Genomic DNA, 72,089 nt, shown 5'->3' on the forward strand with positions numbered 1-72,089 from the left:
ATTCAATGCAGAGGAAGTAATGTTTCGTATGCAAAAGATATCATTTTAGTTTTGATTTGTAATCTTATCATTTATTTGTAAGCTTATGATGAATTTTTTTATGTAGGTTTAGCCATATTTTATGTTGGAGTCCTCAGTTAATTAACATCAGGTCTTTTCTTTCCTTTATCTTCGATGCAGCTACATGACTGCATCATGTTACTTCTTTCCTTTTTCAGCTTTGTCATCTCTTCATAGTTTTGTTTTTCTTCTTTCCTTTTTCTTCTTTGTTGTCTTCATATTTCCTTTTCTTGAAACCTTCAAACAATATCTTTATTTCCTTTTAAATGTCCTGCAGCTTTTATTTTTCTTTTGCTGTCTGCCATATTTTCCTTTTATTCCACAACATTGAGCCGTGTGAAAAAGAGCTTTTGTTTTTTTCTCTGTTCTTCATATAATTGACCATTTGCTTTTCCCACATTTTACTCTTTTTAGGAAACCAAAACCAGAGTATGCGTATGGTTTTGATTTGAATGAACCATAGTATGCATTTCATAAAAGTTGTTTTTCTTTCTTCTGTCGCCTTCATATGTTTGACAGTTGCTTATCCCGATTTTTACTGAATTTGTGTAACCAAGACCACAACATGCGTACAATTTTACTTTTGATTTATTATCTCTACAAATACATCAGGCTATTCTTATGTTTTTATGTTCTATACAAATACATATATCCACAACATCCTTTCTTCACTATTGTCTAATTTTCCGTTTTCTTGACTGATGAAGGATTATCTTGTTCCTTTTTAAGTTTATTGAATATGGTGTGAGTTGATTAAGAAAGCTAAGTGAAATTCCCACTGGACATTAAGATAGCAAGCTATCTAGATGTGAAGGTTCCTTTCACAAAGCTCAAGAGAAGAAGATGATGGATTGATTCAAAAGAAAAAGGAAATGGAAAGCACATAAACCATAGAAAACCAAGAACAATTAAATGAAGAAGAAAACATAAAATGGAAAGGAAAGAAATGGTAAAAATGTGAGAAGCACGCCACTACAAGGCTAGGCTAGAAGCCATGGCAACCTTAAAGATGAGTGAATGTGTGTCGCCAGTTGCTATGCAAGATAAGGCTTAAAAGTATTCACTCCCAAGTGAGGAAACTCTCACAAATGGTTAAGACATAAGAGTGTTTTTACTTCAAAATGTTCAACCCTTTTACATGTCTAGGAGCACCCCTTATATAGAAGAGTTTAAGGGCCTCTAAGCAAATAAAAGATACCTAAGAATGTCTCTACAAAAACCTAACCCTAGCTTCTAGAAACTAGGTCAAATAAGGTTACAAAAAATGAGAGACAAAAGAGCTAACTATGGTGTGTGCAAGGCTAATTTCGTTCTAGCACAAAAGGAGACAAAGAATGTGTCTCATATGTCTCCAAAAAGTGGCCAAAGTGTGCTAAAAACAAAGGAGACCAAAGGTACATAGGTACATTTGCTTCATGCCTTTTACTTTATGCTTTATGCCTTTGCTTTACTCTCTCCTCCACATCATTTGTGCTCCCCAATCACCATGCGCCACCTAGCATTGCTTTCTTACTCATAATTAACCTACAAAGCAAATAAACATAGATTAGCATGTTGGCTTAAGTCAAGTCAACTATAGTCAACAAGTCAAACCTAGTCAAAGGTCAACAAGTCAACTAAAGTTGATTCAACTAAGTCAACTTTGGGAATCAAAAATAACAAACACAAATGAAAGGGATGAAGGATTAGTGAACTTCCTTTCTAAACATGCTTAGTCTTCTTAAGCATGTGCCTCCATCCTTGGTTGGGGTCAATCCTTCATCATTTGCACCATGTCTGCTTTGCAAAAACAAATTCAGTCATTACAAGAACTGAACCCGGAGAAGGAAAGCTGGAATATTGTTACAAGAGTGGTAAGGTTATGGTTTGTAGAAGATTACACAAAAGGAAAGTCTCCATTTTCCATGGAGATTGTTCTTCAAGACAAAGAGGTACTATACCATACTATAAACGTCCGTCATTTTTTTAGTTTTCTTAATTTTTTTAGTTTCCATGTTATATTATAATGTGATATATGAAACTTTTTTTTGCAGGGTGTCCTAATCCATGCGTCTGTTAGACGCACACTGATATACAAATTTCAATATGAAATCAAAGAGGATAAGGTTTACTCCATTCAGTCTTTTAGTGTTTTATGTAATGGTGGTTCTTATAGAACTACAAATCATGCCTATAAGATCAACTTCCAATTTGGAACCAAGGTCAATTTGGTAGAATCTACCTTAGTTCCCAATATTAGTACTGCATACACCCCTTTTTCAACCATCAAAGCACCTGGTTTTGACATAGATTACTTAGTTAGTAAGTATATTAATTTTTTTTCTTCTTTGCGTTTAAATTTTTATTCATGTTATATTTTTTTATTGTTTTATTTTTTTTAGATGTCATTGGAATTTTTACTGGTGTTGGAATAGAGAGAGAGTTAGAGAAAGGTGGTAAGAAGACCAAGATGAATGTCATCCTTATTGAATCTGATGGGTAAGAGTATTGTTCTTCTTTTATTTTATGTTTAACATTATTCTTATCTAACGAATTTTTACATCATGCAATAGTTATCGACTGGAGTGTACTTTATTTGGTCAATATGTTGATATGTTAAATGCATTTCTTGCCTCTGGAGAGGATCAATATGTTATCATTGCTTTACATTATTGCAAAGTCAAGATCTTCCAAGGTAACTAACTTTTTGACATTTTTTACAAATTTAGTAATTTTTTAAAAATTGTTTGACATCTATATATATTTTATAGATAAAGTTTCTATTCAAAATTGTATGAACTGTACAAGGATAATTTTTAACTGTGATGGTGAAGATGCTACCAAGTTGAAAAAATGTAAGTACATTTTGCATTTTTTTTATTTTCGTTTAATTTGCCTGTTCTTTTTTTTTTGTAGGATGTGAGATAGTATTGAATCTCCTTCTCAACCTCTTACCCAACTTGGTCAGTCTTCAAAAGTTAGCTTAGAAGAATATTTCATTAAGCTGCATCCTAGATGCTCAATTGAAGGTCTCAAAGATTTTAAACAGGTTAAATTCTTTTCCTCTCTCTTTCATTTAAATTGTTTAGTTTGAATACTATGCTTTATATTGTTGCACTATTTATGTTCCAGGAAAGTACTTTTGTAGTGAAGGCTACTATTAAACATGTTCTAGATCATGATGATTGGTGGTACACAACATGTATCTGCAACAAAGTTGTTTATCCTAACTCCAAAATGTTTTTTTGTGATAAATGTAACAAACATGTCATTAAGGTTACACCTAGGTAATATTATTAATCTTCATAATTCTTATTTCTCTAATTTTACTAATTTTACTAATAGACAAATTTGAATAAATCACTAATGTTCTATTTTTCTTTGCTTAGGTTTAAACTTAGACTTCGTGTAATTGATGCTACTGATTCTACAACTTTTGTTGTATTTGATCGTGATGCAAGTGCAATGTTGAAGAAATCATGCTCTGATATTCTTGACTTACAAGACAAGGCTAAATATCCTATATAGTGAAATAAATCATGATCAAATTATTTTTCATTAAGTTCAATCATTTGCATTTCTACTTCTTTTTATAGAACACTGTTGCTGGTAACTTGCCTAAAGAGTTTGAAGTCCTCATTGATAAGACACATTTGTTCAAAGTTGAGTGCAAGAATGATTATAATAGCAAATTTGAGCAATCATTCAGAGTTAAAAAAGTCTGCACGGATGAAAAAATCATTGAAAGCTTTAGTGATGTTGAAGTTAAGTCTTTGGTAAGATCTGATTTATTTTTGTTTATGTCTTTTCATATATGTATTTTTAATTTTACTATTTTTTGACTTTAATATATTTGTTAGGATGTATACTCTAGAAATGAAGAAGAAAGTAAACTTAAGCAGATTACAAATGAGATGGCACCTGATACCATTGCAGAGGTATGTTAATATTACAACTATACTTCTTTTTCTAAATATTTTTATATGCTAACTTTTTCAAGTTTATTTTTAGGATTTGCTGATCAAATTCACTGAAGAATCAAATGATGTTGAGGCTCTAAGTGATCATTTGAACACTATAGGATCAAGCTCTGTTTCTATAGAGGAAGCTTTGGTCAATCAACCAGTAATTGATGTTGAAAATGATGAGTTAACTGATGAAGGATTATCTTGTTTCCTTTTAGAGTTATGAATATGGTGAAGTTGTTTAAGAAAGCTTTTTGAAAATTCCCACTGGACATTAAAAAAGCATGTTATCTAGATGTGAAGGTTCATTTCTCAAGCTCATGAAAGGAAAAAGAGAGTTGGATTCAAGCTTAAACACACACGGCAATAACAACACTTAAAGAGCAAAATGAAAGAAGAAACAATAAAAATGGAAAGCATAGAAGATGACGAATGGAAGAAGCACGCCACTCATAGGGGGGATCTAAGCCAACCAAGCCCTAGAGATGAGTGATGGTGCCGCCACTTGCAAGCAAGATAAGGCAAAGGTGAGTTCACTTCTAGGAAGGAGAGCTCACGAAAAATGGTGGTTGAATGCACAAAGTTTATAACAAAATGATCAACCCTTTTACAAGACAAGGAGCACCCTTTAAATAGGAGTTCATAGGGGTCCTTTAGAAATACAAAAACATGAAAAAGGATTAACTAGCAAACCCTAAACATAATGTGAGAGTGAGTCTTGGCCAAGTGAAGGGAGATGATTGGCGGAGGCATTCCCATGAGGATTCTAGGCCAAAAGAGGAAGGAGGCCAAGTGACCTTCTAAGGCATAAACCACAAAGGCAAAAGGAGACAAGGTATATGTCTACTTTTGCTTTTGCTTTATGTTTTTTGCTTTCCTCTCTCTTCCACTTCATCCAAGTGCTCCAATCACCAAGTGCCACCTAGCCATGCTTTACTTTCTCGTAATTACCTACAAAACAAGACAAACATGGATTAGCATGTTGGTTTAAGTTAATCTAATCTTGGTCAAAGGTCAACTTTGGATCAAAGTCAACAAGTTAACCAAAATAAGTCAACTAGAAACCAACTTAGGGAATTCAAACTAAAGTAATGCAAAACAAAGATAAAGGTGATGAAATAGAAGACTCCCCCTCTAGACATGCTTCTAGTGATCCTTCTTGAGGGAGCTTCTAAGGAGGTGGTCACGCCTTCATCATTAACCTAGAAAGAATAATCTCATCTGGAGAATCTTAGCTTTGATTTGGCTACCAAAGCTCGTGTCCCGGCAATTAAAAGGCATAATCGATTTGTGGTTCAAGAAAACAAGAAGATCCTAGTGAAGATGTTGAAGAAGAACATCAAGATTGAAAAGTGAATGAAAATTGTACTAGACTTATTTGTGTTTTTATCTTGGTTATGTTATTTTTTTGGAAAACATTTGCTGATACTCATGACCAATATGTTTTGTTGTTCTTAAGTTATCATCTTCAAAACATTGACTTGAAGTTTCTGTTTATTTATTTATGAACTATATTACTTATTGCTAAACAGGAATGACTTTTTATTTGTGCATTCACAATTTGCTAGCAGAGTCAAACTGTATTGATATTATTTTCTATTATCAACACCATAATCATGCTAGCTACATCAAAGGAAGTGTATTGTATTTGTATTTTGTTTTAAAATATTTTAGTCTTTCAGCATTTGTTTACATTTCAATGTTATCAATCAATTATTCGTAAACATAATTTTCAGGTTATATACATATAGTATTTATCTTTTGTTTTTTGTTGATTTGTAAACATCGTTATATGTTGCTAGCTGAATCTGAATGCGTTGATATTATTTATTTTGTGAACTACACTATCATGCTAGCTACAATATGTTTTCTTCTTTAATTGTTTTAATTTTTAAAAAATTCATTTCAAATTTCTTTTTATTTATTTCTGAAGTATTTTACTTATTGCTCAAGTTCAATCCATAATTATTTTTTTAGTGAGACTTATTGTATATTGTCAACACTATAATCCGGGTATCTATATGAAAGCAAGTTTACTGTATGTGTACTTTTTTTTAAAAGATTTTTGTCTTTCAGCATTTGTTTACATTTCAATCTTAGCAATCAAAAATTCGTAAAAAATTATTTCATGTTACAGACATGTACTATTATGTTTTATTGTGTGTGTTGATATGTTGCTGGCTGAAATTCAATGTGTTGATATTATTTTTTTGTGTCAACTACACTATCATGCTAGCTACATCAAAGAGATTAAGTTTTGCTCTATAGTGCATGTTTTGACTGCATTTTTTGTTGCACAACATATATAACTTATTTCATGTTTTCAAATGATAATAAAATGATCATTTTTTTATTAACATTGTAATAAAATGATCATTTTTTTAATTTATAAGTTATTCTTTTTATTAACATTGTAATAAAATGATAATTTTTTAATTTATCTTTTATTATTTAAAAATAATTTCTGAACACAAAATTTTTTTGAATTCTAATTAACCAAAACAAAATCCGACATTCATTGAAAACTTACACCATCAATTAATTTATTTCATTTTTTTGGAAGGAATTTATATGTAATATTTTTTTTTGTAATCAATAAAGACAAAAACTAGCATTTATCAATTATTTTCATTTATTGATTATTTTCTATTTCTATTGCTATTTGAAATTCTAATTTTTACTTTTGTTTCGAAATTTGAATTTGAATTTTGATTCTTTAATGACTAATTAACCAAGACAAAAGATGAAATTCATTTAGACTTTTTATGCCTTTTATTTGTATAAATATTTTTTATATTTTGTATTAGTCGTTGAATTTCTAATTTTTATTTTAATGATTTGTAATATTTATATTTTTTAAAAATAGATTTATTTTTACTAATGTGCAATATTTGAAATTTTTAATAAGTATTATTTTTTTATTATTTTATGTGTTTCAATTTTTTGTATTATTCTTTCAATTATTAATTTGAATTTTTATTTCTATAAATTTCTAATATTTTTAATCTTTTCATTTTCTAAAAAATTTACATTATATTCTTTTTAATATTTTATTTTACTCAATTTTTGATATTACTCTTTAAACTTCCAAATTGTATTTTTTTTTAATTTGTAATCTCTTTATTTTTTAAAAAATTTACATTATATTATTTTTAATATTTTATTTTTCTCAATTTTTGATATTACTCTTTAAACTTCCAATTTGTATTTTTTTTATTTTCTAACTTTTAATAAACATTTAATGTTCTATATTTATTCTTAATTTTTAATTCTTAATTTATAATTTTTTTATATATTTAATTTGTAATAAATATATACGAAAGCATTAAAGAAATATATTTTATTGGTAAAGTAATTAGAATTTGAAACAATGTTTTGCTATGTATAAAACTGTTGAGTATCCATCAAGTTTTGTTTATTATCCATCAACAAAACAGAACGGTCACTTCCCTTCACCCTCCATGGATACCTTTGTCCTTGTGCCTGCCAGAATAACCTTAGGAAGGTTCACTACAATGCATTTTGTTCATAATCAGGTATGTTTTCTTTACAAAAGCTTGAAATATATGTTCGTTCTTCATTAATCTATGTCTATTAACTCAAAATTAGCCTTTCAAATGTACTGTAAATGTTTTTTCTTCCTTCAGCCATTCATTTTTGAAAACAGTGTTCGAACCCTTATTTTTTTTTGACATAAAAATCAAAACTTTATTTTATAATGGTTTAAATCTATGGTTTTTCTTTTTCTTCTTCACATTTCATCTCTGTCTAACTGTTTCTTCTTTCATCAGACATGCATCTCTTTGTCACTTTGTTTTTTAATGTTTAAAATCTTATATTTCTTCAACAATCGTTTAAATATACGACATTTGGATGATTTCAATTTTTTATTCTTCATTTGTTCTTCATGTTATTTTTTTTTCGATTACTCATTCATTCTTTTCTTCTTCATTACAAATCCTTTTTGTCTTAAAAAGAATGTTAACTTTCCAATAATTGTTTAAATTTACAAAATTCTGCTTCCGTAAGCAAATTTTTTTTTACTTTGTTGTATATCTGACGTATTAATTGATTTCGCTTCCAATGTCAACTTTCTTCAATAATCCATAAAATCTTATTGTTTACATGACTTATGTTGTATATCTTATTACATTGGATTAAATCTTATTTATTCTTTGTCTTTCTTTCATTATCAGTTTAATATTTACTTACATTCAGTTTATTACAGTCATTTTTTCAAATTTTATTGACCCTGTTTTTTCTTTGTTGACCATTGGAATTTTAGGAGTTCGGTCATGTTGATTGTATGTTTGTTGCTATGTTTGCTAAAGAATTAGGACCTATTTGGCAGTTGGAAGATATTAAAGGAAATCACCATCATTTAACTTATAATATGGATGTCAATAATCCATTGCTGACTGATGGTGGGTCTAACCTAAGAGTTTTTTATAAATTGCAGCATATCCATCAAATCTTATTCAGATATGTTGGAAACTCAACATTCCAAATTATTGTATTCTCTAGCATGACTGCAATATCAACTACCGACAAATTTCTCTCAAACATACATCGATTGCGAACAAAACAGCTTTTTAGAGTGAAATTGACAAAATCTCAAAGCCAAGCTAGCCATTTGGTGAACAATGTGCTTTTATATTATTTTTTATATGCTATCCTCTTCATATAAGTTTTTATTTATTTAACTGTTAATTTTTTTCAGGACCTACCAACTGACTTTGCAACTTATGTTCGCAAACGTGGATTCAAGAGGTTGGAATTGCAGGGATCGACCAACACATGCATTGTTCAGTGTAAGCTTTTGGTGCGTAATTCACCTAAGAAGTCCACTAAGATTGGAAAGGGACGGAAGGACTTTTGCATATTCAATCGGTTGAAAGAAGGGGATGTTATTGTGTTTGCAGCTCACAACCAAATGAGAAAGAAGAAGATAAAAGTTTATGTCAAAAAAGAGTTTAGTTTTTAATATTTTACTTTTCTTTTATTTACTTTAGTTGGTATTTATGTTTTTTGTTTTCACTTTCAAGCAAGTTTGCTTTGTTTTGGTTTGTAAGACTCTATCCATCGTCATTTTGTTGCTTCTGATAAGTAGAAGCTATATCTAAAAGTATTATCTGTGTGTTAATTTTGGTGAACTTTAATATTTTACTTACTTTGATTTTACTTATTTTCATGTTTCAAATTATTTATTATAGTTATGTATTACTTTTGTATATATTTCTTAAAGAAACATCATTAAAACTAAGATTTATTTTAATATTAATGTTATACAAAGAATATTCATTTGTGATAATAAAAATTATTAACAAATTTAATTTTTTTTCAAAAATTTTAACACAAGATTGAAGTTGTAAATATTTCTAACATTATAATTCTGTTATCTTTGTATTGTAATACTATCTCAGAACATTATTTGTTTTATAAAAACAATGCAATAAAATAAATTTAATTTGTTACTCTCAAACACACATGTATTCAAAGTTGTAGTGTATTTATGTTTTAAAAAGTTAAACAACACGAGTATTCATTTTTTATCAAAGGACAATTGAAATTACATTAAGCTGACATTCTTTTTCTTTCATGAATGATTCAAAAATTATTTCCATTATTTTCATTGTAAAGTAAATGTAGAAACAAATTTCTACTTTTATGGTTGACTATTATCAAGCATAATACTTATGTGTTGGTCCAAAAAGGTATTATAGCACAAATGCAAAGTCTGGATAGAAGCATATCAGTGTCTACAAATCATGAATTTGGACATTGCATATCAAAAGGTACGTTGTTCCAGATATTGATCAAAAATTACAGTTTCCATATTAGTGACTTGGTTGTTCTTTTTTATAAAAAGATTGTACTTACATTATCTACCTTAGGAATATTCAGCATGGAAAACTGACTATGTCCCTTTATATTCAACACATCCTCCAACAAAATGTTTATTTTATTGAACTTCTCTTCAATGTGTAAACAAACAAAACAACAAGTGTATGTATAAACTTTTGGAAACATAACACCAAGTGTATGCATAACAACAATTGTATGCATAAACAAACATAAACAAATGGCTGCAAATCTATCAACAAATGCAAGAAGAAAAAGGAAGAGCATTGTGTCAACAAAGATTTCAAATATGATGATGAACTCCTCAGGTAAAATAAACTTTTTGAGGTATTCATTTGTTCTTAAAACTTCTTGCCAATAAATACATTTACTTATCTCCAATAGAATAACATAAACATTCAGATGTACATTTACCAACACAGTTTCTTATTTTGTTTTCTTCACTGCAGATACCAATCATGACAAATCCATTCATAGTGAAGCATTTTGTTCCGGAAATACTACACCTTTTTCTCATTATACAGATTTTGGTAATGATTTTTTTCATTCAATACAAACTGTTGTAATCACTGTCTATTCATTGACACTGTAGAATTTTGACATTATTACTTAATACATCTCTTATAGATAAGTTGTGTTCTTAATATTTTTTTTAGGTATTCATCAAAAAAATGCAACAGATGCAATTATTTTTTACTTGGATTGCATACTTAGACTGCTTTTAGTGTTAAAGTTTAACAGTTTGGATTACATTGTTTAACAATTTTATTTCAAATGAACTTTATCTATTATGCTTTCTTCTTATTTTTGAACCATTTTCGCAATATGGAATGAAAATATTACCCCAAATTCAACTATCAACAACTCCTTTACTGTTAATGAAGATAGAAACCTCCATGCTCAAGCAATTCAATCTTCAAATAGAAAGCCATTGTTGGAGTTGACATTTTAAAGTGGATACATTTTTTAATGTAATCTTTGTATTTTAAAGTGGATACATATTTTTTTAATTTTGCAGACATTGACCAACTTAATTATAAGAATGCAAGAGCCAGAAGGAAAGTTATTAGGAATCAAAAGATTGTAGAAAAAAGTAATATCAGGCCTGATAAATCTAATATTATTTTATCTTTATTTCAATTCCTTTAATAGTTTTTGTATTACTAATATTTACTAACATTTCATGTAAAGAAATTCATGGTTCTACCTCCATTGGATCTGGAATTGTTTATAATTCAATTGAAATCACCAATGGTCCAATTTTGCACAAGACCAACATTAACAACAAAGGTAATAATCCAAGTTGTATTCCAAGTTTCTGTTAATTGAATCCAAGTTTCAAACTAATATATCATCATTTTATATTTCATGTCTATACTTGCAGATATGGTTCAAAGTGACTGTCATAATACACAACCCCTGTTGGATAAAATTACTAACAGGTTAGATCAAGAATTTGTTGGTAGCAGCTTCATTCCTGCTTTTGTGGATTCTTCTTCTTATTCTGAAGTTGTTAATCTTTTTGATGTTGAAGAGAACCAAAGTCATGGTAATTTGTACTATTAACAAAATTATTTTGAATACTTTAATTACTTTTATTGTTACAAATTCATGCTGCTAATGTTTAAATCAATATTTAGACATATGTAAGCTGCAATCCTCTACCAGTGCAAGATCAAGTCAATCATTTCAATATTTAGAAGCTGTAAAATTGGGGCAGCCTTCTCTTCAGGATGCTATTACACCTATTTCAAAGATATTGAATTTTGACAATAATTCTGATGAAGATAAGAATCATGCTAATCAATAATGCTTGATTATAAAAAATAAATTAATATTTTTTTATTTACCTTTATTATTAATTATTTATTTATTTTATTTCAGATTATCTTATTGGGCATTTCTCCTCTGATTTGTATTCAAGAGCTGAAGTTCAAGGTTGAACACAACTTTTTAGCCAATTTATATTATTATACTGTACATATAAATATAAAAATCTTTTAATTAATAACATATTGTTTTTTATGTACTTAGCACATGTTGATGTAGGGGACTGTTCCATTGAATGTCCCTATTGTCAAGCTCAATTGTGGTACGAAGAAAGATCTGATAAATGCAAAAGATTAAACCAAGTTGATTTTTCTCTTTGTTGTCAAAAGGGAAAAGTCCAACTTCCATTGTTGAAGAAACCTCCTCAATTGCTTCAAAAGTTGTTGAAAGGTGAAGACACTACAAGGCAACATTTCTTACAGTACATATGAAGCTACAACAACATGTTCTCATTTACATCAATTGGTGTGAAGATTCATTCCTCAATCAATGATGGATGTGGTCCTCCTCAGTTTATTCTTAGTGTTCAAAATTACCATCGCATTTGAAGTTTATTTCCCTATAAAGGATCAAGTCCAAAATTTGCACAACTATATATTATGACACAAAAAATGAAACAACAAACAGAGTTAGTCACTTTGGGTATGCCTACATACTTTATTATTTTTTTTTATGAATCATTCTGTATATTATTTATCCTTTTGTAATTTTATAGGTCTGATATACAACAATCCATATTTGATAAATCATTGATAGAAGAGTTGAAAAGCATGATTGACAAACACAATGTTCTTGCTCAATCATTCAGAAGAGTAAGAAATTTGATACATGATGATGATCAATCAGATTTTGGATTGAGGTTATTTAGACATTGTTGTAAGGATCCTAGAGTATACAATACCCCAATAGCAGATGAAGTCGCAGCATTGATAGTTGGTGATTTGAGCACTTTAGATGTAGGAAGAGACAACATTGTCAAGAAAGTTTTTGGTCAATTGACGAGACTACATGAAACTCATACATGTTTCATTCCTCTGCAATATCCTTTGATTTTTCCATATGGAGAGGATGGTTATTAAGAGGATATTCCTATTAGAGATTGTCAAAGATATGGTCAAAGTAGAAAGAGAGATCGAATTTCTTTACGAGAATTCATTGCTTTCAAAATACAAGATAGAAAGGTTGAATTTGGTAACGTTGTACACTCACGTAGATTGTTTCAACAATTTTTAGTGGATACCTACACGATGATTGAAGCTCAAAGGTTGTCTTTTATAAGAAATAATCAAAAACTCATTCGTTCCGATATTCTAAATGGGTTACAAGAAGTTGTTAACAAAGGTGAAAATGATCCTTCTTCCATTGGAAAGCGTATAGTTTTGCCAGCTTCATTTACAGGTGGCATGAGATACATGTTCAATAATTGCCAAGATGCTATGGCCATTTGTAAGAGGTATGGCTATCCAGATTTGTTTATAACAATCACATGTAATGTCAATTGGCCTGAAATTCTTGATTTTGTAAAATCAAGAGGTTTAACTGCTTTAGATAGGCAAAACATTGTTTGCAGAGTTTTTAAAATGAAATTAGACCAAATGATGACAAATTTCAAGAAGAATAATTTCTTTGGCAAAGTCAATGCAGGTACACAAACTACATTTCCATCATTCTAATTTTTTACTGCCAATTGTTTTGTATAATTATTATCTTCAAATTATAGGTATGTATACAGTTGAATTTCATAAGAGAGGTCTGCCACATGCTCATATATTATTATGGTTGAGTGACTCAAAAAAGTTAGAAAATGCAAAGCACGTAGAGGAAGTAATCTCTGCTGAACTTCCTCATCCAGATCTGTATCCAAAACTTTCAAAGGCTATTAAAACATATAAGATACATGGTCCGTGCGGAGCTGCTAGATTCAACTCACCATGCATGAAAGAAGGTCGGTGTTCTAAATTTTTTCCTAAAAAGTTTAGACATAAAACTACAATTGATGAGGATGGATATCTTGTATATAGGAGCAAAGATGATGGTTTATTTGTGTTGAAAAATGGACATAAATTAGGTAATGGAAATGTTGTGCCTTATAGTCCTCTTCTCTTAATGCGATATCAAGCTCATGTTAATACAGAATATTGCAACAAATCAAACTCAATCAAGTATTTGTTCAAATATGTCAACAAAGGTCCTGATAAAGCCACAATGAAAATTACAGACAAAGAGAATGATTCTACAGAAGTCCGTATTGTTGATGAGATTAAAAGATATTATGATTGTAGATATTTATCTCCATGTGAAGCAATTTGGAGAATTTATGGATTTGATATCCATCACAGATGGCCTGTTGTTCAGCGTTTAACTTTTCACCTACAAGATCAGCAAACAGTTTTAGTTAAAGATGATGATAGAATTGATGATGTATTGGAGAGGAATGGCAACATCAATACCATGTTTCTAGCTTGGTTTGAAGCTAACAAAAAATATGAGGAAGGAAGGAACTTGACCTATGCTGAATTTCCAACAAAGTTTGTTTGGATGTCTCAACAAAGACAATGGATGTAACATCCCGTCAGGATATTACTAGTTTAAATAAATAAAACGATTAAATATATAAAGACATCGCATTTATGAATAACCTCATTTCCCAAAAACGCGGGAAATTTAAAATTTATTAAATGTTCGCATAATGATTATAAACATCTAATCCATAAACCGAAATAACATGGTTATAGTTTCACCCATCAGGGTTTACAACAGTTTCCAAAGGTAAATAAAGTAAACATAATAAGTTTCTCCCAGTAGAACCCCCACTCTCGTCTAAGCATCACCGGCTCCACCTGCATCAACATCATCTGCTCCCGTGTACCGCGTACACGATCATCGTCAAACACAAGCAGATAGGGTGAGCTTATGAAAACAACATACATCATCATAGATATCATATAATCAATTTAACATATATAAGCTTCCACAATTAACAAAGTACCATCTCCTAACCAATTTCTCTAACGTCTGGCCACAACCAGACCATTCAGGTTCTACCTCTTCTAGCGATTACCTGAAGGTAATTTGCTGCCAAACCTATCGGCCACAACCGACAGAGCACGTGCGGGAACCAATGCCACGGATCACACACCGTAACGCTAGGCGGAGTTCCCATTTACGAACATAGTCCGTAATGTCCCAAGACTACCAAACTCGTCAGTCATCAACTGAGGAGGGCAATCTAACTGGACCCATCCGTACTGGCCACAACCAGCACACTCACACCGGCAACAGTCGCCATCCCGAGCTCAACTCAAGGGTTCCTCGTGTTCATCCGCCATCCCGAGCTCAACTCGAGGGATGCCATTTCGAGCTTAACTCGAGGAATGTACGTGCCTAACCCCTATCCCGAACTCAACTTAAAGGATACGTTCCGAGCTCAACTCAAGGAACCCAACAATCTTACCCTTAAAGCACCACCAAAAGCCATGTAAAACACCCTACAAAGTCCAACAACTAGGACTTACAGCAACCAAATCGCCTAGCGGGGGACACGTACCGCTAGGCGCCACAGCTTCCAGACCGCCTGGTGGGGGACACGTACCGCCAGGCGCTAAGCGCCTTAAGAACCATCGAATTTTTGCCACTACCGCCCGACGGGACTCCTTTTGCCGCCAGGCGGACGCTGGTTCAAATGTCACGTATTTTCTCGCTGTCGCCTGGCGGAAACTCCCTGCCGCCAGGCGCCTCCTGCACCATGATCCCACTGTTTCCTCACTATCGCCTGGCGGGTGAAATCCCACCGCCAGGCGTCGCACCAGTAATATACCTTTACTGGTTTTTCGTGATTTTAGTTCAAGTTCACCAAAAAGGTTTTGCGCAATTACGTTCCCAGACAGATGAAGCCCCCTCACATCATGTACAAGTGTAAACTGGTTTATCGAATTAGACATACGCAAGTCCCACTAATCCAATACTCAATGTGCCCTTGCAACTATTATCTCTATGAACTCTATCATTTACTTCCCTTCAAGTCACGGTTTCCCCTCACCTACAACATTACTTCACAACCTCCTTACTTAGGATTCACACACTTCCTACTATTTGGCAATTCCTGAAATTCATAAAATATAACTTGTCCCTCGTTATCGTACACGTCCACTAACTCTGTACTGGTCTAGAACACAGGTTCCACACTCACGTTAGAATCCTCCCTCAACTACACCCAAAATTCTCTTTCTCTTCTCAACGCTTAATTATCAACACTAACTCTGATTTATTATCGTTCTTTCTTACATCCTATTACCCCTTTCCACTGCTTCAATAGTATGAAGATGACTCCCTTCACCCAGTATAGTCAGCAACAACCTCGACCTGTAAAAAAAACACCAACTTCTTCTGTATTCCAGAATTACATTCACCCTCGAGTACTTAATTGGGACACCCCCCTCTAACTTTAACCCTAATAGTTCACAATGTGGGTACACCAATTCGCTATCAACCCTGATTCATCTAAAAATTCTCAACCATAACCCTAAAATCATATTCACACTGTTTCATCAATCCCATCTACTAATATATTGATTCTCAATAAAATACGATGTTACATCATCCCTAACTCACCAACCCATGATTTCCCTCCGATCAGAATCACGTTATAACACCCAGAACGCCAAAAACCAAAACTCAGCCCTGCGTCGCCTGGCGGAATTTCATCATCGCCAGGTAGTTTATTAGTAAAAACCTAGAAAGCTCACGAACCTTGAGCCGCCTGGCGGTACAGGGATTCACCGCCAGGCGTTGCACCCAGAAACCCCACAATACATGTTCAAATGGATGAGCCGCCTGGCGGCTAAGTATAGCCCGCCAGGCGGATTCTGGAAAAATTCTAGAATTCAGCAAAACCATGATACAGACACAGAACATGCTTAAATTACATAGTATTTTCACACAATTCAGACCAAACAACATTAACGTAGAAAGCTCCCCTAACCTGATTTTTCTGCGCTTAAAACTTGACGACAACATTAACGTAGAAAGCTCCCCTAACCTGATTTTTCTGCGCTTAAAACTTGACGATTTAGTGTCCTCCCTTCACCAATTGGCTCCTTAGCCTTCTCTCTCAACGCAACCCCAAAGACTTTGTGCTCTCTCTCACTGGTGTATTTTCAGCTTGCCAAACCTTTGCTCTTTACCCACTTTTTACCTTTTAAAGTGTGCTTAAACCTAGGTTATTAACCTAAAACGAGATTACCACTTAATGGTGGTTAACTCCCATTCATTGGTCAGTTTTACAGCCACCTCTATTCTGCCCTTCCACTAGGATGTTCCTTAACTTTTCAAATTCAAACCAAAACCAAAAATATCAAAAATTAAAGTATAATATACGTCCTCCAAGACTCGAACCCACAACTAAGAATTTTCCCCAAACAATATCAAACCACTTAACCAATTCAAATTTCATGCTAACAATCATAATTCAATCCAATATTATTTCAACACATGATCGTGCTATATTAAAATTACAATGAATAAGAATGCAAAATGGCATACATAGGACTCGAACCCAAGTCCTCTCACACAAACCAAAGTACTCTCAACCATTTGAGCTAGCACTTTTCCACATCATTCCACTTATAATTAATGTCATAATTAATTCTCCTACCCGCATTTATTAATTAATTAATTATTTAATTAATTAAATTTCACGGGTCTTACAATGGAAACCAAGAAAGCAGGGTTATAGTATTGGAAGACTAACATATGTTTCTCCAGGATCGGGTGAATGCTATTACATGAGAATCTCACTGACAAAAAAAAAAGGTTGTATTAAACATGGTAATATAAAAACAATTAATGGTAAAACATTCTCTACATACCAAGAGGCTTGCCAGGAATTGGGATTATTGACAAATGACAAAGAATTCATTGATGCTATTAAAGAGGCTTGCCATCTTGCATCTGGAAATCAACTTAGAAGGTTATTTGTTTCTTTGTTAATCATGAATACAATGTCAAAGCCAAAAGTTGTTTGGGATACAACTTGGAATTTATTGCCAGATGGTATCCAATACCAAAGAAGGAAACACTTGAACATACCAGGTACTAAATATAAATAATCTCCATTCTTTATTCCATATTTTGTTTATTCATGACATGTTTTTTTTTTTTGTAGGTTTTCAAATGGAAGAGCATGATTTACACAATCTGTGTCTCCTAGAAGTAGAAGAACTTCTAAATTCCAATCGGCGATCTTTAACAGATTATAGTTCCCTTCCTCAACCTGATTTGTCTCATTACTTCAAATTCAATAATAGGTTCATTATTGATGAACTGAATTATGATAAAGAAGAAATGGAGAAGCTACATCACTCTCTATTGTAGTCAATCATTAATGAGCAAATACATGTTTATAACAGAATTATGACAGTAGTGAATTCAGATGTAGGAAATTTCTTTTTCTTATATGGTTATGGTGGGACTGGAAAAACATATTTGTGGAAACTTTTGTCAGCTGCTATTAGAGCAAAGGGAATGATTGCGCTTAATGTAGCTTCAAGCAGCATTGCATATTTATTGCTTCCTGGAGGTAAAACTGCTCATTCTACTTTTTGCATACCACTAGCAATCAATGATGAATCAACGTGCAACATCAATCAAGGAAGTCTTCGTGCTAAACTATTGATGGAAACAAAAATTATCATATGGGATGAAGCTCCTATGATGAATAAGTTATGTTTCCAAGCTTTTGATAGAACATTGAGAGACATTATGAGAGCTACAAATGAAGATAATGCTGACAAACCATTTGGTGGAAAGGTTGTTGTCTTGGGCGGTGATTTTAGACAAATCTTGCTAGTAGTAAGAAAGGGATACAGGTATGATATTGTGAATTCATCAATTAATTACTCTGATTTGTGGCAATATTGCACAGTTCTTAGGCTATCACAAAACATGAGGTTAAAATGTGCTGTTTCAAATGAAAGTGCAATACATATAAAAGAATTTGTTGATTGGATTCTTAAAATTGGAGATGGAAATATGAATTTCAATGAAAGTGGTGAAGCTAACATTTCAATACCAACAGAAAGTGAAACACCTTTACTTTCTTTATTCAAATTTGTTTATGGTGGTCTAATTGAAAATATCATGAATCCTGGCTTCTTTGATGACGATGCTATACTTTGCCCTACAATTGAGAGTGTTGAACAAGTAAATGACTTCATTTTATCTTTGATTCCTGGTGAAGAACAAATTTATTTAAGTTCAGACACTCCTTGCCAATCTGATGATAATCAAGAAATTCAAGGTGAGTGGTTTACTCAAGAGTTTCTAAATGATATCAAATATTCAGGAATTTCAAATCATAGGATTAAATTGAAAGTTGGCGTACCAATTATGCTTTTAAGAAACATTGATCAAGCAAATGGTCTTTGCAATGGTACAAGGTTGCAAGTTAATGATTTGGGAAAGAATGTTATCTTTGCTACTGTCATAACAGGGAAAAATGTTGGTGACAAAATTTTCATTCCAAGAATGAACTTGACACCTTCTGATTCCAGCATCCCGTTTAAATTTCAAAGGAGGCAATTTCCAATATCCTTATGCTTTGCAATGACAATAAACAAAAGTCAAGGACAAACTCTTTCTAAAGTTGGACTTTATCTTCCTTGCCCAGTTTTTACTCATGGACAATTGTACGTAGCAATTTCTAGAGTCACAACAAAGCAAGGACTCAAAATTTTAATTCTGGATGAAGATGGAAAAGTAAGCAATACAACTACCAATGTGGTTTACAAAGAAATATTTGAAAATCTTTGATAAGAGGTATACATCTTACTTTACAAAATTATTATAATTTGTCAATTATTGTATCTTTAACTGTAATTCCTTTGTTTTGTTGCAGATTATAATTCTGGATGAAGATGAAAAAGTAAGCAATACAACTACAAATGTGGTTTACAAAGAAATATTTGTAAATCTTTGATAAGAGGTATACAACTTACTTAAGAAAATTATTATAATTTGTCAATTATTGTATTTTTAACTGTAATTCCTTTATTTTCTTGCAGATTATAATATGCCATAGTGTATAGTATGCACTTTCAGGATTTTATTCATAGATGCAGCCATATTGAAAAGTACATGGTCATTGATACTTCTTTGAATTGCATTATTGCATTGTCCAGTCATAGATTGATATTTTGAACACCATGTTTGCTGCAGTACAGATACTATAACAGTTATAAAGATTCTCAATTGTTGCTATTTTTATTTTTGTTTGTGGCTTTAATGTATTGTGAAAAAAAAATATCTACCCAGATGTTCTTATTCCTTACTATAGTACAAGTGGCTTTACTATTATAAATGCTTTATGTTTTATGTTTCTGCAGTACAGTTGTAAATTGTTTTTGTTTAAGTTTCTTTATATATTAAAATATCTGCAAAAAACACCTACAACATATATTTCAGTTACTTTACAATTACAGCCACTATTTGCACATGAAACTGAATTTTTGCTGCCACTTTTAGGTAAGATTCCTTTTCGACGTGATAATCTTTGCTATTCCATTCCCAACTTCAACTTTACCATTCATTCACACTCCTTTTCAGTTACCCATATATTTAAACCTTCACTTTTTTCTGCAAATACATGAATGGAGATGGAGCAAACCAGTACAGATGGAGCAAACAACGGAACAATTCTTTGGAACTTCAACACAATCTACATCTGCTCTCAGGTATGCTGTAAATTTAATAACAAAAATAAATGTTTGGAAAGCATTAATATTTGTTGTTGTATGTGTTTTCTGGTGTGAATTGTATCATCCTGATTCATATTGTATCAGCCACATTAAGATTTTCAGATTTTTCCCTCATATAATTGTTTGAGTGTATGTTTTCATTTTGTTGCAGAGATAAATTTGTTTCTTTTTTTACTGTGTTTATTAATTTGTAGCCATTTGGATTTGTCGATCGACATTTTGCTGTTGCTTATGAACACGAATTAGTTCCACAATGGCACTTGGTAGATGTAAATGGTAAGAGCACGACAATTACCTATAACATGGATTCAAATAACCCAAAAATCATAGAAGGTTGGAGTAATATGAGAGATTTGTATGACATCAAAAGTGACTTTCACATGCGGTTTCAGTATTTGGGAAATTCTTTGTTTCACATAATCATAGTTATTGTAATATCATATCAAGTATTATCATATCAATTTACATATAATTAAATGAAAATAATTAATGCACTAATAATAAAATTTGAATCATACAGGACTTGCCATCAAAGTTTGCCAACTTCATTTGGGACGAGAATGTAGAAGATGTGTTTCTTATAGGGCCCAAAACTATAGTCAATTGCAAAATCCTATTATCAAATAGGAATAGAAGTTCAACAAAGATAGGTCAAGGTTGGGGGTTATTTTGTTGTGAAAATGAGTTAAAAGAAGGTGATATTATTGTCTTCCAAACAGACAATGATTTTATCGAACCAAATATTGAGGTCTTTGTTAATGGTTATTGTTGTGATTAGATTAAGCATATTTCTATAATGTTGTTGTTCTAAATGATGTATTTCATGACTTATGTTTATTATCATTTCAATAATATCATTATCTAAGTTTAACATTTTATAAATTTATATTTCATTAAATTCTTAAAACAAATTGTTACACATTTATAATTTATTATCAATAATAAAAAAATCAAAAAACTTGTCATAAGACAAATAAAAAGAAGGGGACCAAATCGATATTTTATTATGAAAATGAAAACTAAAGATATAATTTAATTAGAAAAAATGACGAATTAAAATAAAAATGAAAGACCAGATTTTTAAATATTTTAAAAAAGGAATTTTTAAAAATTTTCTTCTGTCTGTGTATACGTATTTAAATTTAATCATAATTATTATAAAATTAAATTAATATTACTTTGAAAGTTGTTACAATCGATCATTCAATCAACCTACATTTTTTCTTGAAGCTCAAAACTTCTCGACCTCCTACCATTGCATTGCAGTTCGTTCCCAACACCACACTGCACAATCCCATTCCAAAGCGCCACCGCTTTCTCCGGGCAACCACCACCAATGAGTTTCCAAAAAGGCTCTCGACCTTCTTCTCCCTATTCTCCCTCGTCCCCTTCCTCTCCTCCTTCCTACATTCCACCCCACCGTACCCAGCTGCACCCTCGCATGATCTCCCTCTACACTTCTTCTCCTTCTTCTTCTTCCACTCACACAAATCCAAATCCCAACAAACCCCACACCGGAAAATGCCTTCTCTTCCTCTTCGCCTTCCTCTTCTTCACCGCTCCCTTCCTCTTCTACCTCTTCTCCACCGCCCTCCAAATCCACTCCTCCCCCAAATTCGCCGATTCTCGCCCCGTCTCTTTCGCCCTCGCTTTCCGGGCCGGCCCCGACGCTCTCCGCCTCTCCGTCTACCACTTTCTTGGCCCCGGCCTCAGCCTCCTCGCCGCCGCTCACTCCGCCGCCGCTGTTCCCGGCTTCGATGCCCCGCCCGACGCCCTCCGTGGCGCCGTCGCCGAGCTTGTCCGGTTCGCCAAGGGCAAGGTGCCTCACCGGGAGTGGGGGAACACCGTCGTGCGCCTCGCGGCGTCCGAGGAGCTCGAGCAGCTCGGCTCCGAGGAAGCAGAGAAGGTTCTGGAATGTTGCAGACGGGCCTTGAAGGCGTCCGGGTTCCTGTTCAAGGATGAATGGGCACGCGTCGTTTCAGGTTAGTTTGCGTTTGGTTCGATGTATTTGAGAAAATATGTGCTTACTGTTTCTCTTTGTTAAGAATTTAGTTAAACCAAGGAGTTGGACAGTTAATGTAGTGAATCCTAGGTCGATTTGTTTGGACATTGTCTGAATTTGGTCCTTGGTGAAAACAATCCTTAACAAACATTTACTTCCTTTTGGCTTTACCATATTAGTATGTTGCATAACCGTGGGACATTGGTGGACATGTCCATGAGCTAAAGAAAGGTGAAAATTTAATTAGAAAGGCATTAAAGATCTAGTTCTAGTGTTACTTAATCATACTGTAATATACACAATGTTTGTTGACTTTTATATATATACATTGATCACAAATTGCTATGTAAGGTCCGCTTGATTGGCTTCTATAATATATAATTTCCATGGACTTAAATATAGGAGAAATATAATCATGTTTAGTGAGCTTTGAATAAACAAATTTTAAATAAGTCAAACCTATTTAATGTTAATATTTCAAAGATACCATTGTGTATGGACACTATCCTCGATAAAGTGTGATTGCGGTGATTTGGAAGATGTTTCTCTTTATTTTATGAGATCAATAACATTAAATGAACTTAACTAACATTCTTAATTAGTGTAAAATTGGGTAATTTTGCTAATATTTGAGTATAGTAATTTAGAAGTAATAAATAAATGGCATCTCTGTGTAAAATTCTTTATATTAACCATGCATTAATATTGAACTCAAGAATATTTGTTTGGTTATGGGCATATATAGTGTTGAAAGTCTCACATCGACTAGAGATAAAATTAATTTAAAGTATATAAGTTGGTGCAAACCTCACTTTACAAGCTAGTTTTTGGAGTTGAGTTAGGCTTAAAATCCATTTCTCAACATGGTATCAAACCCATAGTTTAGAAACTATCCTAGCGAATTTGTTGTTAGTTGGGTCAATTGTTCCACTCACTATCAGACTGTTATTAAACCACCCATTAATGTCAAATCTCATGCTCGAGTTGTATATAACCTCGATGTGCTAGAGATAAATTTCAATTTAGAGCATATAAGTGGGTGCAAACCTCACCTTACAAGCCGGTTTTGTGGAGTTGAATTAGGTTTAAGATCCACTTCTTAATACATAGTTTTAGGTTAGTTTGTTAGTTGGGGATTGATTCAATTTTTATAATATATACTTAGGAGCCATAGGTAAAGATACTTTTTGATTGGTTGGGAGTGTAAATTCCAAATTCTAACAGTGCATTAAGATTGAACACTAAAGCATGTGTTTGGGGTTGAATGTGTAATTTCATGTTAGTCACCAAGGAGGTGTTTGGTCCAATGTATTAGAGAAAACATTGATATCTTTTTGAAAAGGGAGCAACTGTTTCTAAACATTAAGTGAAGAATTTAATTAGAATGCTTTAGAGAGTGTCATGTATGATAGGTATAGTGGTTTGCTGATTTTTATAATATCTATTTTAGAAGTCCTACTTACGATTATCTCTTGTTGGCAGTTGCACTTACTATGCAATTAACTCTAAAGACAAATTTTGTTTATGCTTGTGAAATCCTCTTTCAGAATTGAAAATGCTAAAGCCCAACAAGAAACAACAATTAACACAGAAAACTCATTACAATTATATTTCCTCTCTATTACTGAAAACTCATTACAAACCAAGAACCAAGGTGTACAAATACCCCTCTAAAGGAGAGTACTGCTTTCCATGTGAATCTGCCCATTTCTACATTGATATTTCCCTGAGTTGTCCTCTCTACCCGAGGGAGGTTTACCATTGTGGTTAAATATGGATACTACTTATAAGGAAAACTGAATTAATGAACACTCCTAACCTCCTTTAAATTGCTACCCTTTTACTCCTTTTTCGTCTTACAATACAACTTTAGACCCTTTTCCCTTAAAGGTTGTTGCTCTGACCTGGCCCTAACAGTACCTCCTCATACACAAACTTGTTCTCAAGGTTAAATGGTGGAAATTGCTCTTGGATAATGGAAGATTCTTCCTAAGTAGCTTCCTTTGGAGATTTTCCTTGCCGATGCTATCCAACTGCTTTCTTGAGCTGGGAAACATGAAAAACAAGGTATATTTGGGCTTGTTTTAGAAGCTACAGTTTAAAAGCTACTGCTTCTATTTGTTTTAGAACATAAGTTGAGATAAATAGAAGAGATCGGAGTTGAGGGAACTTGAGAGCTTGATCACTCCACTCATAAGTTCTATTTATATTGATATAATTTTGATACAATGAGTATAGGGAAGAGCACAAATGAACTTGTGTGGATAATTTCTCAAAGAAATGATATTTTGTGAAATTCAACAATCTAGTGATAATCAAGTACCTCTTTACATTGTTTACAACCTCCGTGTTTCACAAGAGGACAAAACATATAAAAATTTGTTGTAATTTCAGAGAAAAGATGTTGTCCAAAGATTTTGCATTGAGTTTTTGGCTTCAATAATCAATTTGCAGAAATTTTGAAAGAAATCTTTGAGAGGATCTCAAATTCAATTTATATGTTTCAAGCTAAGAATATATAATCTATATGTTCCAACTTGAGGGGGAGTATTAGAATAATTTGTATTTTCTTCTGATCAAAAAGTTGTATTATGTTGTTTCTATCATGGTTATCAAATTGAGATTCGTTTTTTGTGAATTTTTTTGAATCGTGAATCGAATCTTATTATGAATTGTAAGATACATGATAAGAAAAGACATTAAAAATATCATATATTATAATTAAGTCAAGATCTCCAATTTAAATGTTACATCTCAATTTTATTCTTTCATTCATCATCTCCAAGATCAATGTCACTTAGATCATCTTCTTCATCTAATGTAACATTCTCTGGCAACTCATCTTCATCTTCTTCATCCTCTTCCTCAACTTCTTCAACCATCCCTTCAATTCCATCACAGAACCTAACAATTCAAACATTTTTTTAGCATCCTTGATCACATTACTGGTATCAATAGATTTTAAGAACACTGTTCCGCTTGGACTATTAACTAAAAAGTTGGTAAGAGACCTCCCTTTTCCATATGTCCAACCATCACACATCAAAGTATATCCCCATTTTTCCCATTCAACCTTATATTTCTCCAAACTAGCTTGAATATTGTCAACCGTTTTTTTCAGATAAGATACTCTAACTTCATGATAAGTAGGAGGCTTTAAACCCTTTCCATATTCCCCAACAGATTTCAACATTTGGGTAAATAAGGAGCTTCTTACCAAATTAAATGGCAAAGCATTCCCATATATGCAGTTGCAAATATCTTGAATCACCAACTCTCTATCTTTAAACATTTCATTTATGGTTTTCTGTTTTGTAACTCCTTGTTTCCCCTTCTTACTACATTGAATATCTATTTCTTCAAAATAGTCTACCCGATTTGCTTCTTTTATTTTTTTTTTATTTTCTAACAACTTCAAAAACATTTCTCTAACATCATCAAGAACAGATGTACAAGCAATGACATTCTCCTTTGTTCCAGCAAGATGATGTTTCATTCTTGCAACACCACCCCAATAAGTATGTGAACAATATTTGCACTTGACTAAAAGTTTATGAGGAGTAACACTCTTACAATGACTCCATGTAATATTTATTTCTTTCTTTCTCTTTGTTTGAGTCATACTCTTTTTAATTCTACAAATAAGAATAAATTCAAACTAATATTTCTTCTTAAAAAAATATAAATTAACATTCAGAATAAAAAAATATAAAAAGAAACGTATATTTTGTTTGAAAATGAAACGTTGCAGATCATAAAGATTAATTCTGTTTTGATAAACTATGAAACTTTATTTTATTTGAAAAAGAAAAGTATATTTTATTTGAAAAAGAAACATAAAGAAAGATCATCACGTGAATATCTTCTGAGCTTTCTGCTCTAAGATGGAATTTAAACAAAAAATAAAAAGGTAAGAAAGATCACGTGTGAAGATTTAAGAAAAAGTGAAATAAAAGGTTGATGTGATGTACATCTACTTTTTCAGTAAATTAAATATTATAAAAATTAAAAATCTAGAAACTTCATCAAAAAGCAATATATCAAAAAGCCATTTTAGAGGCGGGCAGGAAACATTTGAGCAGAAAACACTTCAATAGAAAACACTTTAGCAAACCTGTTCCAGATGCTTTCACGATGCTTTCTTCTTCACGGACAGTCAGGTTTTCTGTGCTTCTTCTTTTCTCTTCCACTTTATGGTTTTTCTCCACCTTTTGTTTTCCCTTCTTAATAACCAAATATCCATCCAACGTGACTTTTCAGTTTGTTGGGTTTTTTCATTTTCGATGTGTATTGTATGCTACGTGAAGCGTATCTGGTGTGAGTAGCATGTAGGCAGTGTGTCGCTTCATGAGATGTGTATTTTGGGGAATATTTTGGGGAAGTGTATGCGTGGGCAGAATCGGGTGAAATGAAACTGAATTAGGAATCATACGATTCCCACACAATTCAGCCGATTTATGTCACGATTCATCTATTGATACGTTTCGTGGGACCAGAAATTTGAACTGTATCGCGATACGAATCATACGATTCTAATTACCATGGTTTCTATCTATAACCTAATATGTAGGGTTTTCATATTTCTATTCCTTAGGCTTTTATTGTAAGCAACTAATGCTTATATGCAGTGTAGTAAGTATTGTATGATTCACAATACGAATCGTATGATACGAAACGATTCAGGTCCCTTGCGATACGAATCATGAGTTGTATCGTTTTTACTCCTGCATCGTACTTGTATCAAACGATACGAGTCCGAATCGTGCGAATCATGATTCGATTCATGATATGAATTTACCCCAATTTGAAAACCTAGTTTTTCCCTCTACAACTTTACCCCCAAATTGAAACCCTAATTTTTTCACCCTTTATTTTCGCACATTGAAACTTATTAACGTTAGTGTGCTCGAAAACATGTTCTCCTCCTTGCCTCTCGTGATCACGTCATCTCTGTTTGTTGCGGTGGTCACACAATGGTGCGGTGTTGGTTGCGCAGTGTTGCGGTGGTAGTTGCGTGTCATCTCGTGCATGCCTTTGTTCGTTTGTCCAGTGGGTTTGAGCATATGCGTTTGTAGTACAATTGTCACATGGTGGTAAATCTCAGAGAGGATGAGGATGAACTACGAATGATTAGAATAGAATTTCTTTTTAGGTGGTTTAGGATACAAGGAGCAAACACTTATTTTTTGGATGGCTATAATGCATAATTTGTTTAGTAGCATATAACTATAGTTGAAGGAATCTTATGCAGCAACCACATTGTTTTTTGAAGGCCATGTTGCTGAAATTGTGAAACTCTGTGGTAGATACACATAGATACAACCACTTTATTTGATTATGAGATTGTTTTGTTATTAATTCTCTCTTTACATATTTATCTATCTTATATATTTAACTATAAACTGAATTCTTTTAATGTTTATAAAATGTTTATGAATCGTACGATTCACGATACGATACGATTCACGATTCAAAATTTAAGCTCTCCGATACACGATACGATTCACGATTCAACTACCATGCTTATATGTGTGTGTATATGAATCTGAATCAGTAGTGAGATTTGATCTCTCTAACCCTTTTCCTCATATATTCTCTTCTAAGTGTTATAAATAAAATAATTCTTTATTTTCTTACATAGTTCAAGATGGTACCTAACTCCCTATATTGGGACCCTGGTGTTGGGGTGTGTGTGTGTGCTCAACTTCAAAAAATTTCAGCTCTTGAAGGAGTTATTTAATCTATACAATTTCACAAGTGGCTGTTGCCATAGTTCTATATTCAACTTCTAATTGGATTAAGCAACAACATTTTTGTTTCTTGCTCTTCCTGGGGACAATATTCACTCCAATGAATGCACAATATCCAGTGGAGGATCTTTTGTTAATAGGATAACAAGCTTAATTTGCATCACAATACCATAATTTAAGTATTGTCTTTGTCCTCATACAATATTCCTTGTCCGGGAACCTTTCTGATATATCTAAGAATGCGAATTACAACATTTTAGTGATCTATATGAGGATTCTATATGAATTGCCTAACAACTCCCACAACATAAGAAATGTCTAGTCCTGTAATATTGAGATAAATGAGTTTTCCAATCAGCCTCTTGTATCTTTTTGGATCTGAGAAATTTTCACCTTGGTCAACCATGAGCTTTTGATTTGGATTCATGGGACAATCAGTTGGCTTGCAATTTTCCAACCGTCTCTAGTATATCAAGAGCATATTTTCTTTGTGAAATGACAACACCTTCCTTTGATTGACCCCTTGGATACCCATAAAGTACTTCAGAAAACCAAGATCTTTAGTTTGAATGTAATTGATGTGATTTTATTAATAAAATAATTCTTTATTTTAATGTCCAATTGATAAAGATTCCACTTTTAAAGAGCCACCGGAGAGAAAGTATCACCATAATCCAACCCAAACATTTGGGTGTAACCTTTGGCCATAAGACGTGCTTTGAGACGATCAATAGTACCATCAGGTCCAACTTTAATAGCAAAAATCCACTTGCAACCAACAACAGATTTCACAGACGGTAATGGGACAAGCTCCCAAGTTCCACTATTATGAAGAGCACCCAATTCATCGAGCATGGCTTGACGCCAACCAGAATGGGCTAAGGCATCACGAACAGATTTTGGAATGGTCACAGAAGAAATAGACGAAAGACAGACATAAAAAGGTGAAGACAATCTATGGTAACTTAAAGCAATATAATGAGGAGAAGGATTACCTGTAAAACAGATACCTTTTCTGAGGGCGATTGGAAGGTCACTCGGTGGAAAGGGAGACTCGGTTGTCGGATCCGGAGGAGACACAGTAGTTGGCACTTGAGGTGAGTCACTCACTGGTTTTTGAGGACAATGGCGGCGACTATAAACTTGAAGAGATGGTGGAACGGAAACTGACGGCGTACAAGCCACACTTGGAAGATCACAGATCATAGGAATATTGACAAGACTAGGAAAATCGACGGTATTAGATGGAGACTTAGTGGAATGAGAAGAATTTTGTTAGTAAAATGAAGACTCATTGAAGGTGACATTTGTACAAACAAAATAGCGGTTAAGAGAAGGAGAAAAACACTTGTATCCTTTTGGGGATCGCGTAAACCCTAAAAAAACACATTTGTGTGATCGAGGAGACAATTTATCAAGCCCAGGACTAAAATTGTGCACAAAACATGTAGACCCAAAAACCTTGAGAGGTAAGGGATGAAGAGGTTCATGAGGAAATAAAATGGAATGAGGTATTTTATTATTTAAAACCGAAGAAGGCATGTGATTAATAAGATAACAAGCAGTAAGAACAACATCACGCCAAAAAGAATGAGGAACCTCACCATGAATTAAAAGAGTGCGAGCGGTTTCTATAAGGTGTCTATTTTTCCGTTTAGCCACCCCATTTTGTTGAAGTGTATATGCACAAGAAGTTTGATGCAGAATATCACGGGAAGCCATAAATTGTTTAAAAGAATTGGAAAGATATTCACGACCATTATCACTTCTCAAAATTTTAATAGGAACACCAAATTAAGTTTGAATTTCATGAAAAAAAGATTGAAAGATATAAAATAAATCAGAACGACTCTTCATTAAAAATAACCAAGTACACCGTGAATAATCATCAATAAAAGTAATAAAGTATTGAAAACCTAGACTAGATGCAACACGACTAGGTCCCCAAATGTCAGAGTGAACTAAGGCAAAAGGGTACAAAGCACTGTGTGTGAAAAGAACTACGACTATACTTGCCTAACTGACATGACTCACACACCAACTTGGACAACATGGAAAAGCCAGGAACAAGTTGCTGCAACTTGGCAAGACTAGGATGGCCTAACTGAGCATGAAGAAGAAGAGTTGGAGACTCCATAACTGCGCCAACATGAGAAGAAGGGCAGAGGTGATAAAGACCATGAGACTCACATCCGGTGCCAATCACCTATCTCGAACTCCGGTCCTGTAAACAAACGGACGATTGGGTAAAAGAAATAACACAATCAAGAGATCGAGTTAGACGACTAATGGATAATAAGTTAAAGGAGACCCAGGGACATAAAGAACATTATCAATGGATAAAAAAGGAAAAAGATCGACAGTCCCAACACCATGAGCTTAAACACGAGACCCATTAGCCATTGTAACAGAGGGTAAATTATCTAGAGAAGACAAAGAGGAAAACAAAGATTTGTTACCAATAATGTGATCAGTGGCACCTGAGTCGAACACCCAAGGATCAACAGATGAAGATTGAGTCAGACCAGCAAAAGATGTACCTGTGTGGGCAACAAAAGCCATGGAACTAGAAAGCTTACGATCCTCATTCCATTTGAGAAATTCATTGAAGAGAGCAGATTTGTCGGTGGCGGAAACAAATGAATGAGGATTAGCAAAAGATGGTTGTGACGGAGGATCACTGTGCACAACAACAACAAATCGAGGAGGACGACCATGTATGGCATAACACTGATCAATTTTGTGGCCGAATTTGCCACAATGATCACATTTGTGACGCCCTTTCTTCGACTAGCGTGAGCGGTGACGATCATCACTGTGAGATACCAAAGCAGAGAAATCATTGGCATGGATAGGTGGATCAACAAAAGGTTGACAAGGCTCACGCAAAAGGGTGGAACAAGTAGAGGTAAAATTGGGTATAACCGTAGAACCCAAAATCTGATCACGGACATGGAAATATTTTTCAGGAAGCCCGTGTAACATCATAACCATGAAGAAGTGTGATCGTTGCTCGATTTCCTGAGCAAGAGTAGAGGCAATAGGTAATACATCCTTAAATTCATGAAAAAGCTCAGTCACCTTACCCACATAATATGCAACAGGGTCTTGAGTATGAGAAGCAACTACATTAAGCAGGTCTTGACAGACACCATATAGACATTGAGTGTCATTGCTGTACAATAATTTGACCTGTTCCCAGACTTCATAAGATGTGCCGTAGGCACGAAATTGTTGTTTCAAAGAAGCGTGAATCGTATTCTTGAGAACCATGCATAAATGAGCATCAATTCTCTTCCAACGAGGAAACTCAGTGATATCAACATCAGTCACTTTGAGGGTAAGATGATCAAGATACCCCTGACTCTCAAGCCAAACTTTAACGTCGGGCGCACATGTTGAATAATTCTTGCCATCTAACTTATCAATGGGCAAGTGCACATTAATGTTTGGAGGAAAAATGGATGAATCAGACATGGAGACGACACGACAGAAGGGGACGAAGCAGCAGCGGAAGACGCCATGGAGGAGAGAAATAAACCCTAAAAATTCAAAGTGCTCCAATGGAAACACGAAGCCCAAATCTGGAATGCCAAGGTCGAGACGAGTACAAACGTGTGGTTGTTGGTCAAAACTGAACCTCCAGCGACGGTGACGGCCGGTGGCGGTGGACGGCGGCCGATGGCGGTGAACAGTGGTGGCAGTGGTCATAGACAGAGGTAGGAAAACAAAATCCTTAAGCTCTAGATACCATATTGAATATAGGGAAAATAGGGATTGAGATTAATCTCCCTTGTGTAGAAAATACAGATAGGGGCTGTATTTATAATAATGAACATATGGGCTAAGCTCAAAATACATATGAAGAATAATAACAATAGAAACAGAAAATAAGATATTAAATATATCTTAACATGTTACATAGTTCAAGTTTTATGATTTTGGTGAGGTTGTGAATGTTCAAATGATGCCTTTAGGGAAGTGTTAAATAGTGCAATTTTAATCTTGTAGCTGGTTGTATTTTTTCTTTTCAAGACAAACTAATACATTGTGTAGTGGAGGAGAAGGGATTCTAGTTCTCTACAGTTGTCGTCTTTCTTGTGTGCTTGGGTGGATGTATACACACACAAACACACTCACACACATGTAAAAGTGATAATTTACTGGAGATGGATTCTAGTTCTCTGGAAAGTAAAACTGGAAGGAGTATCAAGTAGAAAACAAATGGCCATTAGCTGATGCTGAACACCAACCTAAATAATGACACTCAATGCCATGTCAGATATTCTATAAAACAGTGTGACTTATTACTACTATTTTTAATGTAGTATTTTGAAAAAATAGTTTTACTGATTTTATATCTCTGTTAGAGATGAAGTTATTCATGTCAATGATGGAGTTTGTAATCTAAATGTAGGGGAGGAACAAGGCATCTCTTCTTGGGTTGCAGTAAATTATGCTCTTGGAAACTTGGGACGCGAGCCTCAGGAAACAACTGGAATAGTTGAACTTGGTGGGGCTTCTTTGCAGGTTTTTTCATTCACTATATATGACCATTTTGTTTATATACAGATAAATCCATATGCATCAAAAAGTTATTTCTTTAGTCTGCAAAGGAAATTGTGGAACTTTCTTTGTAAACATGTTGTAATGTACATTTATGTGATGTGATGCAATGACATTAGTTGTTTTTCTCCTCAATAATCTTGATAATGGGCCGTGAGGAAAAGATTTTATAGGCCTACAAATAAGTGGTGAGGATCAGAATATTTAGCATTCTTAAGAGTTTGTTGATAGTTTTTTTTTTTTTTAATTAAGGTCAGTAGGTCGTGGTGTTTAATTTTGTGTATTGACGGTGTTGGGATGGGATTGGATTATAAATCGCTGTAATAAATTTTGCATTATTATGTTGTTGTTTTGATAGTTTTTTGGCCATCAAAACTCTCTTGTTGCTTTCAGTAGATGGGAGGGAAACTTTAAGTGTAGATAATCTTTTGGTCATAATCATTTAGAGAGGAAATTACTCTTAGAACATCTCCAGTGTTGGTTTCTTAATGAGTTATTTAACTTGAAGAAACCAAATCCTAAAAAAACCTATCATTGGAGAGATCCTATGCAGTACACCTCGTTTCTTCAACTTAACTTTTTTTTTTGTAAAGAAATTATTCATGTAGAATAAAAACTCAAATTTCTAAATAAAGCTTGTGAAGATTAAAAACAGAGATAAGTAGATTCATTTTAGATGCCTTGGATAGGTTTTGAAGAGCTTAAAAGACTCCTCGTTTGGTCTTCTATTGGTATTGATGAAAATGTGATACAATGGGAAGATGAAAGATCAAAGGACTACACTAGACTTCCTAGGAACAAAACTAGGTACTACTCATAGGTTGCACTAGACTCATAGGTACAGCTGAAAATAGTTTCCAACACACTATTCCCTACTTTAGATTTAATAATTACTCTAACATACATAAATTTAATAATTATTCTAACACTCTCCCTCAAGCTGGAGCATACATATTGTATGTACCAAGCTTGAAATAGATAAACTCAATTAGAGATCTCCTTAAGAACTTGGTCAACACATATGTAAGTTGGTCATTTGATACAACAAACTCTAAATAACGACTTTTCTCGAATGAGACAATAGACGTGGGAACGTTGACTTAGAACAAGATGCACATTGACACAACCAACAACTAAAGGAATTGGATGATTGATTATAATGGACTTCAAGAATGTGCTATCAAAATCAAAAGCACAATTAAGTTCAAATAAATCCATTGACAAAGACGATTTGAGCACAAACTGCAAAGTAGACATCTAGCTTTGACAAAATATTTAGAGATGTTTCAGTGACAAAGAATGTTACTGGCATGTGACAATGGCCAGCTGACATCAAAGTTGGCTGGCAGCAGACAAAGGCCGATAAACAACTAACAACAACTATGGAGAATAATATTAGATGGTGGTGCACAACCACATAACTTCAATTAAGATGATTTTGTCAAAGAAGATTGTCATCAACAACATATGGCGCCAACAATGGCAAACATTGATAGACCACGACAAACTAGATTTCCATCAACAACAAATGGCAGCCAACAATGGCGGACAGCGATAAACTGAGGCGGACAAGATTACCATCAACAATGGATGGTGCTAGTAGTGGCCGACAGCGACAAACTGCAGCAGACTAGTTTGCCATTCCCGAACGGCGTGGACAATGGCAAAGAGACGATACTTTTACGTAATAGGACAAGATAGAAACCACGTGCCTAGCAACGGAAGACAAATGACATGCATTAGAAAATTCCAATAAAGAATGTTATGATCGCTAAAGACATGATAAGTGGACAAGAGCAAGGAGACTATTAGAAAAGCAGATGAAATATCAGAACCACATGAATTCTTCAAGGGAGGACTCATAGACCATAATTGCCAATAAAGGCAGTTGGTCTCTATTCATCAAGGCACACTAAAATAATTTGAGACAAATTAACTGTTCCTTGCAGGCTTGATAGATTTCCCAAATCATTGGGAATTGACTCATTGGAGTTATTGAATGAAAGGTATAATTTTTTCAGAGAAAACAAACCAATACACATCTAACAAGGGGCCAGTGAAATTGTTGACAAAGATTTTGGATCTCACCAGAAACAGACTCCCCCTCACGTCATGTGCAACCTTCAACCCATGAATTTGGTTGCGAAATTCCTTGGATAGCTCAGAACCGATCCAGATAGTTGGTAGCAAGATTAGACAAAGCCAAATCCATAGAGTAGGATATCTTTGCAGGTCTGTTTTGAAACATACTATGGAGTAGCTGATAGCACGGTTTGCCTTTTGGAGACTTGTAAATAGATATGTAGGTTTAAGTTTTCTTTTAGGCTCTTCAAAAGACTCTACCACAAGAGCTGCAAGGGTTCAACAAAAATGGAAGGCAAAACGAACCCATATGTAGGGAAGAAGAAGATGATGTTGCTGACAGCAACGCTGTTACCAGTGACACACTTGGTTGCTATCACTAATGACGAGTGACTAATAGAGACTTTGATTTGTGCTTAGATCAGAGACAAGAGCGTGTTGCAAGCAAAGACAAAGATATATTGCAGAAATGCAACAACCAAGAAAACCTAGGGTTTGAAGAGAGAGGAAAACTTAGGTGACCCACCAAATGACTTTGAAATCAGGAAGCAAAGGCATATATGGACTCAATGTGCTCCGATAAGTCGGATGGCGGTGACACGAAGAACATCTGATCACTGGAAGGCAACACGTGAGCCGTATGCGTTCAACAATGGTGAAGAAAACCAATGTGCGTGACAGCGCTTGGAGAAGATTCTGGCCCTGATCTCGACGGAGTTGGTCGTCGCTCGAGGAGGCGACCCTAATACAGTGGTCGTCGGAGAATACTGTGATAGGGTGAGAGAGAGAGAAAGGGAGAGGGAGAGGGAGGGGGAGGGGGAGAATAATTTTTGTCTCTTCACCATATATGTCAACAGTGGGGACTACAAAAGATGGCTTAAGAAACTCTCGTAAGAAATCCCTAATGGGGATACCTTACAATACCTTTTCTTGTCCAGGTGATACTTGTCAGCGATAGTTTCTGGTGTTTGGAAAAGCTTTGGTAACTTTGTAAAATCATATTTGTTTAGGTTTTTAGCCTTGTGTCACAAGCTTTATATATTAATGAAAGGTCACCTTTGTACAATTACGTTGTTGATTTCGTATTTTCTTAATATTCATTCTGGCTTTTATTTTTGGAGATACCTATGTCTCCTTTTAGCTTAACTTTCCCTTGTATATTCTACAATACCAAAACATCCCAATTGTATTCAAAATAAATTGTTCTGTATGGACATATCTGGTCAATTTCTGAATAGATTTTGAACTTTATATTGATATTTGCAGGTTGCATCAACTAAACTTAATGCAGATTTAGCTCACTCTTTGCGAACTATAAGATTGTCTGGGGTTACATACAACCTTTACACTTGGAGTTTGCCACAACTGGGTCAGGTGCCTTTCAACTTTTTCTGATGATTGAAATCAGTTACGTATATTTTAAATTTAAATGTTTTGGATGATGCTTATTAGTATTAAGATATCAAATTTGTATTGCTTATCTGCTAATGCTCTAATGAAATGAAGTGTGGAAATAGGTCAAATACACGAGAGGGTTGAATTGTGTATTAAAACCTTTTGGTAATTTTTGCAAATGCAGCGCATGATGATTTACAATCAGACGCAGATTTTCCTTTGACAGGGTATCAAATCTTTTCGAGAAGTTAGTTTGTAAAAGCAATCCTTTTGTAAGCATGGATTCAATACATGCAATATAAATGAGATTAGGGAAAAGAAAGATTTGCGCTTGGTATTTTTATTTCCTTACATTTTTCAAGTATATGAATATTTTCTAGCATAGTACTAGGAACTCTCACTGAAATTGGAAAGTAAAATGCAAGAATGGATCTATATTACATTGGATAATATAAACCGAACATACAAGGAATCAAGCTCTCTTTCAAGTGGTTCCTCCCTTTTATTATTATTGTTCCCCCTTACGAAACTAAACCTTCCTAACTTTATTTATTTCTTTGGCTTAACTACCAGTTTTTGTAGTCTACCTTTCTAAAGTTATCTTTGATGGGTTTATTTTATTTTAAAAAAATTCTTAAAGGTTTGTTGATTGTATTGATTGTGTTTTCTATTGTTACAACTATTTGTTTCAATCAAATTTAGGTTGCATATGTTTGATTAAGTTATCCTTGTAACCAAATCTAAAATCCTTCTACAGGATGTGGCATGGAAATCATTAGAGGAGAGACTGAAATATAGAGAGTTGAAGCTTTGTAAGTATGAGTTACTGTTCTTATCTGTTGTAGGAGTAATTAATATATCTAGGCAATCATGATGTGTAGGCTAGGAGGTTGAGTGTTGGATAACCTCTAACCTAGCACCTAGCTGCAGCCTTTAGTTTTTCACCTTTTTTGTATCTCCTTCATCATATATATAAATATCAGGAATAGTAGAGGGAATTCTAATCAAGCCCTCAAACATATTTTGTCTGTTTTAATCTCAACTTGGTATCAGAGCGGGTCGATCCCGCTCTGGTTTCTGTCTGGTCTGTCCATTGGCACTTGTTGCCATCGTCCGCGGCTGTCCGCCGCTATTCGTCACTGTTAATCACCGTCTGTAGCTGTTCACTGCCATAAAACACTATCCAAAGCTACCCACTGTCACTGTTCACAAAACCGTCGCTGTCTGCCACTGTTCCGCCGCAGTCCGCCACTGTTCGCCGCCGGCCGCCGTCTCCGACCACCTCAGTTTTCGCCGGCGACCACTGGATCTGGAGCGCCTCTCCGAGCGACAGCCAACCCCACCGGTGCCGGAACCAGCCTCCCGTCGACGCGCCGCCACGCGCCGCTTCTCTCTCCGCTGCGAACAGGCGCGTGCAGCCCACGCGCCGCCTTCTGCTGCTCGGAACCTCACGGCGCCACCTCCGTAGCTCTCGCCGGAGTCTTCTGCTGCTGTTCCAACCCTCAAAACTCCGATTCAGTGAGGTCCAGACGTCACCCTTGCGGACATCTCCCTCGGTCGTTTAAAAATCTCCACTGTTTTTTGCGTTTCTGCGTTTCTGCTCTCTGTTTTTTGTTCCCTTGATCAGAAATGGCCTCTGGAAGTGTTATTTCATTCTCTGGAAGTCCTTCCATTACTTCCGAGAAGCTAGATGGACAAAATTACCTCTCTTGGTCCGCTGCTGTCGAGATGTGGTTCCTTGGTCAAGGACATCATGACCACCTTGAGAAAGACGGAAGCCATGTGCCTCAAGAAAAAGCCGAACAGTGGAAGCAAGCAGATTTTCAATTGTGTGCCTTGTTGTGGCAATCCGTGGAGCCGAGACTGTTAATGTCTCTTAGGGCATTCAAAACATGTCACTCGTTTTGGAAGAGGACTCAGAATATCTATGCCAACGATATCCAACGCCTATATGATTCGGCGGACAAGTTGGCATCTCTGAAAATGACCAATCATGACATGATCTCCTTCATGAATGAAGCACAATCAGCCGTGGAAGACCTGCGGATGTTTCTCGAAGTCGACGCTTCAGATGAAATGAAGAAGCTGGACAAATACTATATGGTGATGATTCTTCGCGCCATTCATCCAGACTTCAATCACATTAGAGATCAACTGTTGACCTCTCATGAGGTCCCTTCCATGGACACCCTGATCCAGCGTATGATTCGTGTCCCAAAAGTCCCAACACTTGAAATTCAAGAATCTCATGCTGGAGTAGATTCATCTGTTATGGCCGCTACTCGAGGAAGAGGAGGACGTGGACCTAGAGGAGGTGGACGTGGAGGCCGTGGACGTCCTCAATGCACGTATTGCAAGAGGATGGGTCACACTCAAGAAAACTGTTACTCCTTACATGGTTTTCCTTCTAAGACTGCTAATGTCTCTCAGGCTGACACTACTGAGTCCAAATTCACTGAGGACGAGTATCAAGAGTACCTACGTCTCAAGTCCAGCAGCCTGACACAATCATCTCAAGCCCCGAGTACTTCAACAGCTTGCATTTCTCAATCCATTGACAGTCACCATTCATGGGTAATTGATTCTGGTGCTTCTGACCACATCTCTGGTAATACCTCTTTGTTCTCAACCATTTCATTTCAAGACAAACCTCATTTTATAACCCTTGCCAATGGCTCTAAAACTTCCTCAAAGGGAGTCGGTCGAGTCATCCTGTCTCCCTCCCTCACTCTAAAATCTGTCCTTTTTGTCCCTAATTGTCCCTTTAATTTAATTTCCTTAAGCCAGTTAACCAAATTGTTCAACTGTTCAGTAACCTTTGATCACAAATCTTTTGTTATACAGGAGCGTGGTTCGGGGAGACAGATTGGAGAAGGATATGAAGCCGGCGGTTTATATCATTTTGGATCTCGTCCACGAGTGTCATGTGTTGCAGCTCCTAGTCCTAAAGTGTTACATGATCGACTTGGTCACCCTCATTTGTCTAAATTAAAAAAAATGTGTCCTGAACTTAGTGGTCTCCACACCTTAGAATGTGAATCATGTCAACTAGGCAAACATGTTAGATCTGCGTTTCCTAAAAAGTCTCTCTCACAATGTAATTCTAGTTTTTCCATCATTCATTCCGATATTTGGGGACCTAGTCGTATTTCGTCTTTTGGTTTTAAGTATTTTGTTACTTTCATTGATGAATTTTCACGATGTACTTGGGTTTATCTTATGAAAGATCGTTCTGAATTGTTATCCATCTTCACATCTTTTTTACACGAAATCAAGAACCAATTTGGTCGAGTAATCAAAATCTTAAGAAGTGACAATGCCAAAGAGTACTTCTCATCTGCTTTGTCTGCAGTTTTAAGTTCACATGGTATCTTGCATCAGTCCACTTGTCCACACACACCACAGCAAAACGGTATAGCAGAAAGAAAAAATCGACACTTGGTTGAAACTGCTCGCACACTTTTGCTTGGTGCTCATATCCCTGTCCATCATTGGGGAGATGCCCTCTTAACTGCATGTTTTCTTATTAATCGGATGCCTTCCTCCTCTCTCAATCATAAAGTCCCTGTCTCCATCTTGTTTCCAGATAACCCTCTTTTTCACATTCCTCCTGGGTTTTTGGTTGTGTATGTTTTGTTCACGATCTGTCTCCAGGTCTAGATAAGCTTTCTGCTCGTGCTCTCAAATGTGTCTTCTTGGGCTATTCTCGTCTTCAAAAAGGGTATCGGTGTTACTCTCCTGAAACCAAGAAATACTACATGTCTGCCAATGTCACATTCTTTGAACAAACCCCTTATTTCTCTTCCTCTGTTCAAGACACTCATGTCATACAACAAGTCCTCCCTCTTCCTGTGGTTGAGTCCCCTATCTCAGATGTCTCTGTCAACCCAAGTCCTACTCCACCTACTCCCGAGCCCCTATCCCCACCTACTGATACCTTCCCGAGTCTCGACCTCCCACACAGGACTCTGACGGATAGCCCAATTATCCAAGAATTTGGTGACTCCTCGACTTCAGATCCTTCTCCTTCGTCTCTTGCTCCCACGCCTCCTGATGAAGGTAATTCTGGTTGGCCCATTGCTCTCCGAAAAGGTATTCGTTCCACTCGGAACCCCCATCCTATTTATAATTTTCTTAGTTATCACAGATTGTCGCCTTTCTATTGTTCTTTTTTATCTTCAGTGTCTTCTGTTCCTATTCCCAAAAATGTGAAGGAAGCCCTTGATCATCCTGGATGGCGACAAGCCATGATTGCAGAAATGCAAGCTCTTGAACACAACCACACTTGGGAGCTCATGCCCCTCCCACCGGGCAAGAAGGCAGTTGGTTGTCGATGGGTATATGCAGTTAAGGTTGGCTCTGACGGTCAGGTTGATAGGCTCAAAGCCCGATTAGTTGCCAAAGGGTACACTCAGATTTATGGCCTTGACTATTGTGACACTTTCTCTCCTGTGGCGAAAATGACTGCTATTCGACTCTTCTTTGCAATGGCCGCCATTCGTCATTGGCCACTTCATCAATTGGATATCAAGAATGCTTTCCTTCATGGTGATCTTGAGGAGGAAGTCTACATGGAGCAACCCCCTGGATTTGTTGCTCAGGGGGAGTCTGGTATGGTGTGCAAATTGCATCGCTCTTTATACGGCCTCAAACAATCACCACGTGCCTGGTTTGGAAAATTCAGCTCCATTATTCAAAGTTTTGGGTTGAGACGCAGTGAGGCAGATCACTCCGTCTTTTACTCGCATACTTCTCCTGGGAAATGTATCTACCTAATAGTATATGTTGATGATATAGTCATTACAGGAAATGATATTGTTGGCATATCTCAATTAAAGGAGCACTTGTGTAGGCATTTTCAAACCAAGGATTTGGGAAGCCTCAAATACTTCTTGGGCATTGAAGTGGCACAGTCTAAACATGGCATTGTAATCTCTCAAAGGAAGTATGCTCTTGATATCCTGCAAGAAACTGGTATGATTGATTGTAAACCAGTAGAGAGTCTTATGGACCCAAATCAAAAGTTAACAACTGAAGAAGGTGAATTATTCTCTGACCCTGAAAGATACAGGAGGCTGGTTGGAAAACTAATTTACCTCACCATTACAAGGCCAGATCTATCCTTTGCAGTTGGAGTGGTTAGTCAGTTTATGCAGTCTCCATGTGTTGGCCATTGGAATTCTATCATCCGCATTCTAAGGTACCTAAAAAAGGCTCCCGGGCAAGGGTTGTTATATGAAGATCGAGGAAGCTTTCATGTCTCTGGATATTGTGATGCGGATTGGGCAGGATCTCCTATGGACAGACGATCTACTACTGGATACTGTGTATTCCTTGGAGGTAATATTATTTCATGGAAAAGTAAGAAGCAGAGTGTAGTAGCTAGATCGACAGCTGAAGCTGAATATAGAGCCATGGCATCACTAACATGTGAACTTATATGGGTGAAGCAATTTCTTCAAGAACTTAAGTTTTGTGACATCAAGACTATGAAGATGTATTGCGATAATCAAGCTGCTCTCCACATTGCTTCAAATCCAGTGTTTCACGAGAGAACAAAACATATAGAAATAGACTGTCATTTTGTTCGTGAAAAGTTATTGGCAAAGGAAATATGTACTGAGTTTGTGGGATCGAATGACCAACTCGCAGACATGTTGACCAAGTCATTAAGAGGACCTCGAATTGAGTTTATTTGTTCCAAGCTGGGTACATACAATTTGTATGCTCCAGCTTGAGGGGGAGTGTAGGAGTAATTAATATATCTAGGCAATCATGATGTGTAGGCTAGGAGGTTGAGTGTTGGATAACCTCTAACCTAGCACCTAGCTGCAGCCTTTAGTTTTTCACCTTTTTTGTATCTCCTTCATCATATATATAAATATCAGGAATAGTAGAGGGAATTCTAATCAAGCCCTCAAACATATTTTGTCTGTTTTAATCTCAACTTCTGTTAACAAACTTTTCTCTTCGGAGTAATCTCTAACAAAAGGAAAGATATTGTTTCCTCTTTAAATTTGAGATTGGAAATAATTGTGTAGTGGGAATGGTCTGAAGTAATAGTGAATGATGTTTTGGTTCACATACTAGTGAAGAGTAATTCAATTGCTTCCATAGTATATTATCTAAACTATAATTGTTGGACTAAATTTTCCTAAACTATTTTGGGGGGTTCAAATTATTGTCAGTTGTATACGAGGATCTGAAGATGATTTTTACTCTTAATTTATTAACACTCCCTTTCTTATTTTATATTAACCTGTTTGACTTAATGTAATTTTCCATTTTCCTTATGATAATATTGATCTTTGAGTTTCGTGGTTTCTTACATAGATGATTCAATTTTCTATTCAGTTGATATGTTCGTTGCTAGCATTTATTTGTGCATATTAGACTTGGAATAAAACTATTATCAATGGATCAATATATTTTTGTACTTAGGATGTGTAAGTTCTAAAGAAAATATGCTACAAAATAATTTGTTTTATATACTTGAATAATTAAAGTTAGTTTTATATATTGTTTTTGCAGCTTCAAAATCTAGCAAAAGAAATATCACCAATGCTTGCATTCCTAGAGGGTATGAGTACCCTCAAATCTCTGATGCAAGTTATGTAAAACACCCAATCTTTCAACCAGCTGGAAATTTCACTACATGCAAATCAGAAGCTTTCTCATTGTTAAAAAGAACAGAAGGTTGCTTTTACTGTTTTAGCATAAATTTGATCATGTGTTCTCCCTCTTTCTATCATAGGACCACCCTTAGGAAATGACGTCTTGACAACTTTTACTATATGGCAGTTTACGCTATTTTTTGCAGCTTCAAAATCTAGCAAAAGAAATATCACCAATGCTTGCATTCCTAGAGGGTATGAGTACCCTCAAATCTCTAATGCAAGTTATGTAAAACACCCAATCTTTCAACCAGCTGGAAATTTCACTACATGCAAATCAGAAGCTTTCTCATTGTTAAAACGAACAGAAGGTTGCTTTTACTGTTTTAGCATAAATTGGATCATGTGTGCTCCCTCTTTCTATCATAGGACCACCCTTAGGAAATGACGTCTTGACAACTTTTACTATATGGCAGTTTACGCTATGACACTTCTGGTTAGAATCCTCCACCATTCAAAACCCTCAATTGGTAGCTCTTTCCAAATCCGCGCTCATACCAACTGAAAAGTGTTCAATAACCTCATAGGATCCTAATTTAGAGGAGCAACAACATAAAAAAGGTTGTGACAAACACCATAAAGACGTCGAGTATCATTGGTGTATAACAATTTGGCCTATTCCTAGACTTCAAAACATGTGCCGTAAACCCGAATCATGTGAGAATCAATTCTCTTCCAACGCAAAAAATCACCAGGAGCAATATCAGTCACTTCTTGAGTAAGATGATCAAGATACCCTTGACTCTCAAGCTAAAGTTTAATGTCTGATGCCCAAGTCGCATAATTTGAGCCATCTAACTTATCAATGGGCAAATTCACATTGACATAGTGCAGATGGACTGGTCAGACACTGGTGGTAGTAGAATAGATTTCAGAATTGGGAGAGACAGTGGAAGACGCCATGGAGGAACAGAGAGAAAAACCCTAAAACACCAAAGAGGTCCGATTGGATCAACAAGACTAGATCCAGAAAGAGCAGGATGAGGTGATTCCAGTGTAGGTGATCATTGCTTGAGAGGAGGGATGATGCACCGCCACGCACAACGGCGTAACGGGAGGAGGCTCAACTTTGGACAGCGCGTGAGCAAGCGTGGCTGCTCTGATGGCTACGGTTCTTGCTGTGTGGAGGTTACCTGATCGAGGCGATCAGAACTGTGTGGTCGCTGTTTGGAACTGACACTCTGATGATGGTGACATTGGTGGCGACGACTGACGGTGGCGGCGACAACTGTTGCACTGGCAAGGGTGACAAACAAATATATTAAAATAACCTGAAGCTTTAGATACCATGTTGAATATTGAGAAAAACTATATAGGGTTATTCTCTCTTGTGTCTAAAATACACATAGGGTGAATATATTTATAATAAAGAGTGATATAAGTATATATGGCAACCAAACATAAATATTGTAAATAGATGATATTGTAATAAACAATATCAACAATATCTACCAATATCAAACAATGTCTATTTTTCCTAATAAACAATAGACAATATGTTTACCTAATTAACATAAAACGCGATATATCTAACACTCCCTCTCAAGCTGGTGCATATAAGTCGTATGTACCAAGCTTGTTAAAAATATAATCAATTTTCTTTATAAATTTTTATTTTAAATATACTCACTTATAATATTTGTTCTTTGTACAGATAGATGCCTTCACCCAGCATGTAAAATCACTTCATCCTTCTCTGAGTTATTAGGCGAACAAGATTCAAAAAGCTTCTTGTATACTTCAGAGGTTTGTAAGCCGTAATGGTTCTTTGGTATTTTATGGTCAATTTTGCAGCTACTACTTGTACTAATTGTTGTTTTTTGTTGTTATTATTATTATTATTACAAACATTATTTTTTTGCTCTTATTATCCTTGATCATAATCACTCCTCAATTCGACAGGTTGAACCAACAATAGAAACCTTAACAAGGACTTTACTACAACTGTAGTATTTGATAAAAAAAGATAATCTACCAGAGTTGTTAAAGCCAATAAGAAATGTAAACTAGAGATTCCTATCCAAAAAGACACTCTCCTACCCATTATCATCTATACTACATCATGCCTACACACTAACCTTAGTAAGTGAGTAACAAAATCCATGTAAATGCTATCCTACTTTCACTAAGCAATATCTGACTGCTGAAACCTCCTAGTTTTTGATGTTCAACTTTGGCTTTGTGACATACACAAAGCACCAATTCAGCCACATTGCTTTTCACACCAGACCACCAAAAAGATTTCTTAACATTCTTGAACATTTTAGTCATTCTGGCATACATGCTAAAACAACTCTCATGTCATTTGACAAGGGTCCATTTTAGCTTGTCTTAATATGGTGTCTAGATTAAGAAAAACCAATTCCCACTAGACATAACTAGGGTTATCTAGAAGTGATGGTGCACTTCTAAGAATTTAAAAGAGTGAAGAGGATTCAATTAAGCAAAAGAACAACATAAATGAACTAGAACATGAAATGGGCATGTAATATAGTTCTTGAAGGCATGTTGAATAGAGTCAGAGATGCAATAATCTTGACACCTAGGGTTTCAAGTGAGAGAAATTGTTATTAAAACTAGAAGACAAACCAAATGCACTCAAAACAAAGAGCAAATGGTGGAAGCGAGTTTAGAAAGCTCTAGCGAAGATGGTGGTTCGAGAAGATTCTGGCCATTGGAAGGCTACATGTGAGACACACACCTAGGGCAGCATGACAGTTGGACTATGTGTGACGACATGTCGGTCATAGTTTGCATGTGAGATCATTGAGCTTGGGTCGCGCTCCTCGAGGCATACCACACCAAGACGTCAAACGACAAAAATTTGGTAACAGTTGCCAGGGGGTGACAGTGGGGACGACAAACAACAACTGATAGACAATTCTTATGACAAACAGAGATAAGACAGAGACCATCAGAGCGGGATCCACTTGTTTTGATACCAACTTGAGAAAGATACACAAAAATATTAGACTGAATTTGAGAGACTTATTTCCCCTCTCTTAGGATTCCATATTTATTATAAGTTGTGATACATCATATACAATGTATGAGAGGGAAAAGAAGAGAATTTGAAAAGATACATCTAAGAACTAGGTCTAGCACAAAATGCACAACACCTCACAATAAATCCTTTTGGAGACTATTTATTCTAACTTCAACGAACTATTGCATCAATGTTGTCGCTCCTGCCCAAGAACTCAAGTAGTGCCAAACATTCTTTGTGTTGATGGCGTATGGGCTTCTTGACGAGTATTTGTTGATTCCTATTCAAATTTTATGTTCTACTTGTGTACCTACATTGAACTCTCATTCGTCCATTTTATCATGTGTTAGGCCAATTACTCACCAACATACCTTTAGTCATCCTCACTAGTCCTAATCCCACATCAACTAGAGATGTGACCAAAGTATAATATATAAGTCAGTACAAACCTCACTTTATAAGTCAATTTTTATAAGGTTGAGTTAAATTTTTAACCCCACTTAATAAGATGGTATCAAAGTCTATTCAAGTGAGGTTTGTTGGGTTTATCGTATCATGGACTATTGGACCACCTACAAATATCCAGTCTCACGTTTGAGATGTTTTTAAGAGTATCAATGAGAAATGGTCCAATGTCTTTGTTAGAATAGTATTAAATCTGGGTAAAAAGTAGTTATATTGGAAACTATTACCTGTTATACCTGTGAGTTGTACCTAGTTCTGTACCTAGGTTTTTAGTTCAGACTTTTGATCTTTTCACTTCTCATTGTATCAAAATTCTATCACTATAAATATGAAATCATGAAAGGTAAATTCAAGCTCCCTAAAATAAGTTTTCTCCATTATTAATCATAAGTGTCTTCATAAATATTTATGTCTCTATAAAATGTATGTTTTTCTCTTACAAATATTTATTAATTTATTGAGGCCATATGATACATTGAACTTTTAAGAATTTACCATACCTCTGTATGTGTTGAATTTAACTCCATCCATGTCATATCTAGTATATAGGGTTTCATAGGTTCTAAACTACAAAAGTAGTTTGCAGAATTGATGTTTTTATATGTGCATATGGAATTTATGTCAAATATTTGAAAATTGAGTGGTGTGTAATGAGTACATCAAACTTCACTTCTTACTTTATCCTTGTTTCCTTTGGCACTAATTTTTTTTTTTTTTAATATTGAATAGGGTGAGGCTGAAACCTTCATCTCATCTCTTACTATGTTTATGCCTTGTTTAATTGCCAGATTCTTAGGATGGCTCCTAGGACTTCTTTGTTTCAATTAGAGGAAGCAGGCCGACATTACTGTGAAGATCATTGGGATGCTCTCAAAGATCAACATAATCAAATTGATTATCTTGATTTATTGCAGTATTGTTTCTCTTCTGCATATATGCTGGCTCTATTGCATGATGTTCTTGGAATTGCTATGGAAGAGAAAAGGTATTGCTACTGTAACAAAAATATATGAAACTTAGAATGAGACCTTGGATAGAGGTAGCGTGACTAGCTTAATAGCGAAAACAAAAATATCTGTTAAGATATAATTAATATCGTATATCTATCTTATTTTATGTTTCTATTGTTATTATTCTTCATATGTATTTTGGGATTGACCCATATTTTCTTTATTATAAATATACCCCTATGTGTATTTTCTACACAAGAGAGATTAATCCCAAACATAGTTTCACTATATTTAATATGGTATTTAGAGCCTAAGGGTTTCAAGGAACTTTTTTGTCGCCTCTGTCACTAAGATCCACTATCAGCGCTGTCGTTTGCCATCTGTCGCCGTCTGTCGTTGTCATCGTCGTCGGAGATCCAATTCTGAGCAGTGACCACATGGTTGTGATCGTCTCGGCTAGGCGATCATCGCGCCATCAACGGTGCCCTCATCGGAGGTGCCACGCACTCCCACATTACTGTTTCCTCTTTGTACTCTTCGGATAATTTACCCTTTGTTAAATGGCTAATAGGTCTCGTGTTTTAGCTCATAGTGTTGGGACTCATTTGTTTCCTTTTTTATCCATTGATAATGTTCTTTATGTCCGTGTGTCTCCTTTTAACTTATTATCCATTAGTTGTCTAATCCGTTCTCTTCATTGTGTTATTTCCTTTACCCAAACTTCTGTTTGTTTAGAGAATCGGAGTTCGAGACAAATGATTGGCACCGAATGTGAGTCCTATGGTCTTTATCATCTCCGCACTTCTTCCCATGTTGGCGCAATTATAAAGTCTCCAACTCTTCTTCTTCATGCTCAGTTAGGTCATCTTAATCTTGCCAAGTTACATCAGGTTGTTTTTGGCTTATCCAAGTTGTCCAAGTTGGTGTTTGAGTCGTGTCAATTAGGCAAGCATAGTCGTAGTTCTTTTCCTTGTAGTGTCGCACACGGGGCTTCGTTCCCTTTTTCCTTAGTTTACTCTGATATTTGGGGACCTAGTCGTGTTACGTCTAGTCTAGGTTTTCAATACTATTACTTTTATTAATGATTATTTATGGTGTACTTGGTTATTTTTAATGAAGAGTCGTTATGAATTATTTTACATCTTCCAATCTTTTTTTAATGAAATTCAAACTCAATTGGTGTTCCTTTTAAATTTTGTGAAGTGATAATGGTCGTGAATATCTTTTTAATTCTTTTAAATTTATGGCTTCACTTGATATTCTACATCAAACTTCTTGTGCATATACACCTAACAAAATGGGGTGGCTGAACACAAAACTAGACATCTTATTAAAACAGCTTGTACTCTTTTAATTCATGGTGAGGTTCCTCAATCTTTTTGAGGTGATGTTGTTCTTATTGCATGTTAACTTATTAATCAAATGCCTTCTTCGGTTTTGGATAATAAAATACCTCATTTCATTTTATTTCCTCTTGAACCTCTTCATCCCTTACCTCTCAAGGTTTTTGGGTCTACATGTTTTGTGCACAATTTTAGTCCTAGTTTTGATAAATTATCTCCTTGATCACAAAAAGAGTACAAGTGTTTTTATCCTTCTTTTAACCACTATTTTGTTTCTGCATATGTCACCTTCAATGAGTCTTCTTTTTCCTTTAAAAGTCCTTCTCATTCCACTGGGTCTCCATCTAATACACGCAATATTCCTAGTACTGTCAATATTCCTATGATTTGTGATCTTCCAGGTGTGCCTTGTACACCGTCAGTTTCTGCTCCACCACCACTTCAAGTTTATATTCGTTGCCATCGTCCATCGAGTGACACAACTCAAGTGCACCAAGTGAGTCTCCCCTTCCACCAAGTGATCTTCCAATTGCGGTTAAAAAAGGTATTCGTTCTACATGTAATCCTCTCCTCATTATATTGATTTAAGTTACCATAGATTGTCTTCACCTTTTATACCTGTCTTTTGTCTATTTCTTCTGTGACCATTTCAAAATTTGTTCATAATGCCTTAGCCCATCCCGGTTGGCGTTAGGCCATGCTCGATGAACTAAGTGCTCTTCATAATAGTGGCTCTTGGGATCTTGTCCCATTATCGTCTGGGAAATCTATTGTTGATTGTAGGTGAGTTTTTTGCTATCAAAGTTGGACCTGATGGTATTATTGATCACCTCAAAGCACGTCCTGTGGCCAAAGGTTACACCTAAATCTTTGGGTTGGATTATGGTGATACTTTTTCTCTCGTGACAAAGATGGTTTCTATTCGTTTATTTATTGCCATGGTGGCCCTTCAACAATGGCTTCTTCATCAATTGGATATTAAAAACGTGTTCCTCAATGGCAATTTGCAAGAAAAGATTTATATGGAGCAACTTCCTGGATTTGTTTCTTAGGGAGAGTCTTCTGGTTGGTATGTCGTCTTCGCAAATCTTAATATGGTCTAAAACAGTCTCTTAGGGTTTGGGTTGGAAAATTTAACAATGTTGTTTAACAATTTGGTATGACTCAGTGCGAGGCAGATCATTCAGTCTTTTATCTTTACTTAAGTGTTGGATGTGTCTACTTGATAGTATATGTTGATGACATCGTTCTTACAGACAGTGATAACCATGACATCTTTCAGATGAAACAACATCTTTGTGATCATTTTCAGACCAAAGATCTTGGAAATCTCAAATATTTCTTGGGAATGAAGGTGGCACAGTTCAACGAAGATGGTATTGTTATTTCTCAAAGGAAGTATACACTAGATATTTTGGAAGCAACTGAGTTGAGGAATTCCAATACTAAACTTCTACCAAATTAGAGGAAATCTATGTCAGATTCCAAACAGTATAAAAGATTAGTTGGGAAACTGAATTATTTTATAGTTACTCATCCTGACATTTCATTTGCAGTTAGTGAATTAAGCCAATTTCTTAATTCTCCATGTGAAGGTCATTGGAATACAGTCATTCGTATATTAAAGTAATTTAAAGGATCTCTTGGAAAAGGGTTGTTATATGGTTCTAATAACCACACAAGAGTTGTTTCTTATTCAGATGCTGATTGGGCAGGATCTCCTTCTGATAGAAGGTCTACATCTGGATATTGTGTCTGCATTCGTGGTAACTTGATCTCTTGGAAAAGCAAGAAACAAAATGTTGTGGCAAGATCTAGTGCAGAAGTAGAATATAGAGCCATAGCTTTAGCCACTTGTGAGCTTGTTTGGCTTAAGCAATTGCTGAAAGAGTTACAATTTGGAGATGTTAATCAAATAACACTTATATGTGACAATCAAGATGCTCTTCATATCAGTTATAAGCTTGTCTTTCATGAGAGGACTGAACACATTGAGATTGATTGTCATTTCATTCGAAAAAAGATTGTATTTAGAGACATCAAAATCGAGTTTGTTAACTCAAGTGATCAGTTAACAAATATTTTTACTAAGTCTTTATGGGAACTGAGAATTGGTTATATTTGTAACAAGCTTGGTACATACGATTTGTATGCACCAGCTTGAGGGGGAGTGTTAAGATATAATTAATATCTTATCTCTATCTTATTTTTTGTTTTTATTGTTATTATTCTTTGTATGTATTTTGGGCTTTAGCCCATATTTTCTTTATTATAAATATAGTCCCTATGTGTATTTTCTACACAAAGGAAATTAATCTCAAACCTAGTTTCACTATATTTAGTAATATGGATGATAAGATATTATATGAAAATTGGAGTTAAGAGTATGTGTTGAATTTATTTAAATTGGGTGAACTGGTCAAAACACTAGTTCAAGGCGGTTTAAGTTTGATCAAGTCAATATTTATAAAATAATAATACTAATTAAATAATACGTAAAGTAATATTAAATAAACATAAAATCACTTATAATAGGTTTAATATGCTTTTTTGGTAACAGTATTTGTAGGAATTAGTCAATATGGTCCTCAATTTTTTTTGTTCTCAAGTCGATGCAGTTCCTTCTGTTAATTTGGCATTGATGCCGTTAAGAAGGTTATGATTTGGTATATTCAGATGGACACATGATTCTTTGAAACAATAGTACAGTGGCGAATGAGAATGAGTCATCTTTGTCCCTTATATGTAGGTTACCTTCTTCCGCTCTTCTCGTACACTTCTTTTCTCTTGTCCTAGGTTTAGGCGTGTCCTTCATTTCCATTAATGTCTCGTTACCGGTCTTCATCTTCATGCAGTTGTAATGCTTGGCTACAAGACCAATGTAATTCCTCTCATGGTCGTAGGAGTAGGAGTTTCAGTGTTGCACCCATTTGTCATTGTTAGGAATGGGAAACAATTTTGGTATTATTGTCCCATAAGGTTAAAGTTATGAAATTTTGTTTTGTGAAGATTAGTTGTTGGATGTGTATACTTGATTATTTGTCTCCAAATCCAAATCTGTCTCTAGGACTACATTGCACAAATTTTGTCTCCAGACCTGGCAAACATTCAACCAACAAAAACTCTTATTTGTCCAAATCTTGCTTCTATCTTCAATCATCGCAACATAATATTTTTTCTACCTCATGAAATGACTACAGAGGCCGTGGAATATTCACCTAAGTTGAAAAGGCCACTATGTCCCGGGTCTCGCTTTGTTTGTTAGTAATATTAACGTGGTTAACAAAAGAGACCACACTCACTTCTTTAACAAAAATTGGGATTACATTGAAAAAAAAAAAAGAAGAAAATTTACAGTTTCTTGATATTTAAAGTACATATAGAAGTTCAAATCAAGTATACTGTGGAGTAGCTCAAACAAACTCATTGCAGACCAACTACCACATTACATTAGATGGTCTGGAAAAGTCAGACAGTCTAGAAACCTTAACAAGACTTTATTGAATCTATGCTCACATATATTATAATACTTAAGTTGAAGTTTCAACATTGTACATCAATATTACTAATAATAACAAGTTTATATTTAGAATAGAAAAGAAAACATATTGTTGGAAGTCTTACATTGATTAGAGATAAGATCAATTCTTAATATATAAGTAGGTGCAAACCTTACTTTATAACACGGTTTTGTGAGGTTGAGTTAAATTTAAAGTTCACTTTGTAATATGGTATTAAAGTCATGGGTTAGAGTCTATCCTAGTGACGTTTGTTGTTTGTTAGACTTATTGTTTCTCTTGTTATTGTGCCATTATCGAATCATTCATTAATATCTAGTCCCACACTCGAGATGTATGTCTCGACATGAGGAGTGTGTGTTGGAAGTCTCAGATTAACTAAAAATAAGGTCAATTCACAATATATAAGTGGATGTAAATTTCATCTTATAAACCGATTTTGTGGTGGTTGAGTTAGGATCAAAGTTCATTTTTTAACACTTATATTTTTATTTTTATCAGTGAAAATGTTAAAATGATAATGTATTAACTACTCTTCCTATGGTTTTCCTTTTGGCCGATTTTATTTACTTGAACTGTTCACCTAATGATTTATTGGTTTTCTGGTCCGACTGTACGGTCCACTTCTCCTAACGCAGGTATAAGCGTTCCTCTGGACTTTGATATGTACAAGTTTTGATCTTTCATTAGATTTTTCTCTTATTGACCAAATTTTTAATTTTAAAAGAAAAAATTAACTCATAATTTAACTAGTAGTAAGGTTTCCCTTTTTCTTTATTTAACTTTCCTTTTTCACAAAGTGCGTGCCAGTTTTATAATATATTAATTTGTAGCAGTGGATGAGATTAAAAGAAATCGTGCTGTCCCCTGTATAATGGAAAAAATATAATGATCTTTTCATGTGCAAGGATCTGTTATCATATATTGCTCTCTGCCTTGTGATTGTTGAGTATATGAAGTCAAAGCTATAATTTGAAGTCATTATTGAATTTTCTTCCACTGCTTTTCACTAATGGTCTTTTGATTGACACTCCTTAACCCTTTCATAGAAGGTAACAAAACAAGTATTGAGATGGTACTTATGTGCAGGGTTGGATTTGGGAACGAGAAGATTAACAGTCATGTAGATTGGACACTTGGATCCTTCATAATTGAAACAATGGGAGAACCTCTTGAATTGGAACATATAGATACAGGGATGATAGTAGGGAATGAATCAGTAACATATTTTTCATTATTTGCATTTCTTTTCTTAATCATACTTGCTGCATTCTTTGTTATGCAATGGAGAAAGCCACAATTGAAGACGGTATATGACCTTGAGAAGGGACACTATATTGTTACAAGAATACGTAGGTGATACTGTATCCTCTGCCTAGAATTTGTTGGGTTCAGCTTTTCTCATTTGTCAAGAGCATGCAAAATTATGTGCGTTTTATGTTCATCCAAATCTCAGAAAGTCTAAGGTCCAGAGCAACAATGAAATTTACTTCGCAGACTACAGCCCCAGCTATGACACAGAAAGGACCATTGTCTGGAATATGTGGAGCTAGCTCATTGACTTTTGCTTGTTTCATAATTGTATTTTTTTTTTTTCTTGTTTTTGTCTTCCAGATGTGGGAGAGGGAAGGTGGAAGAGATGCCTTAAAGTCTGGAACTTTATATTTAGTAATCAACGGGGATGTGCGGCTAGATGGATGGTTACGATCAGATTATAAAAATTAGATAGGTCTTACATTTTATCGAGTATATATTCTAATGTTAATTGCTTGTTATGAACAATTTTGTCAAATTAATCTTTTCTTTAATCATAATTTGTCCTTTAGATGCTTTAGATACTACCATTGTAAATGTGTACCTGGAAAGCTTTTTTTATTTTTCTTTGATAAAATACTAGTAATACTCCACACAAATGCCTAGAAGTAGGTGGCTGAATTGTATGGAGATTTTGAGGAATATCTAAAATCTATTGAGAAGTAAACAAATGTGTTGATTACTATTTTAGGATGAATAATCATGTTAGTTTTTGGTGCGATGAAATTCCACCGTCTATATCCTATGAATTTTTTATGACAAATATATTTGCCCTCCGCTTAGAGTTTCATTATGGGTTTGGTGTAGTTTCTCACTTTTTTTTCTTTCTTGTATCTGGTATTTTAGGTCTGTCTAAAGTGGTAACATAATTACATGTGCATTCAATATAGTGATGGTTTGATAAAACAAACTAAAATACAACTGACTAAAATAACTCGATTTAACTCATTGAATCATCTTGAGAGTGTTGAACATGGTTAAACACAAACATAAAACTGATTAATAACTCGGGAGTTGTCGTACTTCGTTTTCATTCTATCCACATTTGCTCTTATGTCTCCCTTCTCAAAAATTCTTTCTCTATGCTTCTAACAAATTTGAAGAGATAATGGGATTTGATGTGATGATATTTCTTGGTTTTATGTTTTTGTTCTAATTCATCAAATATTCTTCTCTTATTTTCATAAACATTTCAAATTTAATTATTTCAAACAAATAATATTCCCTAAAAGATATTATATTATATTGAAATATAAGGAACTTGAATTAAATTAAGAGACATGTTGTTTAGTGTAATTTAAAATGAATAATAGTAAAAGAAAATTTTAAACATCTCCGACATAAAGTTTTCCATATATACTTTCACAAGGCTTAGATAATCAACGTTTAAATTATGCACTGCAAATAGCAATCTAAGAACTGAAATTACAAATTAAAAACTGAATAATATGCATAACATTTATGCATGTATAAAGAGTTAGAAGTAATCCAATTCGACTTACATAAGTTAGTTCACCGGGTTGAGTTAAAAATAAGTCAGTTCAACTTACTTTGCTTTTTGGTGAATTAGAAATTTTATAATTTGGTCCGATCTACCATGAGTTGGCTGATTAGTGGATTGACTCAGTTAAGGATATTTTGCTCTTCTAATTTATTCTATATATTTATTGTAGTACAATCAAAGTGAATAACCAAATCTTATTTATTTTATAGCAATGCAATAAAAGTCTTCACCAATTCACCAAATTATAAAGACAATAGTTGAAATAATTTTAAATCAAATTGCACTAATTTTGAATTGAATTGCACTATTTTTGAATCATTGTATTGATTTTGAATCAACTGCACTATTTTTGAATCAAATTGCACTAATTTTGAATTGAATTGCACTGTTTTATAATTTGAAAGTGCTTAGGAAATAATATTTGAAATATGCATCATACTTCAATACACTAAAATAAAAAATATTAATACATCATAATACATAGGTTCTCCCGTAGGTTTTCCCATAAACAACATCAAAATACTAAATACTAAATACTAATATATCTTCTATCATCTAAGTTAATAGCATTTGAAGGTCCCATTTCATCATTTTTGAAAACTTAAAATAAACTTAAAAAATCAACTAAAAAGTATATAAAGTTTTCATATAAACTTTAATTTTTTTAGTATTTTATTTTCTAAAAAATTTAATTATAATATTTTCTATAATCGATACCAATATAAAAAAGACAATAACATATCACCACTGTATATTTTTTATAATAAAAAATGTTTGATTTTAAATTGAAAATGATGGGTATATCGTGGAAGATCACAAATCTTGAATTCTTATATCAGTGATACTTCTTTTTTATCATATGATAAACACATTATCGATAAAACATTGGTTCAATCTACTTAAAGATTAATATCACTTTTAAATCAAAACTTTAATAGGTTTATTGGTTTTCTTTTTACATATTGTTCAGGTATCTCGTTTATATTTATTGTACTATACCTAGGCATACTAGGATAACTACACAGCCAAAATTGCCTAGGTATAGCCCTACAAATAGAAATAGTACATGAGTAACCGGTTAAACAGGATCACATAGCGGCCCAAGCCGCCTACTGTAAAGGATAATACATGATAAAGAGTTGCTAACTCCAAACTTAGGATATTACAAACAAGGTCTCTAGTATCGACACGCTAACACAGGACTTGGGCTTGGTCTAGGCCCATCTAGAATCTAAATGTTGGTCCAACACAATTAAGGGGGCCCGACCCATAAGGATGACAAACATAATTAATGACTCTATAAATACGCGTGGACCCCAACAATTAAGAGGTACGCTTTCATTAATTTTCTAAACTTGAGATTTGACTTTGGAGAGTTTTTTTGCTGACTTAATCGACAAAGTCCTTTCTGCAGGTAACCCCCTAAGGGTTCAGACCGTCCACGCTAGAAGATAACATGCCCAAGTTGAGAAGGAGCCAGCTCGAGAGGCCAAAGGTTGAGGTAAAGCATTGTTTGTGTTCCCCAATATCTCTTATGTGTTTCCGGAGGAACATTTATTATAGAACTTAAATTTATACTTGAATTTAAAGAACATACATCATGTTAATCATGTGTTTCTTATTCACCATTTTAACTATGATAATTGTATATTTATACATGAATTTAAAGAACATACATAATGTTAAAAATGTGTTTCTTATTCATCATTTTAACTATGATAATAGTATATTCTAACGCTAATTTATACTAGTTTCATTAAAGATTTATTTTAATTTCATAATTTTAATTAATCTACTTTTAGGTATTGTTTCAGGATTGTGAATTTTGTAGGTAATTTGGGTAGTGAAAGATGGATATGTCAATATCTATAATTGGGCCCTACGAAGATGTTTGTTGATTTTCTTGGAGATGAGTGGCATAGGGTGTAGGGTTGAGGCCAAGTTGCTTCTTTAGGTTTTTTGGTTGTTCTTATCAAGCTTTAAGTGTTGGAGAGATGAACAATGGAAGCTTAGTAAGGACACATAAAGAATGCAAGAAATGGACTGAAAAAAAGACAACAGATGATAGAAAAGATAATAAAAGTAAATGCAATAGGGATAAAATAGGTTGTTGTATACTGTACCGTATGGGCCGATCGGTTGAGGTTACCGACTAGTCATGTGAGATTACTTCGAAAAAGATTTCCAAAAATGCAATCAAACGTTCAACGACTGATTGTGTGAGATTAGTTCGAAGAAGATTTCCAGAAATGTGATTAGGTGCCGCTCGAAGGTGTCAACCGGTCCCTCCCAATGTCGTAAGTTGGATAGCCCACAAGATTCCTTCTTGGTCCTTTATACGGATTATGCGTTAAGTCGTCCAGTCTACTAGATCGAACGACAACTGTGTTAATCCTCTAATCACTTAATTAACATAAACAGGTCAATAATTAGAATTAAAAGCGATTAAGCCATAATTAGGCCATCCATAATCTCAGGCAAAAACTATAAATATAGGTTAAAGGTATGGTTGTTGAAACTTTTGTCTCACATTAATTACAACATTTATTGTATTGATCGATCGATCCTTCACTGACTTTAGCATTTAAGCACCTTTAATAGGTACCACGCGATTGTTTGATAAACAGGCACACTGAACGAATAATATGAGAGAAGACAGGAGAAGCTTGGAAATTGTTTAAGTGGACATTTTACCCTAACAACCGAAATATTTTGGCGCCCACTGTGGGGCCGAGTGATCATTTACTCAAACCTACACGGTGACCACGAGAAACATGACGAGAAATGTACACGTTGAAGACGCTTCAGACGATTAGGTTGATACAAGAGAAATGCTAATGCAACAACACATGGACGAAATGCAAAGAAAATATTAGGAAGAGCTCAGGGCCTTAAGAATTGAGAATGATGCCATAAGGTAGTAGAGGGTTGGTAAAGATCCCGTGCTGTCGACTTTAACCCTCCCAGGGGTCATTTAAGCAACCGTTCTTGGAATTGACCCGAGGGAGGGATGACCCACCCTGACCCTCATGAATGGAATCGAATGAGCGAACTCGAGAGGAACCAACTCACACCATTCAAAAGAGTACGAGAGCCAATAGGGGCTTCAACACGTCTGGTGCGACGATCAACATTAAAAGAATGTTCTCGTTCACATCCCATTTCCTAGAGACCCCTTTGCCTGAATGATGGAAGATGCCGAGCTTCGAGAAATAGGATGGAACGACAAACTCAAACCATCACTTGTGGGTCTTCACAAACCATATGACTTTGTACATAGTGAGTGACCCCATCTGGTGTAGGGTCTTCTCATCCTTCTTGATAAGGGAGGCCAATGGTTCTTCGAGCTCCCACTGAACAACATTGACTGCTTCACAATGCTGAAGAAAAGTTCAGCATAAAGTTCACCATTTGCCATCCGACAACCTCAGCACACTAGCCCTAGTCAACGTTCAACAAGGAAAGGTTGAGTCACTAAGAAGTTCCATGGACTGGTTCAGTGTCCGTAAAAAATAAAAAACCTGAATGAGGAGGTAGCCATGCACCACAGCTCTAAAATCTTGGCCTTTTGCTGAAAAGATTAGTAGACAACCGCCTAAGAGCATGGATGAGCAGAGGGAGAGAGCGACTCAATTCATGCAGGTGGAAGATCTGAGGGACTTATGTAATCAAGTCCAAGTAGACCCTGTAGCTTGGGAGAAGAGTAAAGATACCAAGTCATCCAACAAACCTCTAGCAACTCAAGCACCTAATCGACCTAAGGGACCTCGATGCAACAACTACACCCCCTTTATTTTTCCAAGAGCTAAGATCTTGCAAGAGGTCTTCAGTCCGACCTACTACCACCCTCAAAAAAGAAACTACCCCAGCCAATGCCGATGGACACAAGCACTACCTATTCCATCATAATCTCGGCCACACAATAGAGGAATGCATGACCCTAAGGGATAAGATTGAAGAACTAATCAGGGTTGACCAATTGAAACAATATTTCAAAATGTTCCTATTCCTATCATATTGATTAGACCGATCGTCAAATCGATCGTAAGGGAGGATCTTCCAACAGAAGGAGTCACAACAAAAGTCGAATCTGGTTCTTCCCTCTTAAGGGCTATATAAACATCATATCAAGAGGATTTGTAGGCACCAGATCCACTTCATCAGTTTGGAAAATGCACATCCAAGCGCTCAAATCCGTGCACCTTGTAGAGAAAAGGATAAAGAGCATGCCCCGATCACCATCACAAATGAAGATTACAAAGCTTTTGATCTAGATCAAGATGATCCCACGGTCATCTCAATAGAGTTGGTTGATTACAACATTGACAAAGTCTTGGTTGACTAGGGAAACTCTGTCAACATCCTCTATTGAAAGATGTTCTAGAATATGGATATCTCAAGAGACTTGATCATTTCTTACAACGAACAGATCACGGGCTTCTCTAGTGAGCAAGTGGACACCATAAGGTACTTCGACGGGCGAAATCGAATCAGGTAAGAAAAGAGCAGTTGAGAGGTCAAGGTTTGATACCTGCTAGTGGATGCCAACACTTCATAAAATTTCTTGATAGGTTGGCCATGTCTCAATGTATTCAGAGCTATCGTCTCTAGCCCTCACTTAGCTATGAAATTTCCTTTGGACAAGGGAGGAATATGCACCAAGCATACCGATCAGCAGACCGCTCGAGAGTGCTACATTGCGAGTCTAAAGATGACACGATACCAACCCTATGTAAGGTACATCATTTGATGAAGGATTGAGTTGGTTCATTTTAGAATTTTGAATATGGCGATGAGTTTTTAAGAAAACCTAGAGAAGATCCCCACTGGACATTAAGATAATAAGTGATGTGATCTCAACAAGGCTTATAGCTTGGGTCAACGCCTCGGCCCAAATCATGCTCAAGGCCCAATACATGACCCACATTCACCTTCAAGCCCAAGCCCATCAAGAGGCCCAATAACAAGGAGCATGCTCAAAAAGATCCAATTAGGCTTCATTCAAGATGGCCCAAACCCACATGGGCTTCTCATACTCTTCACATGGGCCAAAGAAGATGTGAAGATTTGAAGAGGTTTCTCAAAGAGCAATAGAATAGCAATAATATTGGCCCATTGTTTAGGCTTTGCTTTCTAGAATAATAAGTCAAACAATGAGTAGTTCAATTGATAAAATTGGGCTTGACTAAGCCCAATAGGAGATTTGGCCATGAGCTATCAAAAAAAGCCAAGGTGGACTAAGTGGAAGTCAACACTTCTTCCTACACCTCATGGATCCAAAGCATCCAAGGGTTAGGAATGCTTCCTCCTTTTCCAAGGCATCATCCAATGGCCAAGATCAAGCCTCCTTCTCCAAGCTTGATCTAAGGGCCAAGATCAAGGCCCACTCCATCCAAAGGCTCTCCTTTCTCATGTGTAAATGGCTTCATATAAAAGCCAAAATTTCACTCCTTTGTAGACACTCTTGAAAGTTTATGCAATAGATGCAACTTGAGTTGAGAGCACTCCTCCCTCTATTGCCTTTGAGAGTCACCACTTTCTAGAGATTTCCTCTCTCTACCTCTAGCCACCTTCCTTAGGCTAGCATAGATTAGGAAATCCTATCACCTCTTTCACCTTCCATTGCTTGCAAGTGCCTTCCAACTTGCCTCCATTCCTTCATCCATTTCCGCTGCCCATGGAGCTCTTCATGCACCTTTGGAGCTCCACCAATAAGCTATCTAGATATAAAGGTTCACTTCTAATAGTTTAAAGAAAGGGATAGTAATGGATTTAGTTGAGAAACAAAACAAAATGGTGAGCTTAAACATGAAACCAAATTGAAACAAGAAAAAACAACTGTAAAATGGAAAATAGATGGTAAGGATGGACATGAAGCATGCCACTCATAGAAGGGCCATATGTCTTACCAACTCTAGAGGTGAGTGAAGGAAGGTCACCACTTGCTAGGCAAGATAAGACCAAGGTGAAGCACCCACTCCTTAGAGAAAAAAAAAAGCTTATAGAAAAAATGGTTTATAGAATAAGTATTTTTCTTCAAAATGTCCAATCTTTTTTACAAGCTAAAGACCACCCCTTATATAGATAGTTCTAGGGGCCTCTAGGAAATAAAAAACAATTCAAAATGGCTAGCTAACAAAAAGAAAACCTTAATTCTAGAAGCATCTTCTAAATGGAAAGCAAACTAGCATGGTGGTGGGAAACCTAGATGCATTATCGGCCAAGCTTAAAGGAGGCCAAGGAGTGTGTCTCATAATGCTCCAAAAAGTAGCCAAGGTGTGCTAAAAACAAAAGAGACAAAAGGTACAAAGGTAGACTTGCTTTATGGTTTTTTACTTTATGTTTTCCTCTCTCCTCCACCTAAGCTTCACATCATCTTCATCCTCCACTAGGATTGCACCACCTAGTCCATGCTTCCTTAACCTAATTAATCCTACAAAAACACATAAACATAGATTAACATGTTGGCTTAAGTCAAGTCAACTCTAGTCAACAAGTCAAATCTAGTCAAAGGTCATCAAGTCAACTAAGGTTGAGTTAACTAAGTCAACTTATGGAATTCAAATATGATGAGATGCCTCTAGCCAAGGGACCTACAACAAGAACAATACCTAGGAGCAGAGGCGGATGTTTAAAGGGGCAGGGAGGGGCCATGGCCCCCCCTCCAAATTCTGAATTTTTTTTAAATTATATATATATATATATATATAATATTAAAATTTTATTAAATTTTTTAAATCATAGGTAATATATTTTAGGAATTGATGAAAATTAAATGGTGTATTTAATGTTAATAGATAATAAAGAATAAAAATATTTAGGTTTAATTTCTCATTTGGTTTCTATTTTTGTCAAAAAAAAATTGATATTTAGATTATATTAATCACGTCAACAAACCAAATCATTCATATTAAGAGTTTCAATTTTAATGAAAGAATCATCTACCCGTTTCAAGAAATTTAAGTAAAAGACTAAATTGCATAATTTTTTCAAAAATTTAGGACCAAATTGAGACTAAAAAGATTAGAGGACCAACTTAACATTTTTAAACGAAACATAAATCAATACTTAAACCAAATATTTATTATTATAATTTTTATATTCCTTCTTATTTTCTTTTTAGTTTTTTCACAAATTATAATAATCTCTTATCTCATATATTTTCTTTTTGTATTTTAAGAAAAAAAAAGTTAGACACAAAATTATTTTTGCTTTCATTTCTTATTTATCCTCTTCTTTTCTTGTCTCTTGTCTCACTTAATAATGAAAACATTATTTTCTATTTCATTAGCTTTTTGTTTATTCATTTTTCATGAATATAGAAAAAAAATGTATCATGTATTTTTTTATAATTGATTTTTAATTGTGACTTAACTATAATATATTTTTCTTTTAATAATTATGTGTCTCAATTTTTTATTAAATTATGATAAATTATTTTTTAATATTATGTACAAAAAATATATATTGATAAAGAATAAAAGAATAAATTCATTATTAAAAAGTGATTAAAAAAGGAAACTATTGATGAAAACAAGATAGATTATACTTCTTCACATATTTTGAAACATTATAATCAAATTGTTTAGTAGAGAAGCAATTTTTTAAACCTTTATACTAATGACCAAATATAATGATCTCAGAATTATATTACTTTGGCCCCTTCAACATTTTTAGTCAAGATCCACCACTGCCTAGGAGAATATAAGAGGATGGGCCTTAAATACGTATGCAAGGCCTAAAATGAACTTTACATGAGGCCAAGGAAGATGTGCAAACCTAGCTTAGGACCTTTTTCTTGTAAATACTAGATTAAGATTTTATTTTGAGCTTTGTATTTTGGGTCTAGTAGAATAGGATTTTCTTTGGGCCATGTATTGGGCCTTAGAGAAAATTGGGCTTTAGAAAGTAGTTTGGACCAAAAAGGGAATTGGGCCTTGATTTGGGCTTGAGAGGAGCGCATAATGCTAGAGGGATCTAGAAGCTTCAAGGCTTGCTCTCCAAGGTTCCAAGTTGATGCACCATGGCAAGAAGAGTGAGACTTGCTTAGGTGGCAAGTCACACCTCCCACATGCTCCTTTTTGGCTCCAAAATTCAACTTTCTATACTCCTTTTCCCATCTTTTTGGAGACTCCTTAGTCTACTTTTAGGCTATAAATAAAAGCCTCCTCTCATGTATTTTTCAGCTTGAAATTGAGTAATGAATTATTTCCCAAATTTTTGCACAAACCTCTTTTGAGCTCACCTTAGAGTAAACTCTTCTCTAGTTTACTTTAGTCTTCTTCCTTAGGAGTTTGCACCCCTCTTAAGAATCTTTTCACCTACACCAAACTAAATACCTTAAGCTTATTTCCTTAATGCTTCCGTGACCAACACCATTAACGGAGCTTCCATCTTTTCACCTTAAGTTTCAATGAAGACAAGAAGAAGCCATTAAAACATAATGGAAAACAATGAAAGGGATGAAGAATTAATAAATTTCCTTTCTAAACATGCTTAGTCTTCTTAAGCATATGCTTCCATCCTTGGTTAGGGTTAATCCTTCATCATCGTACGAAGGTAGCGATGCAAACTTTAACCCCTGAACAACCACCAATGATATAGGATGGAGCCTCAGGGAGAAACCAAGGATCGGGAGGTTGGCTGTTCGGAGGGACAAGTCTAGAGCCGTCAAAGTGGGTCAAAACCCCGTGGGCCAACCCGGTTCACCACAAGTTTGGGTCGGGTTGGGTTGAAATTGTTTTTACAAATGTTAGTACGAGTCAATTTTTGACCCGACCCACCAAGAACCCGGTTCACCCAGGTTGAACCCGTGGTGAGCCGGGTTGGCCCACCAACCCGTATGGTCACACATATTATGTTGGGCTTTGCAATGTTGAGCTATTTTTTAAACCAAACACATTAGTGTGTTGGCAAATGGAAACCTAGCTTCAACTCCAATCAGATGAGGATAAAGAAGATGCTTCAAGAGATGAAAACATTGTTGATTTATCCATTCAAGACTCTAATATTATAGTTGGATAAGTGACAAGAATGCTTTGATCTTAGATAGTAATTTGATTTTTTTTTTAATTTTGGTTTGTATTGGAGTTTAACACCATTTTGGATTGTACTTAGATTGTATTGAAGTTTATTTAAATTTTAATTCGAATTATAATTTATGACTTAAGCAAAAAAATTATATTATATTTTAATTAAGTGGGCTAGTGAGCCAACCCGTTTAACCCACCAACCCGTGGTGGGTCGGGTCGAGTTCGAAGTTTTTTGGCTCGCTTATAAGTGAGACGGGTTGGGTTGGCCCACTAAGTGGCCAACCTATAGTGGGTCGGGTCAAGCTGGGTGGCCCATTTTGACAGCTCTAGACAGGTCACTAAGCTGGGCAACGACCTGAACTTGAACGATGAGAAGGAGCTAAAGAAATTGGTATTGAAAAACAAAGACCTCTTTTATTGGACTTTAGTTGACATGCTAGGGATCCACAAGGGCGTATTGTCCCATAAGCTCGCCATATTTAGGGAGGCTTGATCAGTTGCTCAAAAGAAACGCCGACTTGGGGAGGAAAGAAGAAAGGTCGTTGAAACCGAAGTGTAGATACTCTTGGAGGATAGGTTCGTGCGGGAAGTGAAGTAGACTACTTGGCTCACCAATGTGTGTTGGCAAAAGAAAAATACAAGTCAAATGCTGAAGCAAGATTTTGATGATGATAAAATAAGCCTAAAAGCCATCTGGAAGTCAATATGAAGAACATGTGTTTTTATGTTTAAAGCTATCTTGTAAATTGTACTTAGAATAGTTAGAATCAACAAGCAAGATCAAAATTCTGGTATTTCTCGAAAAACCAATGTGATAATCGATTATCACTTAGGTGTCTGCATCATTGTTATTATTTTTATTGACAAATATGATGAAGATGATGACATGAGTCTAGAATTTTAGGTGTTTGCATCATTGTTATTATTTTTATTGCTATTGTAAAGTGTTTGATTTCTTAATAAAAGTGCATTTTATTTACCATTGTCGAATTGAGGGGGAGCTTTTCTCTTAATTTTTTTTTTCAAATGATCAAAATCAAGGGGAGAAAAAGTTTAAAAGTTTAAACAAATAGTGCTACTAACAAATCTACTTGTGAGATTTTTGATTGTAGATATTTTAAACATATTGTTTTGATCATCATAAAAAATAGGGAGATTGTTGGCAAAAGAAAAATACAAGTCAAATGCTAAAGCAAGATTTTGATGATGATAAAATAAGCCTAAAAGCCATCTGGAAGTCAATATGAAGAACATGTGTTTTTATGTTTAAAGCTATCTAGTAAATTGTACTTAGAATAGTTAGAATCAACAAGCAAGATCAAAATTATGGTATTTCTCAAAAAACCAATGTGATGATCGATTATCCTAAGCTGAGTCAAATTTTTCAGAAAAGCACTGGAATAATCGATTATCACCTCTGATAATCGATTATCTGCTCAAAATTTTATTTTCATAAAATACACTGGAATAATCGATTATCACTAGTGATAATCGATTATCTCTGTCAGTTTGAACGTGACTGTTCAGTTTTTGACCTAATTTTTGGAACCCCTATTTAAGGAACATCACAGTTACTTCAAACTAACCTTTTTTAGAAGCTAGAGTGCTAGTGTTGTGACTGCAAAGAGAGTTCTCTAAGTGTTCTCAAAAGAAGCTTTGAAAAACCTAGTGTGGGTAGAGCGATAACTTTTCCTGAGAGGTTTTCTAGGAGATTGAGTGTTACTGCTGTTGCTAGGAAAGCTAAGGTCAAGGTTCTCTGTGTGATTCAGAGAAAGGTGTTCATCTCTTATGTGTTCAAGAGAGGTGTTTTCTTTCCTTAATCTTTTACTATCCGATTGTAATCTAATATTTGTTAGTGCTTGAGTTAATCTCTTTATTTGAAGAGATTAACAACTGGACGTAGGATCTTTCGATCTGAACCAGTATAAATACTTGTGTTCAATCTTCTTCTATATCTCTATATTGAATCTACTGTTGCATATAAAGGAACTAATATCAAATTAATCGGTAAAATTCCAGAAAATTTTTAAAGTGTTAATTTTATTACTTAAAACCAATTCACCCCCTCTTGGTTTTTGTCCAAAAGCTAAACATTCCGCTGTGCGATACCAATAATTGGTATCAGAGCTTGCTTTGATAGTTATTCAAATTTTTCGAAAATGGTTGGACAAAATCAAACTTTTGCTGAGGGTGCGTCTATCAACAGACCTCCTCTTTTTACTGGTGAAAATTATCCTTTTTGGAAAGTTAGGATGCAAATTTTTCTGGAATCAGTTGATAGAGGTATTTGGGATGCTATGTTAAATGGACCATTTGTTCCTGTTAATGTTGTAAATGATGTGGAGAAACCAAAGCCATTCTCACAATGGACAGTAGACGAAAATAGACGAGCTCAGTATGATGTAAAAGCTAGAAATATAATTTCATCTGTTTTAACCCCTGATGAGTTTTACAGGATCTCAATCTACACTAGTGCACGAGATATGTGGGAAATCTTGCGTGTGACTCATGAAGAAACAGATGACGTGAAAAGGACACGCAAGAACTCCTTAATCCAAGAATACGAGATGTTTCGAATGAACAAGGAGAAACTATCTACGATGTGCAAAAACGATTCACACACATCGTCAATCATCTCACAGGTCTAGGTAAAACTTTTGACACTGACGAATTAAATATAAAAATTCTTAAATCCTTGAACAGGACTTGGCAGCCAAAGGTGACTGCCATCACATAGTCACAAAATCTTGCAACGATGATGATGGCAGCCCTATTTGGAAAGCTAATGGAGCATGAGCTTGAATTGGGCAGACTAAATGATGAAGAAGATATTGGAAGAAAGAAGAACATTGCTTTCAAAACTGAAGTGGTTATAGGCAAAAAGAAAAAGGAAGAAGAAGATTCAAATGACAATGAGAATCTTAGTCTCATGATTAAGAAATTTACAAAATTCATGAAGACCAAAGGTAAAAATCAATTCAAGAACAATAAGAAGGAGAATCAAGGATCATCCTCAAATTTCAAGTGCTACGGATGTGGAGAGTCTGGACACGTCAAGGCTGATTGCCCAAATTCAAAGAAAGGTGAAGAAAAGAAGGGCAAAAAATTCTTTAAAAAGAAGGCATACATAGCATGGGAAGATAATGCCTTAAGCACATCAAATTCTAGCGATTCTGGTAATGAAGAAGCAAATCTCTGTTTGATGGCTAATCATGATGATTTTGATAGTGAGGTAAATTCTACTTGCAATGAAAATGACTATGATGATCTTTATGATGCATTTCAACAATTGCTTGTTAAATCTAGTAAACTGGATACTGCTCATAGAAAATTAAAATCTGATTTTAAAGATTTGCAAAGTACATTTGAAAAATATCTTGAAGAAGAAGAAATTTTGAAAAATAAAATTTCAATATTAGAGAATAAAGAAAAAGAAACTATTGAATGTGCTTCCTGTAAAAGCTACATGTTTGATATATGTATTTTGGAGAAACATCTTGAAGATGCTTTGGAAAATATAAACAGTGAAAAATTTGATCTTAAGAAAAATCCAAATAAGATTAAAACAAAACTAAAAGAACTCATATAGTTTGGGTAGAAAAAGGAACTTCTTATACTATGAATACATATGCATGTACTACTACTTGTTTTTATTGCATGAAAAAGGGTCATGCTTCAAATAAATGCAGTATTAAACATTTTGGTGTTCCAAATGGAAAGTATCATCGGGTGTCTGTTCATAGGTAGATATTTTTCTAACCCCAAGGACCTAAACAAGTTTTGGGGGACCTAAATGAATTGTTTCCTTATTTTGCAGATGACTTCAAAATCCAGGAAATCAATGTGGTATCTTGACAGTGGTTATTCAAGGCACATGACTGGAGACAAAAGGAAGTTTAAGAATTTTAAAAGAAAGGAACAAGGATTTGTTACATACGAGGATAACAACAAAGGAAAAATACTTAGAACAGGTGATGTTGGTAGAGGAAATACTTTAGAGATCAAGGATGTACTATTTGTGGAAGGACTAAAGCACAATCTTCTCAGTATAAGCCAATTATGTGATAAAGGACTCAAAGTCATTTTTGAGAGTGACTACTGCACCATTCATCAAAAGGACTCCAAGGATGTAGCCTTGAAAGGTATGAGACATAATAACATTTACTTGATTGATCTTGATAATGCATCATCTAGTGATATAACTTGCTTGGTTGTTAAAGAAGAAAATCCATGGTTGTGGCATAAACGAGCTGCTCATATTCATATGCAACAATTAAACAAACCGATTTCTATAGAATTAGTAATTGGATTACCAAAAATAAATTTTGAGAAAGATAAACTATGTGCTGCATGTCAAAAAGGAAAACAAGTAAAATCATCATTTCATTCAAAAAATGTTATTTCTACATCAAAACCATTAGAACTTTTGCACATGGATTTGTGTGGTCCTTCAAGGATAAAAAGCTTTGGTGGATATTACTATGCTCTTGTTATTGTTGATGATTACTCAAGATATACTTGGACTTTCTTTCTCACCTTAAAAAGTGAGGCTTTTAAGGCTTTTAAGAAATTTGAAAAAGTAGTTCAAAATGAAAAAGACTTGAAAATTAATGTTTTGAGAAGTGATCATGGTGGAGAATTTCAAAATGAATTGTTTGAAATTTTTTTTGAAGAAAATGGAATTATGCATAATTTTTCTGCATGTAACATCCCATTTATTTAATAAAGCTAAATAAAGGATATGTCACATAATATAATATAAGAAGCGAGGATAAAAGAGTATAACGTCAGTCCTACAAATATCCCAATTGCTTAGAGGACGAATACAAGAGATACACCACGATGCCAGGTACAAAGTAAAGTAAAAGAGTGAAATGACTTAAACAAATTCCTGGAGAAAACAATACATGGGCCTTAGCCCTAAATGAAGAGCCCAAAGGCAGAAGTCAATCCAAAGGCTAAGCAGCAGAACCATCACCTCCCTGGTTACCACGGATGTTCCTCGCATCTGCTCACATCAACAAGTTGATGATCATCGCAAAAGAGAGTACCACACAACAGGACACACAACAAAAACAAAAGGGTAAGCTAGAGCCAAAAGTGGTTTTGTCATGCAAACAGATATACTTCCACAGTCAATTATACACATGTCATCCAATCATGTTACGACTCCTCAAATGAATACTCTAATACTCGACTCATCCGGATACATATAATCTGGACGGATTCAGCGGATGCTCGCACTTGTGGTGGATACCTTTGCTCACCCCCGAGCTATGTGTTACAAGTGTTACAAATGTTGCAATGAATCAATTCCCTCACACACAAGGTTAGCCCTTAATGAGGTTCAGGCCTTCTGCTACTCCCACCATAGGAGTCAGTCCGCTCTAAGTGAGACTAACTGACGCCTTATAGAGTCAGGATGCAATCCTTACCTTGAATTGTTACCAAATTATATAGATGGGGCACCACCATGGACACACTAACAGGGGCCATGGAATTACGTCCCGACCACTGAAGCACTACTCTAGAGTATCACTTAGAGATCCCAAGGATTTACGTACTGACCACATACTATACATATTCAATCAATCATGAAATATTCACCACACATGTCAATATCATATCAATCTTTGTAATCATCCCTCATTCGTATCTCATATTTAGTTAACCACAACTCATCCTTCCCAAAGCCATGAAAATAGAATCGTACATCATGCCAATACCATGCCAAGGAACATCATTCATTTTTCATGAATCCCTCCATATTTCATGTCCACTCCATAACCAACTCATCATGTTAAATTTTGTGAACCAATCCCATACAAACATCATGCTCACATCATGCCAAAACTCATGAATCATAATTTCCATCTCATTCATACAGGGTCACTCAATTTATACAGTTCATACCGAAGATAAAGCATAACAAGCCAAACATACAATTAAGGCCCCAACAACATAAAAGGTACAGTTGCATAAAGAAATCCCGTGCCACTCTCGCTCAAGCCATAGGGTCTCGCTTAGGCGAGACTGTCATTAGGGAACCCTACGATGCTCGCGGATTCTCGCTTAAGCGAGCCGCTACTCGCCTGGACAAGCATGTCCCTCACCCAAAAGAAAGTCTTCCTCGCCTGAGCTACGCCTACAGCACAAACCTCAAACCTCCACTCGTCCTCGCTTAGGCGAGCCTCTCTCGCCTGAGTGAGATGGTGTCTCGCTCAAACGAAAGCTCTCCGCCTCAGCGAGAGCTCGAGCGTGAGTTTGAGTCTGTCTCTGCAAGTCTCGCCTGGGCGAGGCCTGGTCGCCTGGGCGAGAGTGTTGGGTCTCGCCACTGTTCATCCTGAAACAACCATATTTTCACATCCAAAAAATGATGTCAACCATACCATACATTCATAGCAATATATAAGCTCAAAAATCACGAATCACAAGATAACAACCATCGCACCAAACAAGAGGGTTCTAGCTTCCCTTACCTGGACGAATGCTAGCGGAAGGTACAAGCACACACATTAGAGGATTACTACAGATTCAAGAACTGATTTGCAAGCTGGAATACTGACACTAGAACAGAAAACGAGATTACTAAAAGAGCTCTAGTTGGAACTGCAACAACAGAGTTAGAAAAGAGGAAGTATTAGTTGGGGATTGACTTACATGTAATAAATGGAGTTCTCCTAGCTCAACGAAGAATGAGAGCCAAACCCTAGCAGAGCTTTGTTGGAAGGAGAAGAGAGAGTGAAAGTGTTGTTTTTCTGATAGGTGTAGAGAATGAGAGGAGTAAGGCTGGTTTAGGGGTTTTGGGTACCCTTTGGGCCAGCCCTTAGGCCCAAAAGTTAAGGCCCTGCCCTTTAACATAATACCAGAAAAGTGGGTCTTACACTGCACCTAGAACTCCTAAACAAAATCGTGTTGTAGAAAGGAAAAATAGATCCTTAGAGGAACTAGCTCGCACAATGTTGAACGAATATGAAGTGCCTAAATATTTTTGGGCTAATGCTGTGAGCATGACTTATTATGTACTAAATAGAATGCTTATTAGACCAATCTTGAAAATTACCCCCTATGAATTGTTTAAAGGAAGAAAGCCTAATGTAGCACATTTAAAAATATTTGGATGCAAATATTTTGTCCTAAACAATGGAAAAGAAAATTTGGGTAAATTTGACTCTAAAGCAGATGAAGCTATTTTCTTAGGATATTCATTAACTAGTAAAGCCTATAGAATTTTTAATAGAAGAACCTTGAATGTAGAAGAATCTGTGCATGTTGTTTTTGATGAAATTGTGGACCTTGAGGAGAATCCTCTTGAGTCAAATAAAACAAATACAAGTGATGAAGAATATTTTAAAGAAGCTCTTGATAAGATGTACCTAAACGAGAACCCACTGGCTGAACCTGAAGATCTGGCCAAAAGCTGGAAATCACCTAGAGGATTGTCTCTGGAAAATGTCATTGGAGATATATCAAAGGGAGTAGTAACTAGAAATATGTCAAATTTCTGTATGACTGTTGCTTTTGTTTCACAGATAGAACCCAAAAATGTAGAAGAAGCTCTTCAAGATGATCAATGGTGTATTGCAATGCAAGAAGAGCTGAATCAATTTGAGAAGAATGAAATTTGGAAACTCATTCCTAGGGATGATTCACACCAAGTCATAGGAACAAAGTTGGTGTTCAGAAACAAGCTGGATGAAGATGGAAACATCACTAAAAACAAAGCCAGACTTGTAGCAAAGGGATATAGACAAGAAGAAGGTATAGATTATGATGAGACTTATGCTCCAGTTGCTAGGTTATAAGCTATACGTTTACTTCTTGCTTATGATTCACTCGTGAAATTTAAACTGTATCAAATGGATGTTAAAAGTGCCTTTTTAAATGGATTTATTAAAGAAGTGTGTATGTTGAACAACCACCTGGTTTTGAAGATTATGAGTTTCCAAATCATATCTTTAAATTAAAGAAAGCATTGTATGGATTAAAACAAGCACCTTGATCTTGGTATGAGCGTTTAAGCACATTTTTGTTAGAAAATGATTTTGAAAGAGGAAAA

At 35.1% G+C, this 72,089-nt stretch overlaps 2 protein-coding genes across 5 annotated transcripts; both read left to right on the forward strand.

Annotated features, from left to right (window-relative positions):
- Nucleotides 1-17,695: 17,695 nt before the first annotated feature.
- On the forward strand, nucleotides 17,696-19,780 carry LOC114188325. The gene is made up of 7 exons (XM_028076922.1): nucleotides 17,696-17,786; nucleotides 17,860-18,001; nucleotides 18,104-18,625; nucleotides 18,950-19,060; nucleotides 19,184-19,451; nucleotides 19,591-19,659; nucleotides 19,757-19,780. Exons 1-7 carry the CDS (start codon nucleotides 17,696-17,698, stop codon nucleotides 19,778-19,780), a joined length of 1,227 nt encoding a protein of 408 aa, XP_027932723.1.
- A 1,881-nt stretch (nucleotides 19,781-21,661) lies between these two features.
- On the forward strand, nucleotides 21,662-54,014 carry LOC114188020 (probable apyrase 6). 4 transcript variants are annotated; one of them, XM_028076497.1, is made up of 9 exons: nucleotides 21,662-22,431; nucleotides 32,619-32,731; nucleotides 36,116-36,223; nucleotides 37,002-37,056; nucleotides 42,776-42,940; nucleotides 43,065-43,229; nucleotides 44,573-44,664; nucleotides 47,158-47,354; nucleotides 53,270-54,014. In XM_028076497.1, the coding sequence occupies exons 1-9, from the start codon at nucleotides 21,786-21,788 to the stop codon at nucleotides 53,538-53,540; spliced, it is 1,812 nt and encodes a 603-aa protein (XP_027932298.1). In that variant the 5' UTR covers nucleotides 21,662-21,785; the 3' UTR covers nucleotides 53,541-54,014. The 4 variants fall into 4 exon arrangements, with proteins under 4 accessions (XP_027932298.1, XP_027932301.1, XP_027932299.1 ...); XM_028076500.1 differs by lacking the exon at nucleotides 43,065-43,229; XM_028076498.1 differs by lacking the exon at nucleotides 37,002-37,056 and having other exon boundaries at nucleotides 36,116-36,218.
- The last annotated feature ends 18,075 nt before the right edge of the window (nucleotides 54,015-72,089 follow it).

The sequence above is a fragment of the Vigna unguiculata genome, chromosome 6 (assembly GCF_004118075.2).
Source record: "Vigna unguiculata cultivar IT97K-499-35 chromosome 6, ASM411807v1, whole genome shotgun sequence".
Taxonomy (NCBI): Eukaryota; Viridiplantae; Streptophyta; class Magnoliopsida; order Fabales; family Fabaceae; genus Vigna; species Vigna unguiculata.

Bases quoted from the DNA above. Each gene is read 5' to 3' on its own strand.
- LOC114188020 (XM_028076497.1), top strand. From the start codon at position 21,786: ATGAGTTTCCAAAAAGGCTCTCGACCTTCTTCTCCCTATTCTCCCTCG. The intron at 36,224-37,001 runs GTGCCTTTCAAC...ATCCTTCTACAG, and splicing joins GTTTGCCACAACTGGGTCAG to GATGTGGCATGGAAATCATT. The intron at 44,665-47,157 runs GTTTGTAAGCCG...TTTAATTGCCAG, and splicing joins GCTTCTTGTATACTTCAGAG to ATTCTTAGGATGGCTCCTAG.
- LOC114188325 (XM_028076922.1), top strand. From the start codon at position 17,696: ATGTCAAAGCCAAAAGTTGTTTGGGATACAACTTGGAATTTATTGCCA. The intron at 18,002-18,103 runs GTTCATTATTGA...TGTTTATAACAG, and splicing joins TACTTCAAATTCAATAATAG to AATTATGACAGTAGTGAATT. The intron at 19,061-19,183 runs ATTGAAAGTTGG...TACTGTCATAAC, and splicing joins ATTTCAAATCATAGGATTAA to AGGGAAAAATGTTGGTGACA.